The sequence below is a fragment of the Ambystoma mexicanum genome, chromosome 11 (genome assembly GCF_040938575.1).
Source record: "Ambystoma mexicanum isolate Mex_15411 chromosome 11, UKY_AmexF1_1, whole genome shotgun sequence".
NCBI classification, from domain to species: Eukaryota; Metazoa; Chordata; class Amphibia; order Caudata; family Ambystomatidae; genus Ambystoma; species Ambystoma mexicanum.
The window spans coordinates 489,740,636-489,812,724 of record NC_090934.1 but is presented as its reverse complement, the minus strand read 5'-3'; positions in this window follow the sequence as shown (position 1 = coordinate 489,812,724).

Below are 72,089 nucleotides of genomic sequence, written 5' to 3'. Positions count from 1 at the left end.
GTGAGGCTCCCCCCCACCACTTAGCATTTGGGGAATCCTTGAGCAGCTTCTTGCGACGGGGATGCTTTTTTTCTTTTGTTTATTGCACTGCTTTCTCATTCATTTGCCCTCCTCTTCCAGTAACCACCTTAGCTTTTTGTTTGCTGCTCGCCTTGCATTCGAGAACAAACATGTTAGTTACAGGGATAGAGTGTAAGATCGTGGTGTGGGCGGGGAGTGTGTTATAGCGCCAGGTCATTTGGTTGTAGCCCCAGATAGAAGCTCAGGGGCTACACCCAAAAGGCTGCCTAGCAGCGAGCCCCGACAGTCCTGACATTAGTGTAGCGGCGGCAACTCCCCTGCAACATTGTACCAAGTCGGTTGGGTGATGTAAGGTCCCAGCTCTTCAGACGACTCTTCACAAATTGTATCCCCAGAGCGTTCTCCCGCCTATCTCTCACAGTTGGCTTAGCTCGTATTCAGGGGCCAAGACCTCGTTCAGTGATGTTTTGCTAACTGGTTCATGCTGACAGCCAAGTATCAGCAGCTCCACCTACTTCTCGACCTCAGATAAGATTCCCCCACCCCTGAGCTGGCTGCAGCCCTCTTCCCATAGCCCATAGATCGAGAGAAAGAAGGGAAGCTATACTGGAAAATTCAGAGAACTTCCTGTGGCACTCTGACAATGCAGCACAAAGAACCTCCACCTGAAATCCTGGTCACTAAAAGCGGGAGGTAAATTGAATACCTCAGAGTACTTTAGGTGAATTGAATTCAGGGAACTCTGTAGGTAATGTGTTTTTAATGAAAGTGACAGTTATATTGTCATAGTGATAAACCTCCTATTAGCACACTCTGACCTGATGCCCTTACTGTGTAATGCATCCGAAAATGCACTTATCGGCATCCAAACAAAAACTGCATGCAGGTGTGAAGCGCAAGTTGCTTTCTAGGATTGTCTTGGAGTTATTGCTGGCTCGTCCTCTCTGCTTGCACCCCAGAGAGAACATCCCTCACTTACCTCCTTATTTTACCATTCAATAATATTCATGCTCATCCTGTATTATTCATCATGGTATTCAGCGGCCGGGGCACTGGCGGCAGGAGCTGCGCGCCGGGTCACAGGTGGTTCTGGCATTTAGATTGACTCGCTGCCTGTTGGCGCTATCATTAGCAAGCGAAGCGGGGTAGCACTCCAGCTAGGAGCAAGAAGCTAATGCCACCAGGTGACATGGCCCCCTGCGTAGCTGGCGATCCACGAGGAATCTTCTGAAGGGCGAAGGAGTCCAAGCAACGCAATGAATAAAAGATGATCTTCTGCAGAGGATTTGTGTCCTTCATAAGTATCTCCTGCCTTTCCTTCTTAGATTTAATCAAGGCCCTAAGGTCAGCAGAAAAGAATGGTTCCTTCTCCGGCGTGATAGATTTTCAATACAACTTCACTTTCTCCTTATTCCACCAGTCATGTTAGGTCCAAATGCAACTCATTGTGGCTCATATGAAAAGGCTACTGGTTTGCACGAGTCACACAGAAGGATCTTGGCCAGATGCCATTATTTCTCTTTGCCTTCATTATCACAGCAATTATTTAATAGGCATGTTAGGCCATGGTGCATATTGTGACTACTGAAAGCAGTGTTACAACCCATTCAGTGAATAATTTGGGTCCACTAACCTTTTTTCCGCATGGAATGGACAAGATATGGGATGTGAGATTTGAGAGTATGGGCAGGTACATTTGCTCGTGGTTTAGCCTTTTTCTATGGGCAATGCCAGGGAATGTTTATTTGGCCAAACCCCCAAAATGCAGTAGCGTTTAAACAATGCTCTGAGCGAAAAAGGAATGTTAATCACAGTTACATTCTGATGAGAGTTTGCCAACACTGAATAAAAAAGGTCATAGCATTTTATGGGCACCGAGGAAACATAGTGGGGGTCATTATGAGCTGGGCGGTTAGGGATACATGCAGCGGTATTACCGTATGCCACCGCATTACCGCACCGCCCAACTATGAGTTGGGCAGAACGTTCAAGGATTCACTTAAAGCTACTAGCTGGAGGTAAATATGATAACATGTCACTGATTATTGGTAGAATTACTGCAACGGAATTACTGCCACAGTAATTCAGACGAACATGCTCCATTGAGTCCTATGGACCCAAAATAAATGGGGATTTACACCGTCATCTCCACTTGTGATCCAGCGGTAATATCGCTGGAGCACGTGGCGGTAACAGTAATTCTTTTGGGAGGTATCAGGTGGATTTACCACCAAAATACCACCCAACTCGTAATGGCCCCTTTCTGCCAGTGCATATTGCTTGCTGTTTTTTCAAATGGCAAAGGCATATTTTCTTAAAAGACCACGCGGTGCACCGCTGTATTTTATTGGTCGTTCACAAATTCTAATCTCGCATGAATTATTGCAATATTAACCATTTTAATAGAAATAATTTTAAACAATATCAGAGCGATGGATGGCTCCATTATGCATGCTTGCCATGTGACTGATTCTCCCAGCCAGTTAGGCATTTTAGACATACACATGTGCTATGAACTCTGCACTCTGAACTCTGATGCTGTACACCCCACAGGGACTGATGATATGACCTGAAAAAGATTAAACGCAGGCCCTGGCATGAGTGATTTGTTTTAATGATCCACAGGCCTGAAGACATCCTCATCTTCAGGTCATGAACTTCCACAGTTATCCCCCTTCAACTGCACTTATTCTATCAATTTCAGAAGTAGGTTAGGATTTTTGTACCCACATTGTAACCTGTGATGTGCAGCCGGCATAGATTGTACATCTATAGGCTACATGCACAGGTATCCTGAGATTTCGTACGAAAAGGTTCAATGTGTTGTGTCATCTTTGCTGTCTGTTAGGGAGAATTTTCAGAAATGTGCTAATTCCCTTCTACCTTAGAACACCCCAGCACTTTTGCTGGACTTTAGAACCTTCAATTTCTAACCTGGAGTGTGTCCTTGTTCCCACTCTCTCATGTATTATTTCTTTGATTTGAACACTGTGTTTCTTTTGACTTTGGAATCTGACACACTCCATAGGCATTCTCTTGTTTACATTGTGTCACACTGCACCTTCAGTGCTTAAGTCTTCCAGATTTCCCAAATGTTTAAATACCTTCTCTTGGTTAAACTACTATTTCCAAGAGCAGTGAAGAGAAATTGATGTTACTTACATTTTGTAACTTTCTAGATCCAGCACACACTATCGTTTTATTTATTTGTAATAATGTATGTAGCGCTGCTACTGACCCAGGGTCTTAAGGGCTCTAAACATATACAACAAAGACAACAGGTGGCTTATACACTGACAGAGCGGTACGTCAGATGGATCCGGAAGCTAGGAAATGCTGTTAGTTAAACAGAAGAGTTTTAGTCCCTTTTTAAATACCCTGATAGAGGATTCTTCTCTCAGGTTGATGGGAAGTCCATTCCACAGAATAGGAGATGTTGAGAAGAAGGCTCCAGTTTTGGCCTGTGTCAGCCGGCAGACGGGAGTCTTAAGGAGGGTGCAGTTGCTGGATCTCAAGTTATATTTACTGGATTTGAGAACCAGATCATCCTTAAAATAGATAGGGCCTGTATTTTTCAGACCGTTAAAGGTGATTACCAATAACCAAAACCAAATTCTCTCCTTGATTGGGAGCCAGAGTAGATCTCTTCTTGCGTCCCAAATATGATCCCTTTTCTCTTCCGGTTTACAAGGACTCTGACATCATTATTCTGCATCATTTAGAGTCTATTCATCTGGCAGTTGGGGTGCTGTAGGGATAACTTAGTATCCCGTTTGTTTACTTTTTCATGTAACATTTTTATGTTACACTTTCTACAATTAATGGCTGGTGGCAGAGGTTTACCTTTTCCTACCATTGTGTGTTTCTACTGTGGGCTGCAATCGCAGCTGCAGTAAAGCACCCATGGGTGCCCATTTTGTCTTCCTTTTTAGCCATTTCTTATCGAAAACGTCCTTCTTGAGATTTACTCTGCACGCCAAACCAGGTTGGGTCCATTTGGTCATTTTATCTTTGGTGGGTTTCACTGCTGAAGTCCGCCTCTGGCTCCAGCATGTCTGGCAGGGCAGGTAGTGAGGGAGGTGCCCACAACTCCCTGTGCTTAATCCCCTTGGTTAAAGGAATGCACCCAAAGGTGATTGGCCAGCTGGATGTCCTTGAAGAACAGCCACCCTGCTGTGTGAGTGACAGCTAGGCGGCGAATGAATGGGAGAAACTTGCATAAAAGGGGAGGCTTTTTGCTTGGAAGGCAGAGTCGACCACTGGACGAAGGAATCTGAAGAAGAGCTTGGAAGAGATGCTTGCTGCTACTCCTGGATCATTGGTTTGTCAGGTGAAGCTCTGGTGCACTGCTGAAGCTCCAAATTCACCTTGACTAGAGATGCCCTGCAATGGACAACTTCTCCTCTTGGGTTGGTGGGACCAATCAACCTCAAAGCAAACTGATCTGGACATCCATTTCTGCTGCAGGAACCGATTGCCAGGGAGAGGAATACCAGATTGAGTGCATAATTTCTAAGTCAGACCCAAGCTCCAGGAAGATCCTCCGGACTCCCATGAAGCAGTACTGACCAAGCCTTTGCCACCACAACAGAGTGCTGGACCCCAGATGCGAGGAAAGTCCATAAAGTAATCCGAGAACTGCAGTAGTGCTGTTTGTGATAACCGCCAGGAGCTGAAACTGTGAAGTGCCTTTGATCTGAAGTTTGCCCATCGGTGCCGCTGACCTTCAATTCATAGTGCAGGAGTCCCCAGACGTCCTCCCTCTTGTCACCACGATTGAGGCCCAGGAACACAGGATCTGCAGACCTGCAACTGGAACAGAAGCCAGCTGGAACCAATTTCTTCAAACCAAAGGTACTGTAAAACCAAGAGGTTGCTTACCTCTTGTTGTGTAGCCATGCTAGCTCAGTTGAGACTTGTCTTGGTTGCCTTTGCAGAGTTGCTTGCAGCTTTGCCCCCCACAAGCCTCTCAGCTTGTCGCCCTACAGTGATTTCATTTTCTACAAAGATTTCTAAAACATTGTGCAAGACTTTTTACCTACCTGCAAGAAGTGTTCCAGCTAACCTTGACTTTTGCTCTAACATTGGCTGTCCCGGCACCCTGAAAGACTCTTCTTACCTCTGACTTTGTGCTTTAATCATCCCTCAAGAAAAGTCAAACATTAGATAACTTGTGTAGCTGGGAAAGGGTTAATTTGCTTTGCATTGGAGGGTTCAAAAACTACTTACCTGCTGAAGAATATTTGTTAACCATGTTTTTATTCCCTCATCATTTCCCTTTGACACTAATCTCAGTATTGCTCTAAATGTGCCAGTGATATATCAATGTCCACAGTGTCCTAGTTATTTAAGTCACCTCAGGGTGCAGGGAATGTCGGTGTGCCATCCCAAATAGGTATCTTCCCTTTTCTAACCTGTCTTCTACAGCATCATTGCCACCCCTTCTGCTTCCCCCATCCTTGCACTCCATCACAGTAGGCCTTGTTCTTTTTTAGGTTATCCTTTCTTGCTCTTTACTATAAATGTTTTCCCTCAAACCTGAAACCTCCCTAACATTCAGCAGCGATGTATCGATCAGGAAAGATATTCAGCCACATTTCTGTGTCCTCAGTTGAGGGGTTTTTATTCTCTCTTCATGAAGGTTGGTAGCTGTGAGGGGGAAACAGAAACATATGACTACCTCTTCCTTGTGTTATAATGAAGATATCTCACACACAGTATCCATTATAGCTAAGGAGTCTCACCAGCATTATTGTCTCTTCATAATTGTCTCTTCTTTTAGGTGGTTCTTTGTGAGAGAGCAAGACATAGATGGCATAACGTCATCTCAGTCGATGGCATAACTTCATCGCATTTGTTTTGTACCCGGGGACTTCTGGTAAAAGTAATTACAGGAACAAAAACCCAATCAAAAAAAGGAGCGTACACAAAGCAAGAAGTAATGCACATTTATTGGACCCAAACAGCTTGGAAACACTGTTCAGACAGCTGCGTGAAACTGAACTGAATGAAATGTGCTGTCAATGCAGCACATTGTGGCTGAACATTTTATTCATAATTTGCAAAATTACCATGCAACATTTTTGTTTTATTTTTAAGGCAGGTCAAAGGAGCTGATGGTTGGGACTAAGTCAGTCCCCTCTATCCAAATATATGTTAAGTGACGCTAATTGGACAATACAGTTTTTGGCTAAAATTACATTAGCACCCCTTGTGACGCCACAAACCTTCCCACACCACCACTCAATTACGCAATTTTCCTGATCAGTCAAAAAAACCTGTTTGCTATTGGTTGGCAATGCCCAATATACAAAATGGCTTGAGATTTCAAAGGGCGAGATATGCACACCTAGTCTGACCAATGAGCTGCCCGGCAGACATCAGCAAGGACACTGTACAATGTTGCACGCTAGGACACCAAAACCTCCCTCTGCTGATTGGCTCCCTGTTGTGTGCGCCTCAGAACACCTTCCCCAATGCCCTGACCCCCAGCTTGCATACTGCTTCCACAAAAAGTCTACTTTTTTAACATGGACCTACAAGAATATGGCTTCTCTACCCTTGACATGTTGCTCAAAATCCCCCCTTATGCCCTTTGCTCCCCCACCCACTGCCTGCACTATACACCTACCCATTACTGTGTCCAGGTCATCCACCCTTCATTGCCTTAGCCCGTGGGACTTCTCATGGTGCGCCTGCTTCTGTGTCCCCTTATGCAAGCAGCGCCACGTTCAGTGACGTCCCAACCCCCGATATCACCCACCACGCCACTCTCAACATCACCACATAACTTGTGCAACTGTTATGTGCGCCCACCTTAGCATGTGTAACCTGGACCTTTACAACATTATCATGAAGGAAAATACTGTACCTTCCTTACACAAAACTTTAATTGTATTTAGGGGATCTTACCTACTCAAATTAACCACATACTATTTCAATTTGCCAGCAGGTTTGATGGCATTTGTGTGGTCTTTCTCCACCAGTGATGGCACTGTATGTATGCATGTATGTATGTATCCATATATGCTTGTATGTATGTATGTATGGAATTTATAGTGCATAAACCTAAATAGGGCACAATGAGCCCTTTACATAGTGTATGGACCTAGGAAGCTAAACTAATGGTGCAGGGAAAGCAGAGGAACAAGGATGGATGGAGCACCCGAGGAGAAGGGTACACTAGAAGAGAGAATCAGGGCTAAGTGGAGCATCCTGTTGTTCTTTTAGCTGCGTGCCATTTTATAAAAAGCAAGTTTTGGCAGGCATTTGCAAATAGGAGTGTATTAGCCATTCGTGCTCAACTTCAATATCGATTGTTCTGGGGTTAGTACTCCGATCTGTAAACGATGATACACCTCTGTTATTTTGCCTCAATAAGTATTTGGATCCTGAATCAGATATCTGAAACCTGACAAGGCAGGAACAAATAATTAGATGTATGGAGCCTCCTGCCCCCTCAGACTTGATCCGGATCTTCTTAAGTTCTGGAAACTTCTCAAGACTTTCATTTTCTCTTCTTCCTTCCCTCTCACCCTCCTGTGCTAAGTTGCTATCTGGCTCTGCAACTGGGGCCCTGTCCTTCAGAATCATACAGAGGCCAGACCATCCGCTACCAGTCCCCCCAGCATCCGTTGCAAGCACTTGCACTCAGGCACCCTTTCCCGGACTAGCCCAACTTTGTTCCTTCCTGTCCACTGCACTCATCCTCCCACCCCCACACCCCTTCCACTGGCATGTGACGCCTTGGTCCACCCAGCACTTGCCTGGCCCCACCCTTCGGGGTATCACAGTCCTGAACTTCTCCCTCTACCCCCTCCCCCTTGCACTTATCACATTGTCATGCACTTGCACGGTAGGATTGTCACAAGGCCAATATAACCATTGTTTGTTGTTCTACTTTTGTGATTCCCATATACCCCCAACCCATATGGTGTCTTGTGGCACCTGGAAACACCTGTGTATAGGCACCATAACACTATCCAAGAAAATAAAATAAAAACAAAATATATAAACAACCTTATTTACTGCCCAAAATCCAGGAGGCCAGAACCAAGTACACAACATCCATATTGCCTTGGGATCCCTTGGGATGCTTCAAATGCAAGTACCTGCAAAGGAAGTAATGTTACAGATACTAGCAGCTGTCCTAGAATGGGCTACTGCATACATTCACCATATTGTTGCCAAGCATTTCACTTTGTCCTCTAGGGAATATGCCCACCTTGAACGTGAAGATGTGTTCCAGGCATCCCACTGCTGATCTGCAGCCAATTCCATGCACCATAACTCAAGTCCTGATTGTTGCGAAAGCTGGCAGACATTTAACCAGTCATTCTTGGACCCCAGGGTGTGCCATGGTGATGTCAACCCATAACAATAAAAGCTTTTGTAGGGCAAGCACATCTTACATTCATGCAGTCATGCTTTATACAGCCTTATGTACTTGCCATGAGATGGCAAGTAAATATTGACCTAGCATACTGGTTGGGAATGATTCAAGTGTTGTTACAAATAAATAAATCAATGCCCCAAAGACTGGAAGTCCTTTAAATTGGACAGCTACAGTCTCACAGCAACTCTCTGACAACACCCCGCTGCCATGCACTGAGACACACTAAACATTTGGAATGTCAAAGATATGTTTATATATCCACTGAAAAATACGTAGTTAAGCTGATCATGACTTCCTACATGCCCTGTAGGGATGTAGGAAGTCAAGTATTTTTTGTGTTAAATCTGCACAACTTAACTGCACCTTAGCTAAGGTTTTTCAGTGAATTTCAAGGGTTTTCTTATACCATAGTTTTTTTACGGGCCACTGGTAGTTGCTCAGGCCCACAAGCCAGGGCCTTCAGCCCTGTCAAAGAAGCACAATATTTCACCAATATCCCTTGGCACGTTGTCCCAATAGATTTTGCTGGGGCCCACTAGCCGTGGCCTTCAGCCGTGACCATTTTCCATATTGCACCATTGTGTTCCTTAAAGTAACCCAGTAGTCATAGGCCCTCATTGTAGGTTTGCCGGTATCCCGCCGGTAATTCTGGCTGGATTCTGGCAAACCTACATTACCATCCCTGCAGCCTGATATCCCAGGATTACCTGGATATTATGGGAGGCAGAGAGACGCTAATCTCCCATTCCACTGGAGTCCCATAGGACTTCATGGGATGGGATTGCCAGAATCACTGGCACAATTAGCAAAAGTGCTGGTTATTCAGGCATTTATTTGCCAGTAGGGGCCTGAAGTACCGGCATGTGAGGCCTGACCCCACCAGCAAACTTGAAGTGTGAAGAGTTGGAAAAAGTGCTGGAATTACTGGCATTTTTTTCAGACCGGCACACTCATAATGAGGCCCAAAGTTTTCAGCCACATCCATGTATTAATCACATTTTTTAGCTCTCTCTTTAAAAAAAATGTTTTCGCATTACTGCGGTCAGTGTAAGCCTGATAATAGTAATATACTACACATCAACCCAGTCATTCATAAAATAAACCTGTTTTTTCATAAAATAACCCTAGTGATTCGTGTGATGCAGTTTCATTGCTGGTTCCATTTTCTACTATAACCCTGGTTATGTAAAAATAACCCTGGTTATGCAAAAACATTTTGGCTCTGAGCTAGGCCCCAGCTGCCTCCCAACTCCCCAATTTCCTCCTTTTCATTTTCGACTAACCCCAGTTATTCCTGTAATAACCCATGCAATCTGTAAGAAATGTTATATCTCTAGGTCACTTCCAGCACCTTCAGAAGCATGCAACAATGTGCACACTGTTTCTATGATTTTTTGTTTGCTGCTACATGGGGAACAAGCTCACGATTATAGCTTTTGTCTTTATATGGGACCCTGGAATAAGGCTATGCAGACCTAGTGCTAAACCAGAAACACTAATATTGCCACCAACAGTACCAAATATGCCAGGCTTCACACTCTATGCATCACAAACATAATCATATCCCAAACCCCCGTTCATACACATCTTCTGTGATTCTGTAATTCACTATACATTTTCTGCAGACCATAAAAAACACAGAGGGAAGAATATCACAATGCAAGTTCATTAGACACATGAAAACATTGGGACAAATCATATTCCAGCTTAACAGAGAATACTGTTTTCACAACTAGTCAATGCAGTGCATTTATATTTGCAGTTAATTTAGCAACTGGCCTCTCCTTTAGCGAACCTGGAAGAGCCCACACATTTTGATATACAATCCTGAGATATAACTGTGACTTTGGAAGTGTGGCAAGCTCCCCTTTTGAAAAATGTATTTTCAAAACCATAAACCCTTTAACATCAAGAACAAACAATTGTTACTAATCGAAGCATTGGCAAAATACAAATGTCTAGCAATTAAACAGTCAGGCAAAGGAGGAGACATGGTGGTAATGCATTCCTCCTTCTATCATTCCAGTCGTTCTTTACTGTTAGAAGATTAATCTACATACATTAAACTTGATGGTGATCAATTGAACACAATACATGACCTAATACAAGAAACACTCGAAAATGCATGGAAGACGGGATGGGTTGGTCCAAAAACACATGCCTTCTTGAGTATCCGATTTTCAATCACCCTAGTCTTTTATGGATTGCCCAAGATACACAAACACCTGACAAAACCTCCCTTTAGACCCATTGTGCCAGGGACTGAGAGCATATTTGATCCCTTGGCAATATATGTTGATAACATTCTACAACATTCTACAACCTCTGGTCCAGAGAACCGACATAACACATTTCTTGAATATTCTACATGCTCTATCTAATCCCAATGATAACTGGGTTCTATTTACCATGGACGTAGGCAGTCTGTACATGTCGATTAAACACAATGGGCCTCATCACGACCTCGGCGGTAAACCTTAAATCCGGCAGTAGCGCTATTACCACCGGATTTAAGGGTCCGCCGAATCAGGGCTTCGGCAGATTTCGCCCCAGCTCTTGGCTGGGGGGAAATCCGCTGAAAATTCGCGCTATTACCGCCGGCGGGAAATCCACCGGCGGTAAGAGCGCAAATTTTCCCCATTGAGCACAATGGGGAATGGGGCATTCCCAAATGGGCTCAATGGGGAATGGGGACTTCCAAGTCCGCCCAACTCATGATCCCGCGCTATTAGCGCCGGGGGCTATGGCGGGCGCGCTAATAGCCCCTGCGCTAATAGCTTTAGCGTTACCGCCGAGATCGTGATCAGGCCCAATGAATGTACTAAAGCAGTTAAGTGGCTACTTTTACATTCTAGTGAGAGCCAATATAATTGTCATCATTGAACTCCTGCAAATAATGCTATTCAATAACTACTCTAGATACAAACATGCTTTCTATACCCAAGCATCAGGTACATCTATGGGCGAAGCCATGGCCCCCTCTTATGCTAGCTCATTCATGTACTTATTTGAGAAAAAACAGACAGGATCGTCTTTTTCTGGAGACAATAAATTGATGATAGTTTTGGAATCTGGTCCTTGACTCCTTTGAATATCTCAATCAGGTACACTCTAGAACTAAATTTACCATGGAAAATGGCACTCCGCAAATACACCTTTTAGATGTACAAGTAGAAATCTTGAATAGGCAGCCAATATCCAGCATATATCATAAACCAATGTATGTGAATAACCTACTACATTTTATGAGTGCACAGCCAAGATCAATGAGCAAGAGCCCTCCTTATAGCCACATTCTCAGATTGAAACAGATAATCTCAGATCCGACAACATTCCAACATGAATGTAACAATCTGGAAGAAAGAGTCATAGGAAGAGACAACCTGAAAGAAGTCTTGTCAAAGGCAATTGAACGGGCCACTCACGTAGAGAGACACACTATAACAAACAGTGAAATGACATTCCGTTACTATATGCATCCAAATGTTCCAGACTAAGGGCCTGATCACGACTTTGGCGGTAACGCCGGCGGTATTACCGCCGGTGGTATTAGCCCTACCGCCGAACTCCCTGGCGCCAATAGCGCCGGATCACGAGTTCGGGGGTAATGTAATGCCCCATTGAGCCCATTCGGGAATGCCCCATTCCCCATTGGGCTCAATGGAGAAAATTTGCGCTCTTACTGCCGGTGGATTTCCCACCGGCGGTAATAGCGCCAATTTTATGCAGATTTCCCCCCAGCTAAGAGCTGGGGCGAAATCCGCCAAAGTCCTGATTTGGCGGACCTTTAAATCCGGCGGTAATAGCGCGACCGCCGGATTTAAGGGTTACCGCCAAAGTCGTGATGAGGCCATAAGTACCTAATTCACAGAGCATTTTCCAATGGGGTTATACAATGCTTCTGTGAATTAGGCCCAACGTGTGCACATCTCATGCATAATCAAGATACATACCTACACCTAGACACCCAACTATTGAAACTATTTCCCAAGCCATTCATGATGGCATACAAAAGAGGGGGTAATCTACAGGTCAAGCTGGTGAGGACAGAGAAGGGACCACTGGATACACAAAGAACTATATGTGCACGAAAGATGGGCACATTTCCCTATCTTGCATGTAGTAATTGCAACAATGTCACCAAAAGCAGCACAATCACACACCCACATACAGGTGAGAAAATTGCACTTAATTATTATGCGACATGTGCCTCATCAGGGGTTATTTCCTGCATCAAATGCCTGTTTGGTTTACTCTATATTGGCCAAACCTCAAGTTTGGCTAGAACACAAGTCATACATCCGCACAAATAACAGCAAATGCCCGGTGGCAAGGCACTTTAAAAAACAACATTGCAACTTCTCCCAATTAAGGTTCATGTTCCTTGAGGTTGTGAGGATCTCACATGGAGGTTGGGGGGGGGAGGGGATAACATGTTTACTACAAAGGGATACATCGGCTGGACACACTTCACCTGAGACATAACAATGGCGAATTCAGTTTACACTGCTTTTTGTAATAGAGACAACTAAAACGGACTCATAGCAGGATGTGGGAAATACAGGCAATAGGGTTTCTAATGTGTCTCTTGAAACCTAGATCAGTTCCTTCATTGCCAGATAGAACACTTTCTCTCCAATAGATATCTGCAATGTCTTCGTTACACAATTGAGGCTTTTTTGTCTATGAATGTGCCCCTAGTTAAACTTAGCAGGTGAAAACAACCAATTCAGTTAGGCGATATGCATTGGCGAGTATTTACATTTACCTGTGACCATATACATTTTGAATTCTGTTAACTAGATAGACGCTCATTGTCTTAACCTCTACATACAGGAAGGCACTTGAATGTCTAGAAGATGAGTCATTTTTCGTTTGTGAAAAATAATTTCAAGAAAATATTTTGTTTTTTTATTTGATGAATGTATGTGTGGAATACATGTAATGTTCAATCAGTACTGTGTGATACGGCACAGTTTCTCATGATAAAATCAGGCTAATCGTCATACAAAGTACTACAATCAGTGATTAACTACATGAAGTGTCCAGTTAATAGGCATAGCATGTTGCTCTGCAGCCTCTGGGGTGGGGGCTTTCTATCCATCATTGTACTTTTCACTTTTCCAATTCAGTGTGATCTTTTATTCTGCCTCAGTGAATGCACCCGTTAGAATGCAAGGATAAATATTGATTCACCTAGTTGTAGCTGCACTGCCTTTACAAGCAGCTCACCCTTCCCCCCGTATGGTGGTGGCAGCTGGAAAATGTTGAGTCCCGCAAAAGGTCACTTATATTGGTTGACCTAGGCATCGTGACTCACATTACCTTCCTTCAAGTAATTCCTTTCAGTATTATACTGAAACTCGTTTTGAACTACACACATTGGCCCTCATTACGACCCTGGCGGAGGACCATGGTGCAATTTGCACCATGGTCCATGGCGCTAAGCTGCCAACTCCGCCATGGGGGTTGGCGGACTTACCGCCCCATGCCGACCTTGGCGGAGCGGTAAGTCCCCAATCCCCATTTACCCTTCCCCATTCCCATTTTTGCCCCATAGGGTATAATGGGAGTGGGGAAGGCGTTAATTACGCCACCGTAATGTACGGTGGCGTAATTAACAACAAGTCCCGTAGCGCCATGGATTTTACCGCCTGCAAAAAGCAGGCGTAAAAATCACCATGGCGCGACGGGAACTCGTAGTCAGGCGGAAAGGTACGCCATGCACTACGCCGGCGTAAAACCCTTTGCGCCAGGGTCGTAATGAGGGCCATTGAATGTTCTGGTGTTTGACACTCTATACATACCCTCTACGTGGTGAGCACACATTTGGTGCTATAGAGGCATGGTCACTGGAACCTCTTTGGGAATACTCATTCTTTTACCTGCATCTGCATCTGGTACAGTCCTATGAATGACATATATAGAATTATGTACCTCTTGAATATTTAATTTGTATTTAGGAATTACGAGATATTTTGTCAAATTATATTCATTCGTGTTTGCAGTTGTCATTTGCTCCTGAAGAAGTGGTCGTTCCCCCAAAACGAGTAGAGCTTTATTCGACACAAGTAAAAGGAATCTAATCAGGAACTTTAAGCCTGCTGTGTGAATTTTTCCCTGAATGTCATTGTCATGAATTGCGTTTACCATATATACGAATTGTTGGCTGCTGTTACAGCACAAAGATGAGCAGGGGACAGGGGAGTCCTAAAATCAGGACACCATTGTTTTCCAAATAAAAGGTTGCTATGGGCCCCTTCAAAGTGGACATTTTGGGAAATATTTGTTAAAAGATTTGTTAAATCAAAAAAATCCACTGGGCGGATTTGTACCCAACAAGAAACAACTTGGGCACAAAGCACCACAGTTATTTCTTTTGCTGATTTGGTGTAAATCTGTTCAGTAGTTTTTAAAATATTTGATGGAGAAGAGGGTGTCCCTGCTCCCAAACAGATTTTACATAGCTCCCATAGTCATTTGCAATAGAGAGGCTGGGAGGCTTTTCAGAAACAAAAAGCTATCTTTTTTTAGTTGTTGCTCGATTTGAGCAATTCCTGTGCTAACACCAAAGGAATCAGAACATGCAAAGTGCTCAAAATGCTGTTTGGAGGAGGAAAACGCATGCAATCAGATCGGGTTAGCGGTGGTGAGGAGGAAAGAGGGCACCATGTTAAATGATGGTGTTGGGTGTGGGCTGGGGAGCCAGCTACGGGTAGAACATTTTGGGAACATAGTTTTGGGAAAAATGTTTCTGTAAAATTAGCATAAGGAAACATTTCCATTTGTGTTTAAATTGTTTGGCCCCTTTAAACGAACAAAGAAATAGGTAAAAGCAGAAATTCACGTATTGCCTAAAGTAGAGCCATAAGTACAAAATTAAATGACTTCTTAATCTTAAATAATCATATAATCATATTCCTTCTCTGCTCCAGTTGCCGCCACCTGGGTTACTCATGTCACCTTGAGTCAATTCTTCCTTTTAGCAGGCTGCACATCAGAGTCCGAAGATTGTATTACTTTTTGTGATGTATGGGGCAATCATTTCCAGCATGAATAGTAGAGTTGGCTAAAAAGCCAGGAGTGTTTAAAGTTTCACAAATGATGGGCCACTTAGCGGGTTGAGCCATCTGTTGAAGTTGTTGCTTCTGATCGTTCCTTGACTCAGGTGTCTGATATTACTTGACCGTTTTCTCACGATTTTAACTTTTTTTTAAAAAATAAAATGAGATATAATGGGTGACATTTTGTATGCTTGCCTGTTCCTTTGCAAGCCAAACCTCGCATGCGATATAGCCTTCTCGCACCCTCATTGGGATTCCACTCGGTGCTTTCACATAAAACACTCTGTAATAAAGAAGTTTTAAAAACGAAGTGTTCTTTTGAGACTTCGTGGTCTCTAAGAACTCGTTAAATTGTTATTCATACAATATGCTTTCTAACCATGAGGGCCTCTTACTCTCCTGCTCGAATGCAGCATAGTTTAAAAAAGGCAATACATCTCAATGACTTATCATGTTTTGTGCCACAATTAAATATTTCAAACTCCATTTACTGGAAACATCCAGAGCACAGAAAATGGACTGTCCAACAGATAAGCCAGACCCATTTATGCCTCACGCTCTTAGGAAAATATCAATGCTGCCTCCCCATGCAATGTTATGGTATGCAACGTAGTGCTATGCTATGTTAGTATAATATGTCTTCAATGGCCATGGTTTCCTGCCAAAAAGCTGGACTGCCTTGGTAGATTATGGTCTATGGACTTCCCACTTGATTGCTCTCTGGAGGGGGTGGTATGCAATGGGAAGACATGGGTCTCATGGCCTACCCCCAAGTGTGTTGAGTCTTCGAGAGGGGTGCTCAGTGCCTGGGGCACATGTTTTAACTATTGGTGAGGGAAATCCTGTGATGTCTTCACATGAAATGAAATGTTCTCAATTCCAAATTATAGCATGACAAGTCAGGAACTGCCATTTTATTACTTATTTTAGAGTAAGAGTATATTCCATTTTGATTGATGAGTCGTTATCCCCCGTTGTATAATCATATAAGCCCATTCCTCCTACTCAGAATTCTGCAAAGTTGTCTTTCAAAGGCTGAGCTAGTATGCTTGGGTTTGCAAAAGCTGATTTACAATGTGAGGCTCTGGAAGGGAAAACTAGCAGAACATGTCTGCAGTATGAATGCAATGAATGCAGCAAAGCATGTGCATTAAGGAGATGTAGGCCATCCAACAAAGTGCAATGACAAACCCCAGGAAAGGAAGTCATACTTATGTAAAAGACACAGAGACTAATGTTATGCAGTTCTTGATTCCTATGTGTTCTGCTCACAGAATTACAAATTATTTCTTCAGAATTTAAAAAAAAGTAAAGCATTTCATCTTTCAAAAAACGTCCTTGCCTTAGAAGCATCTTCCTTCTTCGTTGCTACCCATTTTGCAGATAAGCACCTTCAGTGGATGTGAGGGATGTTGCTTGACTTAACTGGGAGAACTGGGGAGTGTGAGCAGAGACGAGGAGAGGGGTCAGGTGGCTAACAGGCATCTTGGTGCGTGAGCGTGTATCATGCAAGTCCTGCATTTGGTGCGTGAGTATACAATAAGCCAGCTCTGTATTGGGAGTGATGCGTTTGAGTCGGCGTGGTGGCGCACGTTTGATGTCGAAGCTCCTATTGAAGCACATGCTGGTGCAGGGATATCGGTGTCCAGCCCAGGAGGACTGATAGCACTAAGGTCTGTGACCATGTTCAGATGGGAAACCGTTACTACATGCATGAGCAACAGGGGCTACGCCCCAAGGGTCGAAACACGTCCGATGAGAAATCAATTGCACAGCGGGTGATAATATGAAGCCTACAAGAGAACCATTACTGGAATGTCAACTTGTGGACGTCTTTGTGTTTTTGTATCTGTATTGTATTTAAGCCGAAGCCGTGGGTGCATAATATCCAGCAAGAAAGAGTAATGCTTTTGCCTGGGTATGGAGCCTTTACAATGCGCTTCTTAGTACTGAGTGAGTTTAAAGAAGGTGATGGGATGGAATTTTTGAGCCCATGCCAAGACATAGGCCCTCTTTACGAGTTTGGCGGTAACCATGCCGCCTAAATCGCGTCGGGTCCGGGTCCTCGGAATGAGGATTTATCGGGCCATTCTGAGTTTGGAAGGCCCGGTAATTCCTCCCTCCAAGGACCCGGACACGGTCCTTCCCCATTCCCATTTCAGCCCCCATAGGGCTGAATGGGAATGGGAGAGGGAGCAAACAACGGGCCATTACGAGATGGTCCGTTGTTTGCTCCCTCTTCCCCTCGCGGGACCCGGTAAGCACGCCTGGTTTTCCCAGGTGTGCTTACTGTGTCCCACGAGAGGAACTCGTAATGCGGCGGTACGGAGTGAAAGGCGCCGGCACCTTTTACGGCGCCGTTCACTCCATACCGCCAGGGTCGTAATGAGGCCCATAGACAGGACTATGTGAGCTATATCAGATGACATGAAAAACACATGTGGGCAGTAATTACATAATGTGAATTCACACATGAGCAAGCAGGCAGGAGTGTAGGTCCCTCCGTGTACATGGGTGAAGTTTGACACTTGTAGTTTTGAAGAGTTCTAATGAGGATATTGACTGTAAAGAAAAGAATCGAGAGCCAGAGGAGGCACAGGTAACACAGAGAAACAGATAGATTGCGAAGGAATAAAGAGTTGAGATTTTGGAAGTGCGGGGGACCGATGAAAAACCATGGATGGATTTGAAGATGACGAACCTGCAAATAAAAGTTAGACACTGTGTTGGTTCAGTTTTAAAGTCACACAAGTTACAGATTTTCATACCTTTTATTGGACTCACTGAAAAATCTATGCAGAGATGGAGCAAAACATCTTCCATCAGATGTTGCAGTGTGACATTTTTAAAGGTACCTTCAGCTGTGGCCACCATACATATTTTCCCTGGGAATTTCAAGGATTTTGATGTGATAAATCTGAGCAACTTAACAACGCTGTAGCTAAAGCTTTTTCAGTGAATTTCAAAGGTTTTGTTATACCATATTCTTTTGCCGTGCCACTGGCCATGCACTTCGGTCCTGTCCTATATATATTACAACATGAACATGCCACTTTCCATGGCCTGCGTCCATGGCAATTGGCCCGACCTTCAGCCGTGGCCACCATACATGTGTACCGGGCCCTTTGGCCCTGGCTAGTGAGCACAGCCTTTGGCCATGCCCACTGTATATATATATTTTTTTTTTTTTAATTTTATTGGTTTAAATTAAACCTTTAAAATATTTACTTAAAGTGACACAAAACCATACATTGCACAGTAACATGGTCAACTACTTCCTTCAACATCTCCCTCCCTCATTGCCACACAGGTACATGACCATTATCCTTTTTTATGTCTTTAAACGCATGTGCAACCTTAGGCCAGCCGTCTCAGGCTAGTTCATTTTTTGCATTTAATCTCTCCTCAATGACGGCAAGGAAGGAGGTCAAAGGTAGGATTAATTTCATATCTGAGCCATTCCACATATGCCTCCACCATTCATCAGCACATACCGACTGGTGTGCACTATACCAGCCTCCCAAGTGGATTGATCGTATGTCTTTCAATATTGTGCAGAAAAGCACTAGATGCTTTATAGATTCTGGCTCCTTTCCACATAACCGGCACGTCGTAGATAAATCCACGTTTCCCGCCCAATGACTGGTTCTATCTTTTGTTTTCATTGCGTTAAGGCGGAATAGCATGAATGATCTTCTTGCTTTCGTGGACGGAAAGCGACTCAAGTATGGTTGAAGGATTCCGTAGCCTCTTGCTTCCCCCGGAGAGTGTTTCATCGCATGGGCTTCGTTGCGCTCATAGCATGTGTTTATCCAGTCAAGGCGCCATATTGATACCTTGGCAGCTGTTGGATTTGTGAGGAGGGTTTCCAAGTTGATATTATAGACCTTTAGCAGGTCTTCGCATCGTTTTACCCATTGCGCGAGCAGGGCTGAACCTTTGGATGAGGCGTTGTGTAAGATCTCAAATTGGAGTATTCCCACTTCTGCTCTTGATTTCCGATACAAGCTGAGTTGGTTCCAATTTATCCTTGCATGTAATGAAATTAGGGCTAGTTCGTATCTTAGACATGCCGTTGAAATGCCCGGAGGCAGGCTTAAGGACTTTGTCCAAAACATGTGTTCAAGCGAGGCCCAGTGGGTTGACGAGCATCCAAAGGCGTTTTCTGCACCGTAGGACAGAATCGGAACCGCTTTTTGTTCGTAGAAGTTCCGTAAAGGTTGTGTAGAAAAGATCCCATATTTCCTATGTAGCATCAGGCCTTGACATGTCAACTGGGCACATTTCCGTTTTGAATCTGCCACCCACGGATCATCACATATGCTTGCATTTAGAAGCATTCCGAGGTATTTAACGCTTTTTGAGATTTTCAGTTTTTCTTGGTTCAGCGACCACACCTGTCTAGGGCATTTTTGAAACCGGTTAGTTTTTAGATTCTCAAAGATAAAATTGACGTATCATTGTGTAGTTCTTTTATTGCCGCCAATAATCCCTCAGGACATCCCCACAATTCTAGCTTCTGCCACAATAGGTCACGGTCGATCCTGTCGAAAGCCATGGAGAAGTCTACAAAAGCTAAGAACACTCTCGTATTCGTTCTAAGGGCCTCCATTTTCAAAAGATTTAGAATCAATAAGTTCAAAGAACATCCAACGGATTTTACAAAACCAGTCTGTCTTACATCAACTCTATTTGCAGTCTTTGCCCATGTAATCAATTTTTTTTGGAGCAGCGATGCGAAGATTTTTCCCAGTACATCAAGTAAGGCCACCGTACGGTAATTTGCAGGAGCTAATCGGTTGCCTTTCTTGAAGATGGGTATTATTATCCCTGTTTTCCACGATGCAGGGATTTGTTTTTGATTGTTGATTCATCTGAATAGCTCAATGCATATCGCTGTCCATAAGTCAGGAAACTGTTTAATCATCGCGTTTGACAGACCATCTGGTCCAGGCGCCCAAGAGTTTTTTGCTCTCATTATTATCTCGCGAATTTCCTCATCTGAAAATTGTAGGTCCCATGATGTTATATTAGACATTGACTTAGAGGGTGGCAAATCGTTATGATACAAAGCTGTAAAGTAATTTACCCATTCTTTTTCAGGCACTGGGCATATCTGCAGAGGAGCTTGCGGGGCTTCAAGGTCTTTAAGTATGCGCCAGAAGTCTCTACTATTTTTGTTTACAAGAGTCTTCATCATTGATTCTGCATCGTTTTGAATTAATATGGCTCGATGACTTTTAATCCAGTTTTTGTAGGATTGCCTTGCGGATTTGTTTTTCGCCACAATTTCTCCAACTGGGCCTTGATTATTTTTACAAATTTCGGCTCGCATTGCACGTTTTCGTTGTTTTATAAGTAAGTCAAAACTATGCTTGTTCTGGAATGACCCATTTTTCATACCAATATATTTTGTTTTAAATTGCCACAGAATTGGAACGTAGTCAATGACCTTCTCTGTTGATGTAAATTGTTTATAAATCGCGAGGACCTCCTTGTCAACTAATTTTAACCGAAGTCTGTTTGGATCTACTAAGACCTTTGATCTCCATTTTTCCCTCGGTTTATCTCTCCAATCTTGAAATATAATTTTGAGCATTTCATGGTCGCTGTGGGTCATTGGACATATTTTCATTGACTTTATTTTCTCATGCATATTGTTGGACACGAAAATATAGTCAATGGTGGAACTTTGGCCATCGCGCTGCCACGTTGGTTTCGGAGGAATATCACCTTGCGTACAGCCATTTAACATTGTGAGGCCTCTTACTTCCATTTCATCATTCCATCTTTTTGCTAGATTAGATTTTAGAGAGGTCTGGGGTTTGAAGAAATCAATATTCAGGTCCCCGCAAACTATTATGTCAGAGCCGCAGCCGGATTCTAATACATTGTCAAGAAGTTTCGTGACTTGGTCAATAAACTCATAGGATCCAGTGCGCTGATGGTTCCAATAGAGATTAATGATATGTATCACGTCGTTCTTCTTGTCGGCGGCCGCAGACTTACTTATCTCAGAGGCCTGGATGTACGGCGTATGATTGTCAGATCTTAACAGCCGGTAACCAGACGAACGATTTATCATAGTCAAAAGGCCGGCTATCGGACGACCTTTATCAGGCTTAATGGCAGGATTCAGCGTGCATTCAAAGTTTGCTATTGTAGGCGATTCACACATCCAGGTCTCTTGAAGACAAATCAAATGTAGTTTACTAGCCCAGTTATTGAGCATCAAATGACCAAATCCACGTGTGTTCCAAGAAATAAACGTGAGATCTTGTTGCGATTCACACTTTGAACATTAGCTGTTTGCCTTCCTATTCAGTGCGCTCGCCATCCAGGTCCAATCTTCATTTAAGATAGGACGCCGTGGATTGTTTGAACGTGCCGAACCTAGGGTCTCAATTAGCTTCTCATTATTTATTGTAATTTTAATTCTTTCCATTGGAATGGATGAATTCTGTGTTCCAGCTCTAAACTCTTGCGACTGGGATCTGGATTGGATGTTTTTATAATCCATTTCGATCTTTGCCAGTTGTAAATTTTGTTTTGTAGGCGAATATACACTCTTTCTCTTGTCCCACTCTGGTCTGTAGCCATTATTGTCACACTGAGCGACTTCTCCTTTGTGGTCTTTATTTTCATCCTTATTTCCTCTTCTCTCGCAGTCCGCCATTTTATAGGCGTCGAAGCCTAATGAATGCAGTTCTTCGTTTGCCTCTAGAATTACATTTGCGATTAAGGTTGAGTTTAAATGTAAAATTACTCTGTCTGTTCGCAGGTCATCTGGAAATTCGATTATTTTTATGTCTTTTGAATCAAGCGACCGAAGTTGTGGGACATGATGTAAGAGCCTTAGCACATTAGAGCGATTCAAAATTAGATTTTCATATCCATGTAGACGTTCCAACATTAATTTAATCAGGGCCATAGAGTCAGTTGTTCGCGTACTAGACCTCTGCTGTCTCATGTTCGAATTTTGTCCCAGTGGTTCTAATAGCTGGGGGTCCACCTTCCGGTGCTTCGACGGTTTGAAAGTAGGAATCAGTGCCAGTGTCGCATCCTTTCTTTCTTCCATTGGAGTCATGTTTGCAAAGGTCAGACTTAGCTCATTGGGGCTCGTTGGTTTTGCGTGGTTCCTCCTCTTTTGTCTGGCTCTTTTTTCTTGAAGTGTGACAAACTCCGGGCTCCTTGGTTCTTTCTTGTCATTTTTAATCTCAACGATGGGAGGTAATATCACGCACATTCTGCCCTTAGATTCGCTAAGTGACTTATCTAGGAGAACCTCGGGTTTTGGTTCTACACTCACTTTCTGTATATCATTATCTGGATTGGGCTTCTCTGTGCTAACCACTACTCTTGGGCTAGCTAAAGGTTCCTCGGGGATACTACCAGAACTCACTTCATCCATAGCATTATCCTCATAGACCGATAGTTCCAGTAATTCGGCCTGTAGTGTCTCATCCACATCGTTTTGTATACTCACTTTCTTTTTTGCCATTGCTTCATCTTCAACATGATACTCACTCTCTTGGTCCTTTGCCTTTGTCGCCTCTTGGTCAGGATACACCAACTTGCCTTCTTTACTTGAATCGGCTAGTGTTAGGCGTGAGGTAATCGCTTTATCAACTAAGTGGAACATATTTATGTTTCGCAAGAACTTTCGTGCACCTTTTTGTTGCGTTTTTTTCCGAGCCGGCATGTTCTTTTGTTTTTTTATATTTGGCGTATTTTTCGTTTTACCCCCTACATGACCTGGGCTCGCTTCTGTCTTTGAATTTCCAAAAATAGGGAACAGGCCCGATTGCTTTAATATCACAGACTGATCACTTTGCGGGTCAACAACCAAATCTATTACATTCTGGCTCAAAGCGGAACAGGAGGCAATTTGGACGTCCCCCAATGCTGGGTTCATCGCATTTTGTGTCTGTCTAAACGCAGAATTGAACGAGCGGTCGAGTGTGTTTGTATCGCTCTCCACGTTCCTGTTCGTTTTATTAGTAATATTTCGCAAATCCTCTTCCAACATTGTCTGAACAACCTCCGTCCTGTCCCCTTCGTCCATTGTGACGTTCGTCACAATCTGTGACGTTTCCGTTGTCGTCTTGAGGTGTAGAGAGGATTTGTGTAGAGACTCCAGTTGCGGGTAGAGGGGGGCATTCGATGCCGGATTTGGAATATTTGCTTCATCGCAGGGGCTCACTACTTTTGGGATCAAACCTGCGTCTTTCTCTTGACAGGCAGCCTCCAACGTCTCCCCTTTGTGGACGACGTGAGATTTACGAAATAAAGACAAAGCTTCCCTTGCTACCTCAGCAAATAACTTCTTGTCAATCCTGTCATTTTGTTTAGATACGTTCATGTCTTGTATGCCTGACAGCAACTGCTGGTTCATCTCATTTTGTTTAAGGCTACCCAAGCCCTGCGTTGCCTCTAATTGAACCAGTTTTGAGTGCATCAATGCTAACAGGGTTGACATATCCTTTACATTGTCATTTAGTGATTCATATAGTTTTGTGAACGGTGTAAGAGAAATTGCCATGGCCGCGGTTAATGTCGTTAATAGATCGTTTAGAGGGACATGGCCACATGTCACTCGATTCATGATTTCGTTTCTCTCAAGTGATTTTGCTATGTTGGTACTATAGCGTCTCCCCTCTCTTCTTATTTTAGGAAAGGGGCGTTCACCAATCGAAGAGTCTGAAGTTTCCTCCTCTTCTGATGAAGCATCTAGAGGCGAGTTAGACCTACTAAGTTCATGTGTTATTTCCCGTTTTCTCTGTTCTTCATAATCCTGTTTAGAGGCCCTATTCTGTGAGATGGGCACATGTCTCTCCTGTGTCTGTATACACCTCACAGGGGATACTGCCTCTTGTGGTTTATAGTTATTCATTCTATCTGCTCCCCAAATGCCTTGATTAATAGCTGTGTCATACATACTTAGCTTTGTGGTTGACACAACAGTTGTGGAAACATTTCTTGGTGTCAAAGATGGCTGTTTATCACAATTCCTAGTTTTATTTAAGTTTATTAAATTTTGCAGCACGGTAAAAACCACTTCTAACGAGTTTCTTTTCTCACATGGGGGATTATCGTTTAACCCAGTCGTGCTACTCTCACTGGGCTCCTTCTGAGCGCTACCATACATTTGCAGACCTATCGATGTTTCGTCTTTGTATAGGCCATCTACACTGACCTTATTGTGATCAGGACTGGTAGGTAGATCCGGGCAAGTAAATGAGACGTTGATGTTTTCTATAGAATTGGCATTATTTAAGTCAAGCATCATTGAATAGTCACTTACTTATTTCATCTGCATTGAGCGGTCCCCGGGCGACTCTGCAGGCATGGTATCAGCGGTGTGATCGTCTTTTGGGAGAGCGCCCGCTTTAGCACTCCAGCCCTCTTCCAGCCTCATCAGGGTGTAGATTTCGACACAGCTCGGACTGTGTGAAGTGTCTGTCTCTCCGCACCGCCTCCAGAGGGCCGCGTCATCAGCGAGTGTCGGGCATGCCTCCCCCTCAGTCAGCAACGCCGCAGCCATGTCTTACTACACTCGGTAAGTGAGACTCCGTCGCATCTGTATATGTGTGTTCGGGTAGTTCTTCCTCATTTAGTATTTTGTCACGCACTACCAATGCGTTGGTCTCCGTCTCCAATGAAAGAGCGAACTCGGAGATCTTGCCACTGCCAGTGGTAGCGCGAGATACTTCTGAGTTTATATTAGGAACTAGGAACTGTATATTTTACAACACTTAAAATCCACTAGCCATGGTCTATGGCCATAGCCAGTGGCGTGACCTTCAGCTGTGGCCACCTTACAAGTGTATCGGGCCCACCGTATATTTTACAACACTACCAACCTTCTAGCAATGGCCTTCGGCCATGACCAGTGGCCACAGCCTTCGGTAGTGCCCACTGTATATTTTACAACATTACCAAGCCACTACCCATGATATTTGGTCATGGCCAGTGGCAACAGCCTTTGACCATGCCCACTTATTATTTTACAACACTACCAAGCCACTAGCCATGTCCTTCGCCCATGACCAGTGGCCTGACCTTCAGCCGTGGCCACCATTCATGAGTACCGGCCATGACTGGTGAGCACACCATGTGGCCGTGCCCACTGTATATTTTACAACACTATCTTCGCCCATGGCCACTGGCTACGGCCTTTGGCGGTATCCACTGTATATTTTACAACACTACCAAGCCACCTTTGGCCATGGCAATGCCCACTGTATATTTTAAAATAGTACCAGACCACTAGCCATGTCCTTTGGCCATGGCCAGTGCCCCAACCATCAGCCTTAGCCACAATACATATGTAGCAGGCCCACTAGCCAAGGCACTAGCCATGTCCTTCACCCATGACCAGTGGCCTGACCTTCAGCCGTGGCCACCATACATGAGTACCGGCCATGACTGGTGAGCACACCCTGTGGCCGTGCCCACTGTATATTTTACAACACGACCAAGCCACTAGCGATGGCCTTCGGCCGTGCCCACTGTATAATTTACAACACTACCAAGCCTCTAGCCATGGCATTTGGCCCACTCTATTGTTGAAAACACTGCCAGGCCACTAGCTACCCCCTTTTCCAGCAAATATTTTAAAAAGTACTGGAGGCAATAATCCCAGATCACCAAAGGATTGTGAGTAAATGCTTTGTGTCCAAGTTGTTTCGGACCTGCTCCAATTCCGTCTAGTCCAGAACTGCTTTAAACTCTTGTTTTTGTTAATAACATCTTTGTTTATTAACAGATATTTCTCAACATTTCCAAACGGGGGTATGTGTGGGGTGATGTATAAAATTGTATGGCAAATTTCTGCCAAATTTGTCAGATGAGTCAAAGGTTATTAGCAATTCATTTTTTGGGTTTTGTATGTAGGTTGTTACACAACTCAACAATAGCGCAGCGACTGACAAACCATGATATATACATAATTAATTTATGTTCACTTGCGGCATCATATAATTTATAGACCCTTAGCAAAATGTTACCTATCCTTTATTCTGCCAACCCATCCTCTACACCAATTGATACATTTGCACCTCAAAATTTCAAGGGCCTCTCACGTCCCATCCCTGCTCTCCTTTCCGCCCTATTCAACATCCCTCTCTTTGATGGTATCTTCCCAGCCTGCTACAAAACATCCACCATCAATACATCTACTAAAACAAAAACCTCTAACAACCCCAACACAATAATCCTTCACTCGGCAGACCGGTCTCTACTACCCCACTGCTCCAAATTCTTTATGGGGTTGTCTTCACTCGTATAGCCAACTTTCTCAACATATACGCACTCTTTGGCCCCTCCAATGTGGTTAACCTTCTAAACATCCCACACAAGCTGCACTAACCTTATGTCTTCAACTTTTAACCTCTACCTATTTCTGTCACTGTACCTCCACATTCTACAAGTTGTTTCTGCAGCCTTTAACTTTGTGGATCATCCTTCTCTCCTTAAAACTCTTTTCTCCCTTGGCTTCAAAAGCACAGCATTCACCTATGATATGATATGATTGGTTATTTACAATGTGCTTAATACCCAGAGGTTTCTAAGTGTGGACCCGGGGATCGAACCTGTGTTGCTCAGTGTTGTCTTGCTTACAAGGCAAGCAATTTGCCCCAGAGCTATCCTTATGAGACTTGTCAATCTGACTGCTTCTTCTCTATCTCATGGCACTCTACCACCTCCTCCCCCAAACCACTCCCAGTGCTTGTTCCCTAAGGAACATTTCTCTTTGCCTTTAAGACCTCCTTCTTGTGTAAACTAATTTCTTATTTTGACTTCAACTATCACCCTCCTGTGGCTGATACTGATGATACCCAGATCTTCTTCTATTTCCTCTTCTTCAATCCTGCATTCCCCAAGCAAATGTGCAGCTGTCTGATTGATGTCTACCTTGTTCATTCTACTTAACCTCAAGATCTCCACACACCACCACCCATGGCTTCAAACCTTGGTGTTTTCTTTGATAGGGACCTACAACTGTCCCAGTTTATAGCAGCCACTGCCACCAAAGCCAGGACCAACCTCTGCAACACCAGAAAAATACTTCAGCCCCTCACCTACCACTCTACTAAAGTTCTCACGCAGATTCCAGTGCTCAACAATCTTAGCTATTGTGTGAGCATACCCCTTGATCTTCCCCTGTACTCTTTTGCTCCTCTCAACAAAGTTCTCTAATTTTCAATACCCACCTTCATCAACGTGCCTACAACCTCCTCCACCTCTACTCACAGGCAGCATTCTGGGTGGCTCACCATGGAAAATCTCTCTCCCTTCCAATTCATGTTCATCACCTTCAAATCCATCCATGGAGTTTTCACCTACTACTTGACTGGGTCACTACCATGCACTTCCAAAATCCATTGCGATCAATCTGTTTCCATGCTTTACCTGTGACTCCTCTGGTTCTGGCTTCTTGTCTTTACTAGCCCCACTCCACTCCATAAGAAAAATGTGTGTACAGGTGCGTTTTAAATGACTTATCATATCATATAATATCAAATCACTGAAATGCTCTCCTCAAACATAGAATCAGTATCCTCAATGGAACGCTGCAAAACTGCAAGTGTCAACCTTCATTCATGTACATAGAGGGGACTACAGTTCTCCTGCCTGCATCCCTTAGGCTTGCTCATGTGTGAATTCACATTATGTAATTACTGGCCACTTGTGCTTTTCATGTCATCTGATTGCGCATCTCTGCTCCCATACCCCATTTTTCTCAGTTAAGTCAAAGACCATCCCTCACTTTCAGGGAAGGTACTTATCGGCACCCTGGGCAGCAAGGAAGAAGGAAGATGCTTCCGCGACAGGAACGTTTTTGGAAAGTTGACATGTTTCACGTTTTAAAATTCTGAAGAAATAATGTGTACATCTGTGAAGCGGACACAGAGGAATCAAGCATTGCAAAATGTATCCGTGTCTTTTATAACATTATGATTTACTTCTCAACTACCCTCTTACAACTCTGTACTCTAACTTATAAACAGCTGTTTCCTTGCCTGGCATTTGTCATTGCAATTTGTAGGATAACTCACATTTCATTTTAATGCACGTTTCCCTGCATTCCTGTTAATCAAACTTCAGATATATTCTGCTATTTTGCCCTTTCAAAGCCACACATGGTCATGGTTTACACATGGGGTGGTGCTTTGTAAGTCAGCCGAAGGCCATGGCTAGTGGCCTGGTAGTATTGTACAATATACAGTGGGCACAGGCAAAGACCATGGCTAGTGGCTTGAATGTGTTGTAAAATATACAGTGGGCAGCGCCAAAGGTCGTGCTCACTAGCCTGGGCTGAAGGCCCTGGTACACATGAATGTTGGCCATGGCTGAAGGTCTGGCCACTAGCCATGGCCTTTGGCCATGGCCAGTGGCTTTGCAGTGTTGTAAAATATATGGTGGGAATGGATGAAGGCCTTGAGTAGTGGCTTGGTAATGTTATAAAATATACAGTGGGCACGGCGTTAGGCCATGGACACTGGCCATGGCTGAAGGTCATGGCTATTGTCTTGGTAGTGTTGTAAAATATACGGTCGGCGCAGCTGAAGGCCATGGCTATTGGACTCAGTACACATGTATGGCGGCCATGGCTGAAGGTCGGGCCACTAGCAGTGCCAGTGGCCTAGTAGTGTTGTAAAATATACAGTGGGCATGGACGAAGGCCTTGAGTAGTGACTTGGTAATGTTAAAAAATAGAGAGTGTTGTAAAATATACAGTGGGAATTGCAAAAGATTGTGACTGTGAAAGTGTTGCATGGGGCACGGGCGAAGGCCTTGAGTAGTGTCTTGGTAAAGTTATAAAATATAGTCGTGGGCACGGCCAAAGGCCATGGACACTGGCAATGGCTAGTGTCTTGGTAGTGTTGTAAAATATACAGTGGGCACGGCTGAAGGCCCTGGCTATTGGGCTTGGTACACCTGTATGGTGGCCATGGCTGAAGGTTGGGGCTCTTCCAAGCAAGTGTGGCTTGGAAGTGTAGTAAATTATACAGTGGGCATGGCCAAAGGCTGTGCTCACTAGCCAGGGCTGAAGGGTCAGGTAAACATGCATGGTGGACAAGGCTGAAGGTCCAGTCAATCGCCATGGCTGAAGGCTGTGGCTTGTCGCCTGTTACTGTTGTAAAATATACAGTGGGCACAGACGCAGGCCTTGGGTGGTGGCTTGGTAATGTAAAATATACAGTGGGCACAGCAGAAGGTCATGGCTAGTGGCCTGGTAATGTTGTAAAATATACAGTGGACATGGCTGAAGGACGTGGCTTCTGGCCATGGTGAAGGCCATGGCTTGTGGCTTGGTAGTGTGGTAAAATATACACTGGCCATTGCCATGGACAGTGGCATGGAAAGAAACTGTGGTAAAACAAAACCCTTAAAATTCATTGAAGGCCACATAGTTCAAATGTAGTTATTTTGCCAAAATGTATCGCAACAAACTCCCTGAAATTTCTGGTACACATGTATGGTGGCCAAAGCTAAAGGTTGGGGCACTGGTCTTGGTCGAAAGCCATGAGTAGTGGCTTGGTAATGTTGTCAAATATACATGGGCAGTGGCATTCACTGAAAGAAAACATTAGCTAACATGTTTTTATATTTACAGCTCTAGTGAGGTAGGGGGTGAAAAATCACAGATGCTAATATTGGCTGGAATAGAGTGGACCCGGCCGAAGGCCATGTCTTGTGGCTTGGTAGTGTCGTAAAATATACAGGGGGCACAGACCACTGGCCATATCTCAGGGCCACAGTGTAAGCGATATTCAATCAACACTACAGCTAAGTCAATGCCTAGTCTGGGATGCTGAGGGAAACCCTTATTGATATATTTTTATGTCCAGTTCAATACTCTGGATGACAACCCTTGTATAACACCCCCCTCTTAGAATCCCCCTGACCCCACTGAGCTAAGAAGTAGGTTTGTTTTGCAAATTAAAAGGTTTATTTGAAAATTTAAACTATATATATATATATATATAAATTGATAATGGATATTACCCTTGTGAATATGAGCAGTATTCAGCAAGAGGTAACTTATGAATAGGAACAAAAGAATAAGGTGGGAAAGAATGCTTTATATGGTTCAAGGAAACGCTAGGTGGAATAAAATGCAGTACAGAAATAACTTGTTATGATTTTAGCAAAAGGTAATATGATCACTTTTTCTTTTGACAGTTCACTCCCCACCTATGCAATACAAGAAATGGAAGGAGAGCACACAGTCTTCAAGAATCCCAACAAATCACACTTTATAATGCAATACACAGTTCTAGTTCCCCCAGCAAGCTTAGTGAAAACAGGGATGAGTTTTAAACACAGGCGAATTACTTTAATGTGGTTTGCAAGGAAGTGAAAAGGTGCTAAAATTGCTTTTAATTCCCTCTAGAGGTTCAGGATAGGTGATGGCTACTTTATATTAGTTCAGGCTCACTTTAACAATACTCTATGAATGATTAGCAGATTGCAAACGAATTTTAGCAAAGAGAAACAAAAAGCTGCTGATTTCTACGGATGAAGAAATCGGGCCAAACCGCAAATCGCGGTAAATTTCGCGAGTGCGTGTCTCGCGATTACGGAAAAAGTATAGGGAGTAGGTTCTAGGTTCGTTGGAAAGCCTAGATTCTAAGCTTTCAGATGAAAGTTAAATCTCGTTCCTAGCACAAACGGTTCCGGAGATACGGATGATTTAATAAAGTTCGATTTTCGGATTTAAAGTATAACTCAAAATGACAGGTGACAGCGTGCAGCTGCAGAATTGACAGGTGACAGTTGTGCAGCTTTAAAAATGACAGATGACACGATTTCTAGGAGGCTGTTCTAATTAAGTTAAAATAGTTTTGGATTAGATTATTTTAACTAAGAGATTGGGTTCTGCACAGTTCTGGTGGTACTCACAATATATTTTGAAATGAATGGGCCTTGTCATGGATCTGGTCAACTGGACTGGTCTTCGGTTCTCTCTGCTCGGCGATTCAATCAGGCACCGGTTCTGCTCACAGCGGTCTGGGTCTCTCTGGATCTCTGGTCTGGTCTCTGGCAATTGTTCTTGGCAAAGAATTCAAACAGCTCGCCCGGCTGTGGAATAGTTTGCAAATGATTTTGAGGATGCTGAGGCCTGCTGAGAAGAGTTCTCAGTTTGTGGGTTTAGGCCCTTGCTTTAAGTTCTGAAGTAAAGTTCTGGTCTTTGGAAATTGATGGATGTGAAGTCTGGAGTCTCCCGGCAGAGCGTCCCGCAGAAAATGGAATTGAACGTCCTCTACCTGGGTTTCTGTGGCCCTTTTTATGTGTTTTGAAAATGGGTGTGTGCCTGGGCCTAGCTAAGCCTGCCCCTCTCACTTATCATTGGCCAAGCTTTCCTCTCTCCCTTGATTGGGGGGTAGAAATGGAGTGTCAGAGTGATGCTGTAGGTTTTATGGTCATAGGAACCTCCCCTTGTCAAATTGCACACAAATCGTTTTCTGATCCAAATACATGTTTATCTATGTACCATTTTTTCTCATATTATAGGTCCAGTTTACATATTTTCTGTAGCACCAAACCATCCGATCCCTGTCTTTGTACGATGTCTCTAAGCCTTTCCAGATTTTACACAAATGTGCACCAGGGAGATGGTTTTCAGATGATAAAGTGTCAGATTTTTAACATGCATACATTTGAAGTGAGACCCTATTTTCCGCTAGCAACCCCCCAGAATACACCACAGGGTCCTAACGCCTCTTAAAACGTGCACAGAAAAATCACAAGAACAATGATATTAATTATATAATTTTGACCAGTCCACACTATGCCTTATCTATCTTTTTAAAATTATGCTCTGGTCAAAAAGGTGTGTGGCTTCCCACATCACATGGTGGAATAACTGGTTTATCCACTTCCCCCAAGCTCAGCTGGCTAGCAGAGGCACTGCCCCTCCCAGTTTCCCCCAAGAGGAAGCCACTTTATGGCCCCCCCAATATAACATTTGCCTGAGTCCAGGACAGGCCTTTGTTTAACTTTCTGCAGTCCCCAGGTCCCCTCCCTTAATTCAATCAGAGAGGTGTCAACTCCTTTTGGCAAGGGGCAGCAGGATGCAGCTAGGCCTGGGAAGAGTGGCTGAGCAGGTTTCAACTCCTGTCGGGGGTAGTTGTCAGGCAGAATTCAGCTAAATGTCACTTTAGTTCCCAGTTTAAATCAAACTTACAATTTTTACATATACATTAAATAATTACTTCCTTCAAGTCATTTCAGAATATAGTTTTACATTGTATCCACCTCTTAGCAAGTTTTTCCTTGGTCTGGTTTTGTTTCATTTGTTCAGTTTTACACAAAAGTCTGGTGGTTTTAAAACGCCGGCTTTCTGATAGTGGTGAGTACCGGTATTGCAACCATTTTTGGGATTAAGAAAATGAATTCCCCACAGTTCTGAGTGGCTTTTTGGCAATCAGCATTGCCATTCCCAATGGTTTCAGGCTACTGTGTGTGTAGCCCAATGGTGGTTTTAGGCAGTGCCCTCCTGTGCTCACAACATAGGCAAAAATGGGTGGCAGCCTATTCTTCATGTTTCCCTCTCTGGGGAGTTCTGGCCATCATGATGTTTTCCATGCCAGTACTGCACAGTTTTATGGTAGGGCTTGGATGCATGGGTAAAAACATCCCACAACAGCTAGTGGCCTGGTAGTGTTGTAAAATATACAGTAGCCTTCAAATGTTGTAAAATGTGCAGAAGACACGGCCATAGACCATGGCTAGTGGCTTGGTAGTGTGTTAAAATATACAGCGGGCATGGAAAAACTATGGTATAACAAAACCCTTGAAAGTCACTGAAAATAAATGTGCTAAAGGAAGTGGCTAGTGGTCTGGTAGTGTTGTAAAATGTACAGCGGAAGGTCCTGGCTAGTTGGCCCTGTATGCATGTATGATGTCCATGGTGGAAGATCGGACCACTGGCCATGTATGTTTGTATGTTGTAAAATATACAGTAGTCACGACCAAAGGTGGGCCACTTGCCATGGCTGAACGCCATGGCCAGTGGCCTGGGTGAACGGCCAGGTACATATGTATTGAATTGGAGCTCCCAGCCCTTTAAAATATACTGTGGGGACGGCCAGGGCTAGTGGGTGGTAGTGCTATAAAATATACGGTGTACATGTTTGAAGGGCCAGGTACATATGTATTGAATTGGAGCTCCCAGCCCTTTAAGATGAAGTAGCAATACCCTTGAGATGGATGGGGATGCAGACATTTTTCAAACATCAATAATCGAAATGACTCGGTAATTGGCAAAAGGATAACTGTTTTAATATAATTCATATAAAACAGGTAGTACAACGGACATCAACGGATGTCACATCGTAAGAACCCTCAATGCATCTTAAAAAAAGCATTCTTTTATATCAGAAAATCGTCATAGGTGATGTCAACCTACGTATTACTAACGTCATCCTACGTGGCAAACTACATAAACCTAATGGCAAGTGTGATAGGGTCTAAGGGATTATCTAAGTATACGATCCATACTCGTCTAAGGCAGTGAAAGAAAGTGATTTGTGTCTTAATATCAGGTGGGGCAACTAAGCCCTCCCCATAAACAGGTCACTATGAATGTCACTAAATACACAACATCCTATTGGCTACACAAACTATAGGACCCTTGATCATGCGGTCCACTGCCATTGGTTGGCAGGTTAACCTCCGTCAGTACTTTTCCACCTATGATAGCAGCACGCAGGCTGAGCTTCCATGTGCTGGTGGGCTAGTTTTAATCATATCTTCCCAAACTTTTAACATATTCATCCATCATCACCACAGTGGTCTGCTGTCAATTAGGACTTTGAACCTGTCCTTGAGATTGTGCTTAGCTCTGGAGAAATTAGGGGAGTGAAGGCCCGCTTTTCCCTCATGCGTTGGTGTGACCATCATGTTCGTCCAACTGCATTCATCCACGTGACCGAGGACCACAAAATCGAGCTGATCATGTATTTACAATTCTACTTTGTAATAGACCTCTGACGTCTTCCTTGTTTTTAAATCGTAGAGAAACATTTTGGATCGATAAACTCTGTAGTTTGGTCCCCAACGGTTTGAATGAGGAAATTAATTACCACTGCTATGTCTAATAACATGTCCTGCAAATGTACGCCTGGTGCATTGTTTGTTTACACTGTTGTTCTCCTATTACTAATGTACTGATTGCATCCTTCACTACCTTGATCCCATGTGACCTGTTTATTAACCTCGCTGTGTATCCCGGACCTTGGTCTGGGACCCAAGGTGCAGTTCCTCGGGACAACACTATCCTCAACGAGGTTATGCAACATGAATTGCCTTTCTGGATGATATGTGTCCACATGCACTTGATATTCCTATTTATGAATCGCTGCACTTTCATATGTCATGTACTATCTCCCCAGCAATGCTACTAGCATGTTCTACTTATATGGTTTACCTTAGTAATACCACAACCTTGCGGTATTTTACTACATCACTTCCCTTTAGCTGACTTCTCTGCAGCTCATTTATCTCTTGTTGTGATATTGTCCTGCTTACCACTTGATCCGCGAGTATTTTTTCCATTTCCATTAAGGTTTTTCATATATTTTTTCGTTTTGGTCTAAATTGAATTTTTAGATGTTACAATATGCTGAGATACCCCATAATTTAATATTTTTCAATATGTGCAGGCTTACCCCTGTTTTGCACCTTAGTTTTGTGCGCATCGGACGCCCAATGGCGCCGCGATGATCACGTGTCCCTACAACAAGCGGTTGCGTAGGTGACCGCCTTACACAGCGTTTCGCTCTTCCGAACCGGCTTCTGCATGCAGAAGGATTCCCATGCTCCGTGTACACGGAGGTAAGCAAAGCGATCGCGTCCTGCTCAATTTTGTATTTATCCACTGCCTCATAACCCAATTTACCGGGATCCATATCTTTCTCCTAGATAACGCAATCTCTTTAATACCTTGGCGGCTGTATGCACGCTACAACGTTGCGCCCAGTTCCCCTTGGACTTTACAGCGTATGTTCTTACACTTGCAACACTATTAAGGTAACATTTCTTCCTCACATAACCATTCATTTTGTTTTTGTGTATTTCATTCTAGTCATTATTGTTCATTTATCCCTTTTTTTCTATATTTCGCCTGAACCATGGGACTTTCCATAGATTGGTATGTAGAAAACATTTTTATTTATATATAATGGCGATAATATTATTGTTGCATTTTGTGTAACTGTGCAGACTGGCCCTGAAGAAGGAAATATTTCCGAAATACATTGGCCCTAGTCTATTGTACATATGTGTTGCGGCTACTCTCCTCTCACTAAGAAAACATTAGTGACAGCTTTATTTATATTTTGGATAAACTAAAATTTGAAAAAACCAACAGATGACTTACTGCATTAATTTTTTTTTTTAGCATTGTAATACCTGTGGATTTAAGAAAACCTTTGAACTTTATAACTTGATGCCCACATCTGGGCCATTTTTTGAGAGCGGCTGTGTGACCTAGTATTTTTACTCGGTCTCCTGCTTTTGTTATGTTTTGTAGTCAGGGTGTCTCCAGACTTGTCGCAGCCAGCTACTTTTGAATTGCTTTGAGCATAACAGTACATATTGACTTTGGATTAAAGAATATTACTCAACAGTGGTGCCCACTTACTTCTCTGTTTGTCTTCCTTGTTTTCCCCATGCCTTCTGAACAGGAGTTTCATTCTTTCACACTATTTATATCCAATGTCTGCTCACTCCAGCCTGATAAGACCTTAGCTTCTTGGCTTTGCTTCATGGCTCATCTAGCCTTGCCTTTCTGATATTCACTTTGTAATTCATTTATTTTCTCACTGCGACACACTGGAAAAGAGGCCTTCCTTTTTTCTCTCTGCTTTGCTATAGTTCCTGGTGGAAACATCCAGTCTTTACTAACTTATGCATAAATGTATATATTGGCACATGCCACAATCTATTCACTATTAAGCTAGCCTTAAGAATACATTGTCTGCTTGCATTTCTTTTGCATCTGTACATGTGTAAACTGACTTGATATCTTCATCCATTTTGTAGGGTAAGTTTCTTCATTTTGATCCCAAGATGCCACTTATCTTTGATCCCTTCTTGGTGTCATATAGAATATCAACATTCTTTAGTCTGATTCACTTCTATGTAGATCCGTTTTGATTCTGTATGACGCCACCATTCATCTTGGCCATTTATTTTCTCTGCTTCTTTCGGTATTTCATTCAAATGGCCATCATACTTTCTTGTATGCAGGTGTTGTTTTCTCATTGGGAACCTTGCTTCCAGGATTCTTCTTGGTATCAGTATTTACACTGGTACCACACGTGTCTCACACTGTTGTTCCCAACACATAGGCACAATGGGCAAGGCGAATGAGGTGGGGGTACTTAGTTCCTTCTCTACAGTATGGTGGCCACAGCTGAAGGGCAGGACTGGCACTGGCCGAAGGTCTTGGCTAGTGGCCTGGTGGTTTTGTAAAATATACTGTGGGCACGGTACACATGTATGGTGGCCACGGCGGAAGTTCGGGCCACTGACCATGGCTGAAGGCCATGGCTAGTTGTCTGTTAGTGTTGTAAAATATACAGTGGCCATGGCCAAAGACAATGGCTAAAGGCCATGGGTAGTGGCCTGGTAAGGTTGTAAAATATACTGTGGGCAAGGCAAATTTGCATTTTCATATCCATATGTAAATCGGTGAAGATGATTAGCAGGCTAGGTGGACATTTACAACTTTGCAATTTACCCAGGGTCTCACGATTTACACTATTGAAAGCCATAGAAATATCGACTAAGATAAATATGGGCTACTGTTGGATGTTAGCTTGGGATTGGAGCAGTAGTATAAAACTATTCAATGCAGTGCCAATACAGTTTCCAAAACCTGATTGCCGATAATCCCAAACTCCACACTGCAGGGCCCAACTATTGATCTCCCTGAGAGCAAGAGCAGAAAAGATCTTACTTGAAGCATCAAGCAAGTTTATTGGCTGATAGTTAGACCATTCAGTTGTCAGCCTTTTTTTTTTATATATAAGGGCACTATGTGGGACCTTTTCCATTTATATAGAGTTGATTGATTCTTCAATATGGATCTGAACAGTCTAAAAAGATTTGGTGCTCATAGCCCTGGATTACCCTTAAGGGTAGCGTTCAAGAGACTGTCTGGGCCCGGGATTTGTTTTCTTTTTAAATAAGATTTAGAATATCAAGATCAAATCAAAATCCAGATACCATAAAGGCTTTTAGCTAGATCCATGAGCTGGAAAGGGACAGTTATACATTTTGAAAAATTATTCTTCTATGCAGATTGGGGAATTGGGTTAATTAGTGAAAAGGCTTGTTTAGTACAATCGGTAATGATTAGTGACCAAAAATCACACAAGTACATGAAGCATATGTTCTGCAACCTGATTTTGTGTGCTTGTTTTAGGGTATGTTTTGGGCCAAGGCACTCAGACGAACTTTGCCTTTCAAGTATTGTAAAGAACAACTAAGATTCTTTTCTCAAAACTGGAAAGTTACATCATAAAAATTTAAATGTATAGATTGGTTGTTAGTTTTTTGTTGCTGATTACAAGGGGGTTTAATCATACAGTTCATCAGTCCAATGAGAAGGTCAGAGTAATGGTTTGAATCAAGTGACAAAAAATAGATCTGATCTGAATATAAGCCATCGTTTAGTCTTCCATTGAAATAGGCAACACCGCTTAGGTTCCATGATGCTCAGTTAGCCCTGTTATTTTTTTTTGTAACTTCTTTTTATTGGTTTTATAACATAGAAAGAAATAAAAGAACATTCCCCAACTCCCCCCATCCCTCCCACCCCCCCAAAGGCAGCACAGACGTGTCCGTAGTTCATTAAACCATGAACCAAAACTCCCAAGTGACCAGCATGCAACAGAGAAACAGTGTCCCCCCTACCACCCCCCCCCCCGGTACGGCTCTTCCTTGACCATTGCCTTCATGGATCCGTTGCTGACACTTACTGCAAGTAGATGCAATTCGAAAGTCATCCTTAAGGAATTCCTTAAGGAATAGCAAGATTTCCTCCCAGTCTCCTGCAAAAGACTTTAAATTGTTGTCCTTCGCGTACGTTGCCCATTCGAGGGCCACGATTTCCCAAAGTTTCCGCAACAAATCTGGGAGAACGGGTACCTCCCTGCTCCTCCATCTCTGTGCTATTACTGACATAGCAGCCAATGTCAAAATCGCTCTTGCCTTCCCCCGGGATTTAATCTCCCCCCACCTGTGCTCTGCTCTACTCCCAATAGGGTCTCCTCTGGGGGCCTACTGCCTCCCGGACCGAATGCTTGCTCCTGAGCCCTCTGAACCTCCATCCAAAAAGACCAGAGTTTTGGGCATGACCACCAGATATGTTGTGCCGTTTCATCCTCCCCACACCCTCTCCAGCAGTTCTCACAGGTATTAGGGTATATCTCCTTAAAACGGCTCGGTGTGTAATGCCACCAAACCAGAATCTTATACCACATTTCCTGTAGTCGGGAAGCTTTAACCATTTTGGTTATTTTCCTCCATAATCTTTCCCACTCCTCCCACCCAATGGACCTACCCATGATCTGTTCCCACCTCTGCATATATTTCCATGGGCTCCTGCCAGGCGTTTCGTCCAAGATCCTGTATAGGTTAGATATCAGACCTTTGGATCCATCATTCGAGAGGAGGAACCTCTTAAACTGCGTTTTCTCCATTGTTGCGGCTTGTTTGTTTACAGGATTCAGAACCCAGTGGCGTAACTGCGCATATCGAAGCCTCTCCCCCTCCTTCACTCAAAACTCCCTCTTACATTCCTCAAAGGAGAGAATCCCCTCGCCTAAACATATCTCCCAGCCACCTACATCCACCCTCCTGCCATTGCTTAAAGGCGCCTCGTTCCATCCCTGGGGTAAACCTTTGTTTGGCAATCCCGGGGCATTGCCAAACAAAGGTGTAAAGGGAGAGGGAAAAGTCATGATACCCTTATGCTTCACCAATTTGTCCCAGTTCTCCGCCATTAATGATGTGATGGTACTTTCATACAGATGCCTGGGCCTATGCTGTTTCGGGAGCCACAGGACCTCAGCCAGACTGCGGTGCGCCACTGCTCTGTCCATTGCCATCCATTGCTTAGCCTGTGTGACCTCACCCTCCTGCAACCAATCCCTAACGACCCGTAGTTGCATCGCCTTGTAATATCTTTGAAAGTTAGGCAGTGCCAAACCCCCCTCTTGCTTCGGAGCCATCAACAGTTGCCTACTGACCTGTGTTTTTTTCCCGTCCCACAAAATCGGGAGGCTCCTCCACCTGCGGAAAACCCGCTCAATATCCTTTAACAGTGGTAGGTAATTAGCTCGATACCAGCCTGCCAGAGTCGAAGTTATTCTCACCCCTAGGTATCAGATTCCTCCTGGGCTCCAGAGGAAAGGGGAAGCCCCCCTTAGGGTTCCTTGCTGCTCCTCCTTTATAGTTAGGCTCAAGAGTTCCGATTTGGTAAGATTAATTTTGAGACCAGAAGCCTCACCAAAGGCGTCCAACAATTCCCTGCTCGCTCGGATGAACTCCACTGGGGCCGTTAAAGTTAACAGCAGGCCGTCTGCAAATGCTGCCACCTTTTGTTCAACCCCCCGGATGGGATACCCTTAATCCCCTCCGCTTCCCTAATTGCGTGCAAGAGGGGCTCAAGATAGATTGCGTAAAGCATAGGGAACAGGGGACAGCCCTGCTTAGTGCCCCTGCTCACTCTGAAAAACCTGGACATAGCTCCGTTCACCGCTATCCTTATGCTAGGTGTCTGGTAGTTAGCCCGTACCATACGTAAAAAATTGCCCCCAATGCCCATCTTCCTCATCACCTTGAACAGGATGGACCACTCCACGCGGTCAAAAACCTTCTGCGCATCCAGAGATAGAAGGACCGTGGCAGTGTTCGTTCTATGAGACTTTTCCACCATGTGGGCCACCCTCCGTATGTTATCCGCTGTCTGCCGACCCTTTATAAACCCCGCCTGATCCGGATGAATCAGATCTGGAAGGAAGGCCTCCAGCCTAGCCGCCAGCACCTTCGTGAAGATCTTGGCATCGATATTAATCAACGCGATGGGCCTGTAGGACGTTCGCTCCTCCAGATTCTTATTGGGCGTCAAGATAAGAGATAGTCTGGCCTCTTCCATGGAGGGGGTTATTGTCCCTGTGGCCCCAAACGCATTAAAAAGGGTAGTTAGATGTGGGACCAGAACGCTTGCGAAGGTTTTATAGAAAGCCACGGTATAGCCGTCTGGGCCTGGAGCTTTATTAAAAGGAAGACCCCTGATAACTTTCAGTACCTCCTCTTCCCTGATCTCCCCATCCAACTTCTCTGCAGCCTCCTTCCACAACCGTTCCAACTCAACCTTATCTAGGAACTCTTCCTGCAGACTATCCCGAGGGGTCTGCGACGTATACAAAGTTTCGTAGAAAGACACCAAGGCCTCTCATATCTCCCCAGCCTCTGTTACTCTTTTCCCCGAATCTGTCTTTAAGGCCGTGATCGCGTTCTTGGATTTCGCTCCCCTGAGCAACCACGCAAAGAGTGTATCTGCTTTGTTTACCTTGGCGTAGAAATGTTGGCGCACACTCCTCAGCCCTCTTGGTCCTAAGTATCTCCAGCTGACCCAGTGCTCTGCGATATTTCCTCATTGCGAGCCTAGACGGGGCCACTCCCTCCTTCCGCCTCGCCAATTTGACTTACTCTTCCAGTCGTGCCTCCAGCACCTTCAATAGCCTCTCCCTGTGAGTCGCTGCCGCAATTAGTTCCCCCCTCAGCGTGGTCTTAAAGGCGTCCCATCTGACCTCCTCTCTTGTGTCCCCCCTTTGGTTTATGAGGAAGAAATCCCTAATCTTCTCCTCGATCTCCTGTCTGATGGGTACCTCCACGTCCAAACCCCTCTCTCCCTGGGCCCTAGGTCCATAATCATAGCTACCACCTTATGATCCGCTATGCCAATTGGACCCGTCACCACCTCTCACACCCGACCCATCAAGCTCGAGGATACCCAGATTTAGTCGATTCTGGATTGGGATCCATGGACCCCTGACAGGAAGGTGTAACCTTCCCCCTCCCCCTTAATCTCCTGCCACACATCTCTCAGCCCTGCTCTGTGAATCCTATCTATTAAATCTGTAGACATCACTGCCCCCCCCCAATCAGGGTGCCCTGACCGGTTCCAAACTTTTTTTCAGGCTATATTGAGGTCACCTAATAAGATGATTTGGCCCCGGGCATTATCCTCTAGTTTATTCAGGACACGCTTTAAAAAGTGCTCTTGGCCCCTGTTTGGTGCATAGACTACTGCTACAGTATAAGGACTACCCTGGTATAACCACATAGCTATTATGTACCTGCCCTCCTTGTCCCGTATAACCTCAGAGATCCTAAGGCCCACTGAGGTTTTCATGGCTAATGCCACTCTCCCAGCCCTAGTCCAGTCTGAGGCTTGCAAAATCAGGTCAAATCCCTGTTTTTAAGGCACCCCTGGTCTTTAGGTCTAAGGTGTGTCTCCTGCAGCCCCAAAATGTCTGGATTCTCTTTTTTCGTAAATTGTTCTAACTTTTTCCTCTTAAGAGGGGTGTTTAAGCCCCTCACGTTATGTGTTAGCCACTTTAGCAGGGGGTGAAATATTTTAGCAAGCCAAATACTCTGAGATCACCCATGACCCCATCAGCCTGAGTCATCAGGTGCCGATGCCTTACAGCCATCCCCCCTGAGTCCCCCACACCTTGTATGTCATTGAGTAGAACCTCTGCCCACTTGACCGTGATCCATGCTCCCCTCCTCCGCTGCCCTTTTCCCACCCTCCCTACCCCCAAGGCACCCCCCCAAAGGGCGTGCCCTTCCCGCCTCCCTCTCACCCCCCTCTTCGGGTAAACCCACCCTTTCTGATTCAAAGATGGATGCTCCCCGCTGCCAATTTTGCCCGTTAGTGACCCACCACCCTTAAGGCAAACTGGAATTTAGGGTCCTTCTTGTGCAGACCCTCCCGCCTCCCCTGAGTATTCCTTGTCACTTTCCATAGATGGTTTATTACTTAGCTTCGCTCTCCTTCTCTTCTCTCCCACTGTTGACCAGGACAGAGGGGTCAAGTGTGTGGCACACCGCCAATCCCACCAAATGCTCACAAGCAGGTGACAAAGCTTCCCTTCTTATAGTCTATCCTCGATTGGTGGGATCTTTTGCCTACCAAATTACTGTTCCACCTTCCGTGGGTTACAGGAAGACTCACCAATCTCAATGGCCATGCGAGGAAGGCCTCTCCAAATTGTGCGGAGGACTCGCACACGTCCAACCCAGGAGGCCAGGAACTCAGACAGGCCCCTGGGGCGCCAAAATCTTCTATTGCAAGCCTGAACCCCTTGCAGTTCCTCAAGATGGAGCTCCCATGAGTCACTCTGCCGCAGGCGCCCCCCCTCCCACTCGGGGGCTCTCTTCTCAGTGCCCGGGGGAATAACACCAACCTGCTCCCAAGAAGGTCAGTCCGCTGGCCGATGCAGGGCCTTCCTCTGGGCCGCTGCCCCCTCCACGGGGGAAAGGCGCCAAACCAGCAAAGCCCAGACAGCCACGGGACGCCCACTGCTCCTGTGCGGTGCCCGCTCTGCTGCTCCCCGCAGTACCGCATCTGAAGCGGGAAGAGCTGCGCGGCACCCCACCTCCAATCTGCATCCGTCTCCACTCAAGCGGCCCCCGCCGCCACCCGCTGGACACCCACTGTCCGCGCGCCGGGCCCTCCCGAGCTCCGAACTGCCTCCCGGGGAGCCAGTCCGAGCCACCCTCCGCCACTCGGCCTCCTTTGTTCGGCGTTTTCCGGACTGCCCGCGCTTCCTTTGCCACCCGGGCTCAAGGCGGGCCACTCCACCCGCAGCCTCTCAGACCCTCAGTCTGGGGCAAGCCTCCTCCTGGTGAGCCCTTTCCATGGCGCAGCTGCCCTCCACACACGTCTCTGCCTCACCAGAGGGTGCTCCGCAGCTCCTGCGGCGTTCCCCCATGGTCCTGGCGCCGGCCACTGACAAGCCTCTGTGTGTGCCAGGGGCTCGTAATCGCCTCCACTCCCAGGTCCAATGCTTCTCCTGTCTCAATAGCACCTCGAAGCCCAGATTACAGCTCCGAAGCTTGCTGCAGATACCGGGTGGTGGGCCTCCTCCAGTATCGGTAGCTGGGAGCTCCGCAGGCATGTCTATCCCCTATGGACGGCCATCTTGAATCCAGTTAGCCCTGTTATTAATAGAGATATGAGTAGCAGGAGTTTTCTCCACAGTTTTGGGACTATCTAAGATAAATGTTAAATGTAATTGTGAACAATACCTTACCTGCAAACCTATAATATTAAACACATTACAATTCTCAAAGACTTGTTTAGATAAGAAAATATATGATCTAGCATTGAAAAAGAATCCCCCCGGACAGGCCGTCATGTCATTTGAAATGTTGCCATTAACTCTATGTAACCCCCACATGTACCTAAAGGTACATAGTAGAACACCTGTGTGCCATAAACTCATTGAAATCCCATGCTAGTATTATAGAGCCCTTTGTTTCCAAATGTGACTTTTGTAAAATCAATGATAACGTGTTAAGATCATTTGATTGTGATTTCACAATCGGGTTCCAGTACCAATTCATTCACAAACAATCAGACTGGCAAACAGCCAACAATGAAATCCAAGACAGCTTAAACAGTAAGAAGTCAGTAATGTCTTCTAACCACTGTAAGTGTAGCACCTTTAGGGTAGATTACATACCAATTAAAAGATCACCAAATGTGTGTCCGATTAAGCCACTTTGTGCAGCATTATGAAGTAAGATGTAACAATCCAAAAGTAGTTTCTCGATTAGCCGTATCCTGGAAAAAGAAGATTTCACGGTGAAGAGCATTCAAAATGCATGAATTTAGATTAAGTAGGTGGGCATGCCCTATCATGTTCCAAGAGAGTGGTAAACGTTGATTTGACTCAAAGACTCAACATGGTTGCCTAGGTCGCATATTTGAGCTATGCAAAGCTGTGGGGATAATACACCAGTCATGCTGGAAAGAACGTGTTTTGCTAACAGATGGTTTCCAGCATACTACTTTTCTAGTAGAGGATTTCACCTGGCTCATAACATTAGTCTGCCATGGCCACTCATAAAAAGAGGAGGAGTGCCTGCTTTTAGAAAAATCAAACTCTAGAGAGAGGAGTGATTGAGCTTCTTCCAACAGAGTTTCAGTAATGTGGATTTTAAGTGAATAAGAACCAGGTCCATTCTGTGCACTTCTACAAATTCGATATGGTCAATGTCAGCTGTGTAATTCATTCACAATTGTGGAATATCTTGAAATAGATGGAGGACATTCTACCTATTTAAAAGCATATAATCATCAGAGTTACTCAAACATTCCAGGAAAACACCATATGATGGTGAAAATCTTTTAGAAGTTGTAAGAGGTTTAGGACCATCAATCAATCAATCAATCAATCAATCAATCAATCAATTTATTGGTATAACACTCTATCACTCAAGGCATCATGGTGCTCAAACAACTGATATTCAGGATAGATGTAAATAAAACCCAGGTGTCAAAGGGGGTATGTAATCTCTAAGTTTTATATAAAGAGAAACGTTTTCAGATGCTTTTTGAAGGATAAGAAATCCTCAATTGTACTCAAATTTTCAGGCAACAAATTAAAAGCATGGGGCCATAGACTTTAGAGCTTATGAGCATCGAGGAAGGTATTACCCAAATTGTTCCAACACAATTGTTCGAATGACCAAATTGACCGAAAGTCAAGGGTCCGAATTGACCTTTGCACAATTGACCATATATATATATATATATATATATATATATATATATATATATATATATATATATATATATATATATATTACATGGCCACGGTAGTGGCCATGTAGTTATGGTTAAATTGCTGTTTCCGTAGGAAGAGCACTTTTTGGGCGGCTTATAACTTCGCTCTCCCTGGACGGATCCTCACCAAACTTTGCAAAAAAAGTATTTGGGTCACTCTGAATTGTTTTGCAAAGTTTGGTGAGGATTCATCCAGGGGGGGAAAAGTTATAGAGGGGGTCCCAAAACTTTTTTTTTCCCCATAGACTGAACCGCTGGACGGATTTACACCAAATTTGCGGCAGGAGCGGCGGCCTGGTCCCAAAAGCGTGCCTTTGTAAATTTGGTGTAAATCTGTCCAGTAGTTTTTTAAAAAATGACCAAAATGTAAGGCAAAAAAATTAGTGATATCTGTGTTCGCTTCGTGGACGGACTTCCCTGTTCACTCCGCGGACAGCACCCCGATTGGCCCATGGCCTTGCGTCATGTCCGCGGACATGCAATGTGTTCGCTGATTGGACGGCGAGGGGCGTGGAGCGCGTCAGATTTCTTGTATTCGCAGTTGACCGCGTACAGCGCAGTGAAACGTGGATAAAAAATTGTATTTAGTGCGTACGTTGGTGTGTAAGAGTGTTTGGGGAGGGTGGGGGAGTATGAGATAGGTTCAATGTTTTGTTTTTTTATGTGCTAGATGTTTTTGTTGCGTTCAATTTGTCCGCGGAGAACACGGCTTTTCTGACATAAACTAAATGGTGGGGTGTTTAGAGGACGGAGTATGTGTCATTTTTGTTCGCAAGGAAGGTAAAAATGAGCTATGAACACTCGTGGTGTACTTAATTGTTCGTAAATACACAAACTGGGGGTGTCCTCAGGACGCTGTCCGTATTGTAATCTGTCTAGTTGAATGTGTTCTAAGAACACTCGCAGTGTCCCAAAATGGTTGCAATTACACAAAATGGGGGTGTTCTGAGAACGTTGTTTGTATTGTTCGTTGTCAGGGTGAAAGTGTTTTAAGACCACTCCTTTTGTCCGCTAATAGTACAATTTCCTAGGGGCGTCAACAGACTTTTTGTCCACTAAAGAAACGATAAATCTGGCTGGTGTGTGCCGACATTATGTGATAATCCTATGACTGGCGCTATTGACCTGGCTGACTTGCTTTTGCGACACTAAATCATATCTCCCGCCACTAAGCCTGATATTATCAAAGCATTCATATTCCCCACCTCTCTCCGTGACGTTACAGGGTGCGTAATCAAACACGCCAAGTTCTCTGCAGTCCTAAGTGACTTTACACAGAACCCGGAAGACAACACATATTATGTCACAACACAGCGCGCCACAATTTCGGAATATGAAACAGTGATTTAAAAGCAAACAGCAAAATTGTAAATGTTGTAAAGTACATTTATTTGACATCAAATGTTTAAAGAATATTCAGCAATTTGCATTTGTCTTTGTTGTCGATCCGCAAAAGTTCATGTTGAGGCACGCAATGTTCCTTTGCAGTACAGAGGGTGTTAGATCAGCTTACAACTCAGTGCGCCACAATTCGGAATATGAAACTGTGGTTTAAAAGTAAACAGCAGGATTGTACATTTGGTAAAGTACATTTATTTCACATGAAATGTTTAGTGAATATTCAGCGATTTGCTATTGTCTCTGCTGTCGATCAGCAAAAGTTTATTTGGAGCCACGCGTTGTTCCTTTGCGGTAGATAGGCTGTCGGTTTATGATAAAAGCAGTAAATGGTCGCTCTGATAATCGGAAGGTTGCTCCAACAACGAGCCATTAGACCACCCTATTGGTTGGTATGTTGTTTGTAGCCGCTAGTACTGCATAAGGGCATATTGGTCCTTGGCGATTGTCCCATAAAATGGTGAGGGTCATGAAGTTGCATATTTGGACCTGCACCTGGCAGTTGAAGACCCCATCTGCTGGAGTCTGTAAATCGTGACATAGGCAAAATGGAGCCACATACCTGTTTTAAAAAACATAAATTAGTCTCACAAGCTGATCTTCATTAAAAATCATCATTTTATTTATTAGGGCGTGAAACTATTTGCTATCGAAGATAGTGCAACAGAGTTTGTTAATAATAAAAAAATAATATTTTCCCATTCATATAGCGCTAAGAACCGTGAGGTATCTAAGCTGTGCTTAGTATTAACCACAGTGTGTGGTGCTCATTTATCGACCACAGAATGATGAAAGGCTGAGTTTGGCCTTGCCGGGATTCAAACTTGCGTTAACAAGCTGTGCACGGATGTCAAAGCGAGCGCTGTACTCGCTGTGCCACTTGACAGGTTACAGTGAAGTGGCACAGCGAGTAGAGCGCTTGACCGCCTACAGACCGGTTAAATTATTTCTATTAACCCACCCTATGTCGTCTGCCTTTTTCAGAGCCCTCTAAACGACAGGGGATCATTTGGCGGTGATAGTGCGCGGTAGAAAACATTATGCCACTTTCAACGAACAAGTTCAACTTGAGTGGTCTTTAATGCTACGCTATTGTAATTATATTTGGTATAAAATAATCTAAAGGGTTACTTACAGTACAATTGCAATTTCCATTGTCTACGAGTGGTGCAGTCCCAAAATGCGACTCTGCGTGTGCCAACGATCTTTCGTATAGTGATATAATATATAAAAGTGGTTTCGTTTCAGAAATTTCATCTTTATCTTCTCTTACGTTTTAGCAACTCTCCTTCAAGAGAAGTCTTTCATCACAATCTCTGTCTGTCAAGGTCAAAACACAATACAACCTTATAGTCCACTTCGTGAGCCTCTCCGGGGCCCAAGAAAAAAATGGAAGCAGCTGACCTTCACTGTGAACGAGCATACATTCTTACTTTGCAACATTCTGTGTAAAGCCATCTGTAGAAGTTGTGGAAGCAGCTGACCTTCACTGTGAACTAGCATAAATTCTTACTTTGCAACATTCTGTGTAAAGCCATCTGTAGAAGTTGGTTTTCCCACGCCATGTTTGTATATTGTTTGCATGATAGTACAGCCGAAAGACCCCTGAAAATCGCAAGTTATGGTAAGCTATGAAAAATAACTGGCGCCACCACCGTGCACTGCTAAGACTAACACCCAGGACATCAAAGATGACATTGCAAATGTCATTGATGAAATCACTGATGACATCACATGTGTATGTACGTTTCATGGAATTTGTGTACTAGGGATTTTTATTATAATGTTGCGAAAAAAGTGTCAAGGATATTGCAATAAATATCATACTGTTATTAGTGCTTTGAACGATGCATAGATATAAATAGCATTGTATTATGGGATTCTATCTAGTATACTGAGCTACTAATGGAGAAACATAGCATTGTGTGCAGAGTACAAGATGAAAGTATAATATTTGTAATGTTAATATGTTGAATAATGAAATAATAATTGTCCTGAAATGTTCGAAAATTCACAAAATGGGGTTGTTCTGAGGACGTTATTCGTATTGTGTGATTGCTTAGCTGTATGCAATGAGGAAATGGCACAGAGAGTAAAGTGGACGCCGTCCGCGGACACCGCGGCTGTTCATGGACAGGGCGTGCTACATCCGGGTTTTTCCAGGAAATCCAACATGGAAAGAAGACTGTACGGATCAGCCAATCAGATGTCGAGGTTGTGGATTTGTGTTGAAAGAGACTGTGTGTGGTGAAGATGGCAGAAGTGGAGAAAGTCAGGGTGTTGGTGCTCTGAGATATGTTTGTGCATGGTTTACAGCAGTACGCTGAATGCAGGCATGTTGCAAAGAACTTTGATGTAAAAGGAGTGGAGGTGGTGTGGAGCAGTGTGCCTGATTGCAATGTACAGGGAATTGTACAAGTTTGTGAGGATATGGCCACGATGAACAGTCCGTATGTGGTAGTTTTGCACTATGGTGCTTTCCATTTGGGCAACGTCAGTGCCCCTACTTTGTTGGCTGATTTGGAACGCTTGGTTCAAGCAGTAATGAAGATCCTTCCAAATGCAAAAGTATTTTTTTCTGGATTACTACCTAGGGCAATATGGGACAATAGTTCAGTTTTTTGTCCTCAGCAAAATATTGCTAGGTGTGTCATGAACCGAGGCATGTGTGCCTTCATGCTTAGAGCTGGTATGTTCTTCTGTAACAATGAGAATATTGATGCCAGTAATGCTGTTAATTTTAAAGAAGATGGCATTTCTTTATCTTTTACGGGAAATGCCTTTCTATTTTGGAATGTAAGGGTTGCTTTGGAGAAGGTTATGTGAAGATTTTAGGAGTAATGTAAGAAAAAAAAACAAGAAAAAAAATACAAAATAACAGGTGTCTGTCAAGCATCTGTAAAAAAAAAAAAAACATCTCTTTTCAGAGCCAAATTCAAAGGGGAAATGGGGCACACTATTTAAATTTATATTCACCACGCTCAGATTTTCGATGTGTCCGCGGACATGAAAATCACTACGAGGGTATGTTCTATGTTACATGTATATGAAGTCAGGGATATTATGGTTAAGTTGTGCTACTAAAAACCTATGAAATTCAGTGAAAAAACTTTGTTAAAGGGACGTTATGGTTAAGTTGCGCTACTAAAAACCTATGAAATTCAGTGAAAAAACTTTGTTAAAGGGAAGTTATGGTTAAGTTGCGCTACTAAAAACCTATGAAATTCAGTAAAAAAAACTTTGTTAAAGGGACGTTATGGCTCAAAGTAAAACCGAAAAACCCCTGAAATTCGGCAGTTATGGTAACATAAGCAACCATAACTCGCGCCACCGTGCACTGCTAACACTAACACCCAGGACATCAAAGATGACATCACAAATGTCATTGATAACATCACATGGCTGGCTCTCCCTTTTTATCCTTTACTGACATATCGAAGACACATAGTTTTCTTCAGTAACAGTCAGGAAGTAAAAATTGAAAAGGTACTATATTTGTAGACTTAGGGTCCAGTCACATCATATGAAACATATACATAGCGGAAGATACAGGCTTGAAAGAGAGCAATCCTTTCTGTGCATGAAGATAATCATTATGGTTATCAGCACTTTCTCATAGTTTTATTTTTATTACTCTACCTTCCCTCTATAAGCTCATATTTGTATACATTATACTCACTCTCCATAGACTGAATGGGAAAAAAAATTTGCTCGCGTCTACAGCCCAAACCGCTGGACGTATTTCCACCAAATTTGGACCACGAGCAGCTGCTTGGTCCCGAAAGCGTGCTTTTGCAAATTTGGTGAAAATCCGTCCAGTAGTTTTTTTTAAAATGACCAAAAAGTAGGTAAAAAAAAAATTGTGATATCTGTGTTCGGTTCGCGGAGACACTTCCCTGTTCGATCCGCGGACAGTGTCCTGATTGGCCAATCGTCTTGCGTGATGTTCGTGGACATGCAACGTGTTCGCTGATTGGACGGCGTGGAGCGTGAAGCGCGTCAGATTTTTCAGTAGCGCCCGCCATCTTGGATTCGCAGACGTCCCTGGACAGCGCAGTGAAACTTTGTTCAAAATGTGGATTTTGTAGAGTGTGTTGGTGTGTAGGAGTGTTTGGGGAGGGTGGGAGTGTATGAGATAGGATGAAAGTTGTGTTTTTTATGTGTTAGACGTTCTTTTTGTGTTCGATTTGTTTGCGGACATCACGGGTGTTCTGAAATGTTTTAAATAAACTGACTAGGGGGTGTTCTAAGGAGTCAATATGTGTCCGTTTTGTTCGCAAGCAAAGTGAAACTGTTCTAAGAACACTCGCGGTGTCCGGGGAGTGTTCGTAGGGGGTGTCCTGAGGACGCTGTCCGTATTGTTCTCTGTCAAGTTGAATGTGTTCTAAGAACACCCGCGGTGTCCTGAAATGTTCGCAAATAAACAAAATGGGGGTGTTCTGAAGACGTTTTTGAGAACACTCCCGGTGTCCTGAAATGTTCGTAGGGGGTGTCCTGAGGACGCTGTCCGTATTGTTCTCTGTCAAGTAGAATGTGTTCTAAGAACACCCGCAGTGTCCTGAAATGTTCGCAAATAAACAAAATGGGGGTGTTCTGAAGACGCTTCTAAGAACCCTCGCGGTGTCCGGGGAGTGTTCGTAGGGGGTGTCCTGAGGACGCTGTCCGTATTGTTCTCTGTCAAGTTGAATGTGTCCTAAGAACACTCGCGGTGTCCTGAAATGTTCGCAAATAAACAAAATAGGGGTGTTCTGAAGACGCTTCTAAGAACACTCGCGGTGTCCGGGGAGTGTTGGTAGGGGGTGTCCGGAGGACGCTGTCCATATTGTTCTCTGTCAAGTTGAATGTGTCCTAAGAACACTCGCGGTGTACTGAAATGTTCGCAAATAAACAAGATGGTGGTGTTCTGAAGAGGCTTCTAAGAACACTCGTGGTGTCCAGGGAGTGTTCGTAGGGGGTGTCCTGAGGACGATGTCCGTATTGTTCTCTGTCAAGTTGAATGTGCCCTAAGAACACTCGCGGTGTCCTGAAATGTTCGCAAATAAACAAAATGGGAGTGTTCTGAAGATGCTTCTAAGAACACTCGCGGTGTCCGGGGAGTGTTCGTAGGGGGTGTCCTGAGGACGCTGTCCGTATTGTTCTTTGTCAAGTTGAATGTGTCCTAAGAACACTCGCGGTGTCCTGAAATGTTCGCAAATAAACAAGATGGTGGTGTTCTGAAGACGCTTCTAAGAACACTCCCGGTGTCCTGGAATGTTCATAGGGGGTGTCCTGAGGACACTGTCCGTATTGTTCTCTGTCAAGTTGAATGTGTTCTAAGAACACCCGTGGTGTCCTGAAATGTTCGCAAATAAACAAAATGGGGGTGTTCTGAAGACGCTTCTAAGAACACTCACGGTGTCCGGGGAGTGTTCGTAGGGGGTGTCCTGAGGACGCTGTCCGTATTGTTCTCTGTCAAGTTGAATGTGTCCTAAGAACTCTCGCGGTGTCCTGAAATGTTCGCAAATAAACAAGATGGTGGTGTTCTGAAGACGCTTCTAAGAACACTCCCGGTGTCCTGGAATGTTCGTAGGGGGTGTCCTGAGGACGCTGTCCGTATTGTTCTCTGTCAAGTTGAATGTGTCCTAAGAACACTCGCGGTGTCCTGAAATGTTCGCAAATAAACAAGATGGGGGTGTTCTAAAGACGTTTTTGAGAACACTTCCGGTGTCCTGGAATGTTCGTAGGGGGTGTCCTTAGGATGCTGTCCGTATTGTTCGTTGTTAAGTTGAAAGTGTTCTAAGAACTATCGCGTTGTTCTGAAATGTTCGTAGGGGGTGTCCTGAAAACGGTGTCCGTATTGTTCGCTGGCAAGTTCAAAGTGTTCTAAGAACACTCACATTGTTCGCGGACATTAAAAGTTTCCCATAGATCATAGTTGAAATGTTTGACTCTATGGATGTGATATGCTGCAGTGGTTGTTGCCAGGGCATAGAGTCTTGGGTGCATGGCCATATGGCCATGCACCCAAGACTCTATGCCCTGGCAACAACCACCGTAGTATATCACATTCATATTTGCTTATAACTTTGGGTGAAAAACAAATGTATAAGGAACAAAGGTATTAGATACTATGGATGTGATATGCTGCTATGGTTGTCCTTATTATTGTATACTTACTGTTTGGTCTAGTAATGGGAGTCCATGTTTTTCTTCTTCATTTCTGTGATAAAAGAAAATAGCATGTTAGTATTAGTATTTTGTAATGACTTATTACATTGTATAAGCAATAATCTTTTATTTTTTTTCGACCCTCATATTTAGTAGAGTACAAATCAGAGTACTGTGCAATTTGCTCAGTTTCTGTATTTGTTGCTGTGGGAGAAAAAAAAATCCATGTTGGATTAAAAAAAAACCTTTTTCTGTTATGCTACAGTTTATTTGTTTGTTTGTTTTCAGTGTTCACTTGTTGTTTCTGGCTAATGCTTTATACTTTGCTTTGTTGTATTCTTTTTGGAGCGGTAAGAGATTCTTCATTTGTTTTGATATTTTAAAATTTTGGAGCAGTTAGATACCAATTGGCGTATTCTAACTGTCTATTTTTTTAATATATTTTAGTGGTTTTGATTTATTTATTTGGATATTGTTAAATTTTCGGACAGTTAGATACCAATTGGCGTATTCTAACTGTGTATTTCTTGGCCTAATTTAGTGGTATTCATTTATCTTATTAGTTGTTGTAGAATCTTTGAGCTGTTAGATAGCTTTTGGAGTATTCTAACATTTTATATTATTTTAACACCAATTTATAATTTTGGGACAGTTAGATACCAATTGGCGTATTCTAACTGTGTATATTTTGGTCTAATTTAGTGGTATTCATTTATCTGATTAGTTGTTGTAGAATCTTTGAGCAGTTAGATAGCTTTTGGAGTATTCTAACAGTTTATATTTTTTAACACAAATTTATTTAAAGGTTTAAATACAGTTTATTTATCAAATTTTGGTTTTAAGAACATCAAATAAGCGTTTGTAAGATTTGCTGGTAATCTCTGCTTTAGAGTAATGGTACTATCCTTACATTCAAACCATCCACATTTCTTTTTTATATATGCAGTGTAGTGCCCTGAATTGGTTGTGGCTCCTGTGTGGTAGATTATACCTATTGTTGTGAAGGTTTTCTTACCAAGTGATATTTGACCATGTGTGAATCCAGTCAGCTTGCAGTTGTTTTTGGTACCATCTGCATTGTAACGTAGAAGCATTAGTATTACGTATTTACTATGTGTTTGTATTACTAACGTGGAGCGATTATCTGAATTGCAGGTAGAGCATAATCTACCATGGTTTGCATTTTGTACAAGTTGCTGAAATGGAATGGATTCACAATTTGGTATTGATATATATATGAAGCGTTCATTGGGGATGTCTTCTTGTGTCACATTGTTGCAGAGAGAGCATGTATGTTTCCACATGTATGAAATCTGAAAGATTTCATTTATAGGTATGTTTTTTGTTTTCCAGTACTTGTACTAAGTACATTAGAAATTCTTGTGGAATTCCTGTGAGTTTATAGTGAATTTCACCATTCTAGCACAGTAGTCCAATTGTCGTCTTATTCCAAAAACACTATATGTGTTGTCAGGATTGTTTGCTGCATTTCTGTGAAGTACTAACATTTGCAAACACAATGGGTCTGTACTGTGTAAGTAAATGTTGTCAACAATTGGTGGTAATTGAAATAGAATATTCATTGCTACATTTGCATAGCAACTTACACCAACTATATTTGAGAATTTAAATGGTCCAGGTAGTTTTGTATCTAACTGCTTTTTTTGGAGTTTGTCTTCCTTCTTTAAAGAAGTACCTGGTTTACTTTCTCTAATTGATTCTTTTTTGTTTGTGGTACTTGATGAAGTATTAGTTTCTTTTACTCTCTTTGGAGGATTTGTAGTGATGTCCTGTTGCATTTCTATTTGATTTAGTTTTCTTTTACAACGTTTTAGTTTTTGTGGAACAGAATATGTGTTTAGATGGGGAGTGTATAGTGAGCGAAGTCTATTATATTCTAAAATGCAAGGAATATCAGCGTTTACTTTACTTGCATCAAAGTTGATTAGAAATAGTCCGTCAAGTGTACGTAAGAGTGATAGTGCTACGTAGCTCATGCCTTCTTTAAAGACTGTGTTACCAATATCGATCATTGCTTTGTCTAGGGTAAGACCTTGTGATTTATGAATCGTGACTGCGTATGCAAGAGTTAGAGAAAATTGTTCTCTGCGTACATACATATCTTTGAAGAGAAGGAATCTAGCTGTTGAGCGTCTTATCCGTTTTACTTCTGAAAGTTTGTCAAAGAGTATATTGACAAACTGAATTTTGTTGTCGCGTGGGTATGTTTGAAAGCCAACAACTGTACCCAGTGCTCCATTAACTAGTCCTTAGTCCATGTCAAGGTTACGTTTAAGCATTACTCTGCAATTTAAGGATAATTGTAACATCTTTTCTAAGCCTGCTGTGTTTGAGATTGATTTTTCTAAATTATTTAGTATTGTTGTGGCTTGGTCACACATGGGTAGTGTCATACCATGTACATCTAGTTTGTCTGTGGCGCTAATTTCCGTTATTGGTTGCATTTCTTTACTTAACATTATTTCATTGAATTTGAGACAGCTTGCAAGAGTTGGCATTAAGGCCATACAATTGACATTTTTGTGGGCTAATTGTTCCATAACATCTGTAGCACATGCATTATCGCCATAAAACAGTGGCATCACTGTCTTGACCAAATTTAGGAGAATCTTTAATCCATAAAAGCATGTGGATATGTGGTGCTCCTCTGGCTTGGTATTCTTTTCTCCAAAAGAAGTGTTGCACTTCTCCAAGGGGAGGAACAGTTTTATTACAAATAAAATGTAGCATAGCAATGAAGCGATGGTGAACATATCTTGAAACATTAAGAGGATCCAAAGAACAAAGTTCTCCAGGTGTTAGATTATCTATGTTTGTTTTGTTTTTATTTTATATGCGTAGGAAATCATGTAAATCTTCCCATGCATATTCTGCACAACTTAATGTAACAAACCAAGTGGGTGGGCCAAGGTTTCTGATCATACAGCGTACATCTCCATGACGTCGAAACCAGTACTCTTTAGTACCATGCATATTTGCTAATAGATTTTTAATATTTGATTGTAAAACCTCATCCTTTTGTTGCACTTTCTCTATTAATTGTGTAGCTGTCATATTTTGAAAGTGTGATCCTGATTTTAATATGTGTGCAACTCCGTAACATAAAGTTGCTAGTTCACTTTCAAAGAGTAGGTGGAATATGTATTCCACATTTTGTCTAAATCTGGGATCTTCAGAATACATCCGTAATGAGCGGTATTCTGAAGCTGATATTTGAATAGGTCTATCATCATACCTTCCGCCTTTGCCAGTAGGAAAGTGTAGAGGAAAAGCACGTGCTTCTATACTTTTTTCCCATATACTGATTGGCGATCCTTTTGTTTGACGCATTTGGTAAGTTTCCAGTACATCTTGTACGGTGTCATTACAGTGCAAAGGATGAATTGTATAATGGTCTAAAGTATTTGATATTGTAGCAGGATCTAGTAGCTCAAATTGACCAGCTTCTTGTGTTTCTTGAATTATTTCAGTTGTATCTTTCAAGTTTTCTTCAATATTAATTTCTTTGTAATATTCATTATTCTCTTTAAGATATTGGAAGGCTTGTCTAACTTTATATAAATCTATCAGCTGTTGCCATTTTTTTTGTCTTTTGTAGGTACTCCATTTACTAATATAATTAAAGATTGCTGCATTGGACGTTGCACTCCTAGAGTATGCACATTTTCTTTTAGATTTAATGGTAAATAAACTACTTTTCCACGAATGCCTTTTACCAATTCAGAGGGAGGTAATTTTGCTGTTTTTGGTTGAAGGCGTATTATTGCTTGAAATGGGTGTACTGTTTGAATTATGATGCTCTCATATAAATTAAGTTGTTGTAGAGGTTTGGTACTGGGTATAATTCCAAATTATTTGTGATAGAACGTGAAGGAGTTTGGTTGTTGTCAAGTTTTGTAGTGCAATAACTGCAAAGTATTAAGGGCTCAGTTATTTCATATTTGTTTTCTGCTACAAGGTAGAGAGCTAATTCAAACCATTTAGAATCTTCATTGTCTTCTATTTTGTGTGATAGGTCCACAGTTTTTGTGTTACTTTTATAAAAAATTCTACGGCAACATACACATACATGGTTTGGTACTTCAGCTGATGTACTTTTAAATTTTAGTATTTCTTTTTTGTATGTGTTTAGCAAAAGGTTGCCATGTGTAGAATTGTTGCTTAATTGGTTTAAAGCTATTTCATTCTGTAAATGGCTTTCACTTCCAAAATATTTTTTCTGGATATAGTGAATTTCTTCAAGTAGGTCTTTTGCTGTACCATGTAGAAGGATGTTATTTAACTTTGCTAGTGCTAAAGCAGGACTTTTAGCATAGTACAGTTTATAGACTAGATTTCTTATAGTTGAATGATGTGTTGATATCCTTTTGATATCATGGAAAGTGGTTTTACAAGTAGGTCCTGTAATGCAGGCCAATGAATGTCCTTGTAATCCTGTGTACTTGCGCACTGGACAGGTATCTATATTTTGCAGTAATTTCATTTTGATTTTGTCTTTGCTTTTTACATATTTATTGAGGAATTGGTGTAAAGATTTGAAACATTGTTTGGGAATGTTACACATTGACGTGCATGGTCATTTGTACACTAGACGTTCTGATTCAGTTGAATCGAGGGGTAATTCTAAGTTTTCAGGGCATATTTTTGTAAGGAGTACTTCTTGTTCCATTATGGTATTATTCACTTTTTCATAACCTCGACCACTGCTATTTATGGCAATTGTATTTGTTTGCTTTTGTTTGTAGGCTTCTTCATTAAAATATGGTTCTGTGCTCGTAGTGTGATTCCATTCATCTCTGCAGATACTTAAGAAGTTCTTTCTGTTGACATTTCGCTTATTGAGAAGTCTTTTTTGTAATTTAGTTATTAGTTTTGTTAGTGGTTTCATTTTGTTTAACAGTAAAATAAATACATTTCTTTTGAGAAGAATTGCACTGACCATCAATGCTTCTAAGATTAATTTCCTACGATAGGTTTTAAGCTTTGAACCTGATTTCTCTCCTGTTTTTATAAGATTTTGAAGGACTTTGTGACGGTATATTTTGGCTAAAATACTTTTCTTGGTATGCTTACTTTGCACTATATTAAAATTTGAAGAAGTAGTTTTATCTGTACTGATAGCTGATTTTCTGTTAATTGTTTTTTGGTTTGTTTTACATTTTGATAGAGGAAGTGAAGTTGTTGTACTTGAAACTTCTTGTGTTAGTAGTTGTACTTGAAACTTCTTGTGTTTCACTAAATGATTGTATGAGTTGTTTTGTTTCAACTTTTTTTACAAATTGTGCTAGAGATGGATGCTTATGTTGGACACCTTTATTTTCATTTGCTCTACTTTTGCGTTGCTTTCTACGGACTTGTCTTTTGGTAGGCATTCTTTAGGGTCTGTTGAAAAAAATAAAGAAGATATGGGTTGGGGTGTTCTGGAATGTATGTGTGCTGTGTGCATGAGTGTTTGAGTAAGATGATAAAGATGTATGTAATGGTGTGTGATTGTGCATTGTGAACTAAAACTAGTAGGGATAGGTATTCTTGAATGTATGTGTTACTAAACTGGGGTTCAGATGACAAAAAAAAGTAAGCTAGTGGTGTGGAAAAGTACAAATAGTAAATCTAATGTATACGATTAAAACAGTTGTTTGTTCTATAATATGAAAATTGTAGTGGTTCAGTTGGCTAATTTGTGTGTCCAAAAATAGAAATTTGTGGGCCATTCTGGCTGTAAATCGCAGTTTAAGACATGGACATTTTTGGACAAAATGGTACAAAATCTCTATTTTAAGAAACCAAAATAGCTCGTATTAATGTTATAGTATATTTCATTAATAATACAAATATTATGGTGATATTTTACTTACTTTTTTTTAAATTAACAGGTATAACTTCTTAGTTTTTCTTTCTTCTTCGAATTTGGCTGCTTCTTTGCAGGAAACTGGTCTTCACTGCAATTGTAAAAGCTTCAAATTAGTAACTTTATTTGTATATAGCAATGTTTTTAATTTAGATATTGATTTTTTAATTGAAATCCTCAGTGCCTTCTGTAAAACCATTAAACTAATTTATTTACATAAGATACATTGCATCAGTTCAGTACATATGATATGTTCTTAATGAACAAATTGTATTGAATGACTAACTGTAGCAAAAAAAAAATATCTTTACTATGTCTTGTGAAATTTATAATATATTAGTGAATACCACTATGTCTGTAAGTAAACTGTTCTGGGTAATAGCGCCTCAATGTCATGTCTAATTTAAAGTAATTAAGTAAATAAATAAATAAAAACAAAAAATATGAAATTGTATAAGTATTTTTATAAAGGTTTAAACATAGATTGTGTTTGCATGCAATTTTGTTTGAATATATGTAGTCTATATATTTCATTTAAAAAATGTTACTTTAACATGATTTGAGTGTGTGTGTATAAAGAAAGTAAAAAGTATAAAGGTTTATAAGTGATAGCTGATTTTAGGAAATTGAAAAAAGTACAGTAAATTCATTTTACAGATTTTACAAGGTAAAAGTCTGTTTGAAAATGTGTTCATCTACTATACAAAAAATGTGCATACCTGAAGTTTGTGTTCATGCATATGGATATGCATGGAGCTGCAAGTAGAAATCTTGAAGACTTGTACAGTATTTCTGGTAGATTCTGCTTGCCAATGATATGACACTTGTACTCAGAGAGATTCAGAGTACATTTGCAGTGCTGATCTATGATGATGCAGTTAGATGTAGAGATCTTGAATGTGATTGGTGCATGGTCATGTGCTGATGACGACGCAGGTGGGGCTGTTGGAGAGACACTTGGCATAGATCTTGGACACCTCCGACTGCATCTTTAGATTAGGCCTCACCGCGATACTTCGAGAAGGCTTCTCTCCCCTCTGTAGCACCGCACACGGTGCACTCAAAGGCCCCACCTTTTTCCCCGTCTCTGAAAGCCCTGCAGCTCCATTCTCACGCCTGAGCCGGAGGTAATTGCAACAGTATAAATGTAACGCCTCACTCTTCCTCTGAGATCACTGTCCTGTGCGTGAACCGGCTCGAACCATGCCTTGCAAACACATCCATCTCCATAAAACCTGCCTATGCCCCCCCTAGCCCCTGGTACTGGAAAATGACTGCCAATACAACCCCATGGCCCCAATAGGTATTCTTTCAAATGTGCCAGATATGTAACCCCAGTGCGATGCCCACCCCAGTGTGCCACAACTGATAAAAGTCAACATCTGTCATACTATATTGCACCTCAGAACTAACAAATGTCAGCATGCCCCCTTGTCTCTTTGATGCGCCTAGACCCACCGCATGATCAATGATCCCACCTGGATCGAGCCCTCCCGAGTTGTTATAAACACCCTAAGGCCCCAATGAATGATGATGTTGTTGTAAACTTAGAATTTATAGAGGATAATGATTTGCTCAAAGGAGCCTCAGTAACTGTTATTTAGTGCATGCTTGAAGCAATATGTTATGTTAGAGTAGCTATGGCCTGCCCTGCATCATCGTGACCTGACCCTCACTCCACCCGGACACAGGCAGCTGGACCTCATGGTATGAGCCCTCCCGCCAACTGAACAACCAATCCAGCGGGAGCAACACCATATATTACATATGTATCCAACTGTTTTATCCAATCCTGTGTCTATGTAGTCCCCTATGCAATGATGTCATGTATCAAGGGATATTCTTACTTAAGCTGCCACCTTTGTAATGTTTGCCAGAGCGCTCTCGGGCAGCAGAGTTCTGTGGATGCCAAATTTCCATTTAAACGAGAAACTCTTACAGCCTGTCCTCCTGGTCTCATTCCCCATTGGGGTTTGTCTTATTTCTTTTGTATCTTGGGCGCGTAAGTCGGAGAGTGGGCCTACAACAGTGCAGAAACAAGTGTGTTACTAGTGAGTGTGATGCTGGTTCTAAACGCTCAACATATTGTGAATGTACCAAATGAAGACATACCACTGAATACCACCATATCACCCATTTGTGAAAGAGTTAATGATGACTCAGACTCTCCTATTATGTATGACGTAGATCTAGGAGAAATACAACACACAGAGGCATCCACACAGGTAAGTGATTACAGGATAATAATGAAGATATGGATGTTTTCTCGATTTATGAGCCTAATATGCCCTCGAATATGGTTATTGATCTATATTGAAATCTTAGATATGGAAATCATGAATCTGAAATCAATAACATAGCAAATGTCAGTATGACATCAACTGTGATGTTTAGTATTTTTGAAAACCTCTTGTCTACAGTAGTGAAAGATGTGAAAGATCGGAGAACAAGATTGATATCCAATTTATCTTACTACACAAAAGCATTAATAGAGGGCAAAAAAGTTAAAAAAAAACAAGGGGTAAACACTTATGACATTGACAATTCCCAAGTGGCAGAAGTAAGAATGTGTCGACATAATGTGGGTGACCTGATGGTGAAATCCCTTCTTAATTAGTCGGAAATAAATGCCCAAAAGGTTGACAAAAGAAACCAATAGCACAAGCATGCATGTATAGTAAAAAACATAATAGCCAAACAATGCATGTGTATTATCTGCTGAGGCTGAAGCAATATGTATAATTCAAAATGAATACCAAACTAATAAATAAAATAGAACAAATAAGAGCCCGGGTAAGATGAAGCATCAGAAGCCACCATGCATCAAACCGAAAAATAAAATTGGTAAGAAGAAAACATAAGAGGTACGAGTAACAACACAGAAGGGGCATTGGAAGATATCAAATGCCTATTTTTGAGTGAATGTTTTCCAGAAATAAGAAGTAACACCACAGAAAATACAATCAGTGAGAAGCACCTCATGACTACTGCTTCTCAGACACAGATGGCTAACCACGTGCATGCACCCACTGTAAAATCCTTGAAGGTAAAAGTAGCACTGCTGCAAACAGGGAATAGGAGACAGGCATTGTTGAAATAATTAAAGCCTTGCAAATGTGCCCATTGTCAACTCTTGATTATATCCCACCACTGAATCAATCCTATATTCCAAGCATTTTCCACTCAATAGTTCCCCTCAGAGGAGTCAGTTCTGAAGACATTAAAATAGTTGATCAGCTTGAACACTCACCAGTATCTGTCTGGAGCAGCTGGTTCACCTCGGATACAACTCTTGAGTATATTATGAACTATGAGCTGAATTAAACAAACTGGGATACAGCTGTAAAATGGTGACAATATATTCCCAGAAAAAGAGAGTCCCTTAAAAGTTGAATCCTAGGTCAGGTGCTGTTCTCCCACATGTAGGGAAAGGAAACATGAGCTCCCAGTAAATAAGAGCGGTTGAAGCACACACTGATGACCATCAGGAAGGTAACAACTTGAAGCACAGAAGTAAGCATGAGACTAGTGGTGAGGGCTTTTGGAAATGGCTTCCCACAGTGCTTAAGACTCACTTTGCATCTATATCCCAATGGTCTAACTTTCTATGTTCTTGGAAAACGAGAGGACACTCACATTTAAAGGCAGAAGAAGGTCTTCTAGTTTATATTAATCTATTCTGGATGGTGGTCCTGCAAGAAACATGGCTTCTCGGGCCCCTTAAATTGGATGGACATAGTACTATCCATCAAACAGCTGCCAAAGGCCCAATTGGAAGATCAAAGGGTAGTTTGTTGATCTCCACTCGTTTCCCCTGGGCCCTGAAAGAGATACATGGGTCATCGCAATAGTGTTAGCAGCAACTGCCTCATACAGCCATAAAGTGATGAACATTATAAATGTTAGGACCCACCAGGAGCAGTTGCTACCACCCAGAATGTGAAAACCATAAAGAGAATACTAGAGGTCTGTAATCTGAATGTCCCGCTCTTGATCTTGGGTGATTTTAATGCCAACATAAAATATGGAATATGGAACTAGTTATGTTTCCTATCTCGTCTCCTGTTAAGTAGCTGGTGCTGGAGCACCAATGAAATGCCTGGCCGACATTGCTTTGCTCCCATTTTCTAATTAGACTTAATGGTAATTGTAGAGGTGACTCCACTAAAGCATTCACAGGAACCAGTGGCAAATGTGCCACGACGCTAGAATATGTAACTGTACATCTGGCCACAATGCTAAAATTGTTAGACATGGCTATACTAATAGGAGAGGAAAGCGATCACATGCCTTTATGCGCAGCGATTGAAATAGATAGACTTGACATGCGTAGTGAAGATTATGATGACAATGGGGATAATGATATTAATAACAGCAATAACCGAATTCAGTGGAATACCAAAAATCTTGAAAAAGCAAACTCAGTTGTGGCTGAGTTACTGCCCAAATATATTGCCAAACACGCAAATGGTGAAGTGAGGGTGTCCTCCACCATTATAGCGATTTGGATGAACTCACAAGTGAGAGTAAAATAACAACTAAAAAACGAAGAGTGATTCAGAGTCCTCATGAGCGATGGAACTTGATAGGCACAAAAATGTGTCTTTGATAGTAAAATACACAGGGTGAAAAAACAGTTGAGGAACCAGGTCTTGGCCATATTGAAATCTGCTCATAAAATTAATTCTGATTGGGAAATAAGTATGTCCATCAAAAAGGCTAAGACCTTTTATAGGAGATGGCTAAAACCCAATCCCTCTGTTTGTGAGATAGAAAACTGGCATCAGTTGGAAATCCATACCCACAGTAGAAATACCAACAGAGTCTGGGCAGTAATTAGAGGGGCTGCTAAACATGCGTTACCAATACAAAGCGTAGCTGGGAAAGTTTGGTCGGATCATATCACCATTACCGTGAATAGCCAGACCCCTTGGATGTGGAAGTAGAAATACCAACGCAAGTATGGGATTGCAAATCCTCGATAGAAGATCTCATATTGATTATTAGCAAATTAAAATGTTCATGCATTACAGGCCAAGATGGAACATGCAACAGCCTAATTAAAAAATCTCCATTACTTTGGGCCAAGGTGCTCCATCTTCTCTTGGCGGTGATATGGACGACTGGCACTCTCCCCCTCCCCTCGTGGAGAGCAAGCCACATCCTGCCGGTCTACAAAAAGGGATGCTGGACCAATCCTGCCCATTATAGGATGTTAGCAATGTTGGAATGTTGGACATTCCAGCAAAACTGTTTGGCAAAGTTATTTTCATGGAACTTAATTAATGAATTACTACTTGTAACATTCACCCTCATAATCAGATAGGCTTCAGGCAAAATTCTAATACTACTCATAATCTGCTGATATTAGTGTCAGCAGTCGAATATATGAACATGATTAAAAAATCAGCAGTATATGGTGCATATATAGATTTTAGTGTGGCATTCGACACAGTGATGCGTAACAAGTTGGGTCTAAGCTCATAGCGTGGGGTACCCGTGGCAGACTATTTAATATGATAGTCCTACTTTACAGGGACACTAGCAAAAGAATAGGTTTGAACTTTGAAGGCAGAATCTTTTTCCACTGGAAGAGAAGTTAAACAGGGTTGCATCCTGGCTGCAACCCTGTTTAACCTCTACTTTTTTTTAGGTTTTAGGTGTGGCAGAACTAGGAACAACTTATGGCAATGCAAAAGATGGCTAATACAGAAACTTGTTGTCTTATAGCTATGAAGCAGACAATGTAAAGTTATCAACAAATGCGAATAGTGGTTGGTATTTTGCATATATTTTTCAGCGTGTTTCAATACCAAATTACGTGATGGATTTTCCAAGTAATTGGATCATCAGACAATACTTGTTGATACAATGCAATAGATGTGCTGCGCTGGAAAGTATGGGAGCACGCCTACACATAAGTAGAGCAGATCGACTATGCTGACTATGTGGTAACAACATAATTGAGTCTGCAGAGCACTTACTAGGTGACTGTGAACGCCTGAATAATCTGAGAGCTAAATGGGTGAAATCTTATAGGTAAATGTGACAGTGTCAAGACAAATAATTTGTGGCATAAACTGATAGAATGTAATGACACAAATGTTATATATTTTAAGGTGACATTTTTTATGCAATGTACAGAGATCTTAGAGGAATTGTCAAGAGATGTTTTTAAATTTTTTAATAGATGAATTATCTATATTGTTTAAATTATGATGTAGGATGGCACCCTGTGCAGGTCAAACTGAAGATAAAACTGCAAATATGTTCTCGCCAGTTCAGTGTAACATCACAAGTTTTTAGATTGATAGTTCTGTTAAATTGTGTAGTTTGTATTCTAAATAATGTGTTGTTATGAAATTATGTATATTTACAAAACGGACGTGGCTAAAAGTATATTAATAAATAATTTAAATAAATAAATAGGGACACCCCGATTAATAATATATCGCATAAGGCCTGGATTGACCACTTTTCAACCCTATACAATGGAGGGAGAGGGGCTGATGAAGATGGGCAAGCAATCTGGGGCATTCCGGGATGAAGTGAAGGGAATGGCGCTGAGGCAAATACTGTTTACTCAGTGGATGAAATAAAGAAGGCTATAGGTTGCCAACGTTCTAACCGAGTGCCGGGTCCGGATAATGTCCCAGCTGATTTATTTGTTATGGCTCCAGACCTCTGGCCCCCATTACTAACATACCATACGTGTTTAATGCAATATGTGCGGGTGGGGCCATCCCACCCTCATGGTCCATGGCAGTTATCCAGCCAATATATAAGAAGGGATCTTGGGCTTCCCCTGCCTCATACAGACCCATATCACTCTTGGATTCTCTGTTCAAAATATTGGGTCATGCCATTTTGGCTCGACTAGAGGACTGGGTCGTGAGTAGTAATGTCCTCTCTCTGGTCCAGCTAGGATTTAGCCTAGGGGTGGGTACAGCGGAGCAGGTATTCAACCTTTACTTGGTAATGGCACATTCACTTTATTTGAAAGGGGAGCCCATTTATTTGGCATTCATGGGTCTGAGCACGGCATTTGATAAAGTCAACCGTGCCAAATTGTGGGATATGCTCAGGTCCATGAATTGCCCTTGGGCCCTGGTAAACCTCCTGGCCAGGTTGCATGGCTCCATGCAGGCATGTGTCAGGAGTGGTACTAATGGGCACTGCATGATTCCCAGTTGAATTCGGGGTATGTCAGGGATGCGTTCTGGTGACCCTACTTTTTTGCCTATATATAAATGGTCTCCACAAGCACCTCCTAAAATCTTCTCCAGACGTACCAAAGATGGGCGGCTGGCCTTTACCGGTCCTAGTGTATGCAGACGACTCTCTTCTGATGGCCCATATACCAAGGGCTCTGCAGGCCCACATCTCAAACTATGCTGACTTCATGGAGGGGTTAGATCTGGTGGTAAATGCAGCAAAGTCAATGGTGATGTTTTGTTGGAAGGGGAGGCGGAGGATCAATTTCAGGGCCATGCGCTGCAGGAACAGTGTTATCCCCAGGGTCGATTTCTTTGACTACTTGGGATCAGATTCTCTGCTAATGTTGGCGCTATGGCCCATGTAACCAAACAGGCCTGGCAGTTCAAGCAGGCTCGGGGTGGGGTCTCCAGGGCCATGTCCATTTTTAGAGCTAAACCAATTGCTCCATTGCTGCAGCTGTACAAAGGTAAAGCAGCCTCGTTTGTCCAGATCTGGGATGGAATTGTGTGTCTATTCAATTGTTAGTGCGGTACAGACTCTGGAGAATGAAATCCTTATGAATCTGCTAAGGCTGCCAGTTTTGGCTCTGGATTTTGGAGTATATATGGAATTGGGATGCACACCAATCAGAGATGTGGTCTCCCTGCAGCCAGTATTACACTGGCTCAGGCTATGGGATAATGGTAAAGCACAATTCACCCACAAATTGATCATCTTCTTGATAGACAAGGATTCGGGAGGTAGGGAATGAAGGCTGTCCCACATCAAGAAACAGTTGAGGGCGTAAACATCACTCACCTGTACTCACACTCGTAGTTTGCTCTCTCCGGGAGAGATAAACCGATGAACTTCCCGCTTTTATTGAGTCAGTGAGAATGGATAGAGAAAGTACATAAATACTGAAGCCAAAGATCTGTGGGTTAATGACAATTATGTCCCCGGGCGTCCAACGTTACTTGCTATCGGTGGAGTTCCCTGCAGATTGCGTTCTCGTATCTAGGGCAAGGATTAACTGTATCCCCCTAAGGGCTGTGGTGGCAGCGTGGTCCAGGGGGGTGCAGACTGATCTTGCCTGGTGTACGTAGCACCTTACGAGGACGTGGCCCATCTGGTTTTCTTTTGTCCTGCTTATGCACAAGCTAGAGGACGGCTTATACAACCACTATTGCAGGAATTGGGCTTTGCACAATTTCGGCCTACCCTAATATATCAGTTGTGGGTGGACTCACCAGATGTGGGTTGGTCCTTACTCACATAACTGAAAACAGCACTTTATCTCAGGAAAAGAGTGCAAAGTATACCGCCTTGAAATTAGTTTATGTACACCCTTTAATGATCTGTATTTGATATTCTTCTTAGCTGCTATTTCGGTAAGGTGTTTTCATATGTTTTATTATGTTGTAATTGATATGTATTTCGGTATTTTGTACTGTTTTTATGGACTGTTTTTCATGCATATCCGAAATAAAAATGATGATGATGAATTCTTGGAAGAAAAAGACCAAATATTGGACATCCCACAGTAGAGTCAATGAAATGTAGACAACATTACAAACACACCCTTGAGACAGCACAAATCCTATTTAGGATAGGAGTTGTAGCCTGTAATGGTCATGTTGCAGGAGATATGCAGCCAGCCCCCACTTATCAGAAGGGAGCTAGAAGAAGCTGTATTGATTACATATTAGTGGACTTGCCCCATTGTAAAATGGTAAAGAGGATGCAATGCATAATAAATGCTAATGTGATCACTGATCAATCCCAACTGTACTAGCTATTGAACATGGATTGGAAAACTGTGGTTTGCCATGAGGAAGCCAATCATTGACATATTCTAATAACAGGAAAAGATTAATGTGGGAAAACCTAGATTTGAAATTAACCATCCCACTAATATTCTGTGGTATTACCCCTTTCCTTGGCCCATTAAGGGAAAACGATAATATTGTATGGGAAATGGATAACATTATAGTAGGGACAATTGAACATTTGATTAAACCCTGCAAAGTGATCTCGACCTCACAGTTAAAGATGAAAAATCAGAGCAGTTTGTACGACATAGACTATAGATAGACAAAATATGAACTATTGTCTTTATTGAACACACTGAATGGCCGAGAGATTACTGCTATCCCAATGCTAAGGAAGGAATATAAAGATTTAATTAAACAATGGAAGAAGGAAAAGGCTAATGAAAGGGTAGAAACATTGATCCTAGCAACTGTACAAAAAGACTAGAAAACTGTCTGGCTGATCATTTATTTAGGAGATAAGGAGGAGGGGCACCCCTTTGAGGCTGCAATTACCAAAGTGCATGGCTTAATCACTTCCCTTTATACAGAGGATATACCTGCTTTAATGCAGCCTGATGAAAATTTCAAATTTGCCGTTCTCAAAGATGGACTAGGGACAGGTGAATTCTGCCTTAAGGAAGTTTGCGTAGATTCATCATTTCAATAGGAGGGAAAATCCCCTGGTCGTGATAAGGTCCCGGAGGACCTGTTCAAACTCGAACAGTTGGTCTGGGTCCCTTACTTACACATTGGGCCTCATTACGACACTGGCGCTAAGTGGTTAACGGCGCCGTAAAAGGCTGCGGCGCCGTTAACCACTTAGCGCCTTACTACGAGGTCCCTTTGCGGGACCGGACCTGAACGGCTGGTCTGGACCAGCCATTAAAGTAGGGACCCGCAAAGGGACCTTGCAGGCAATTACGGTACCGCAATTTGCGGTACCATAATTGCCGCCTTCCCCATTCCCATTGAGCCCTATGGGGCAAAAATGGGAATGGGGAAGGCCCATGGGGAAATGGGGAAATACCGCCCCGCCAACCTTGGAATGGGGCGGTATTTCCCCATTTCCCCATGGCGGTCTCATTACATCACCAGCACCAACCATGGTGCTAATAGCGCCATGGTTTAGCGCCGGTGTTGTAATGAGGGCCATTTTGTTTAACACTGTTACGAAACTTGCTTAAGTGGCTGCTGATATTGTTCCCATTTACAAGAAGGGGGGTTATGCCCCTGAAAATTATCAACAAATGTTCCTTCTAAACACAATGAGGATAATGTATGGCAAACTACTCCTAAATAGACCAGTAGGCAGGCTTCAAGAAGGGGATCTTCACAAACCCTTTTGATGGATAAATATGTTTCTCTTTGGGCAGGTGCTTTTCATGGTATTCATTGACCTTAAAATGCATTTGATGGTTTCCCTAGAGAGGAGATGTGGTGCACCATGAAGAGAAATAACAATCCAGTCCCAATTATAAATGCTATAATGAAACTATTTACAAACTGCATAGCTTCTGTCAGGTGGGGAAATGGGGGGAATGATGAGTAATTTTCCTGTTTAAAGGGACATGACACAAGAGTGTGTTTTGGCACCTACACTTGTTGTCATCTATTTCGATGATGTGGTTGATAGTCTGGCTGTGGATTATGTTGATTCACCAAAATTGGGAGCGGTAACGGTTAACGTTTCAATGTATACCGGTGATGCTGTCCTCGTCTCTCAAACAACTGTGGCCTAACTATTCTAATAGATCAATTTACCAAATTTTGCAATGCCAAATGTATGCCGTTTGAAAACCAAAATGATGCACTGTAAGAAAAAGATGAAATTACACACTAACCTAACTGTACAGATAGGGGCTGAGTTAATTGAATACGTTTCTCTTTTGGTTATCTGTGGATAAGGCTTAGTAGAAATGGAAAGTGGACCAGCATATTGAAAAAGCAAATCTAGCCCTTAGACAAAGAAGTGATGCAAACTTGAGATTCGCAAAATCATTTGGTAACAACACTTTTAGACAAGAGATGGAAATATGTAGAACTGAAGCAGTGGCAGCTAGCGTTGGGGCAATAAGAACACAACGAAATGAAGTAGCACTGTAAACAACCTATTGAAAAAATACTAGTTCTCCCAAAAAGTACACCAATTGTGCTATTATACTTTGAGCTCTGTCTTAACTCTGGAAGAAAATGTATCACTGAAACTGCTACTTTATTGGCCCGGAATGTGGACAAGTAATTCATTGGGTAGATAGAGGGACGCTTTATTAGACCTTAATGCAGCTAACCAACTATCTAATTCTGGCACAGGTCAAGCACAATGCTAGCGAATGGTATCTGCATAATAAAGAACACTTTTCATGAGCGGTCAAATGCTGAGATGATAAATGAATGCCTGCTTTTGGGCATGGTTTGACCGGTCTGCCCTCAACAACAGATTTTAAATGTGAGCACTTTCTGGCCAGTATTAAGTCCATGAAAAGGAGGCTAGATATACTCTATTGGCACCATTGGTGAATCGTTGGTATGAAAGTGGGATGTTGTGCAATAGTTCAATTGAAACCTTTCAGCATGTTCTCTTTATTTGCCTGAAGTATACATTGATTCACAGACATTATTTGAGAAAATGCTTGTTGAATCATTGGGTTAGGTCTATGATTGCTGCAGAAGATCTTTGCAAATATTCTTCCAATCCTGATGTGCTATACGCTGTTTCTGAATATTTCGCAAAGGGAGGAAGAGGCATTCCAAAGTCAAAAAGAGAACACACATTTACCAAAAACCGACTGCCATCTCTTCACATTATGAACATTGCAGCATCTTCAAGAATAGATTAGGCCAGGGTTACTTGAAATCTTTTCGTAATGATGGATTGGCAGAAATTCTTCTATGAACTGAGGCAGATGTTAAAGATCATATTTTGCTATGTTTTTATTTCATTTGTAATGTGCATGTGTATTTGTGTTATTTCTTTTAGGCCAGATAACCAAAATAAAGTATTTTCTATTCCGCTCAGGGTGGTGGGGACAGAATGTGATAGTAAAAAGAGTGCAGGGAATGGAAGGAGAAGTGAAGGAGCTAGAGGGTGAGAGAGATAGAAGGGTATATACAGTGATTTTAGTGGAGAAGTAGTAGGAAACAACTTTTGCAGGGAGAGGACAAGATGTAGCACTGTTCTTAGGGGAAATGGTCTGGAAGTTAATAGATGTTTTGCATGAGTGTGAGAGGGGGGTGGGGATCAGGTTGGTATAATAGGAGGGTTTTGCTGAGTGAAGAGCATTGGTAAGGGAATTGAGTGAGTATTTCTAGGTTAGGAGAGTGAGGATTTATCTGCCAATGCATGGTTGTCCTAAGCAGTTTGATGACTGGCAGGATTCAAGGTTGCCATTATGGGCAGGAGGGGTTGAAGGAGAGGGCAGGTTAGTGATAAATGAATGGGGTTAACCATTCACAGTTGAATGAAATGCAGGCACATTCAGTGGCATAAATGAGCAGAGGAAAGTGTGTCTTGTCAAGGTAAGGGGCCATCTAGTCAGGTTTTAATTTGTTTGATGATGGATGACACAAGTAAGCAACAGTGGATGGGGTAGGGAGACAGGAACAATACTAAGTGACTGATCAGAGTAGTGGCCAATAATGATGGCAGAGGAGTCAAGGATGGAAGAGAGAAAATTATATACAAGAAATTACCTTTGGTATGGTTGGGAATGTTGTGCAAGTTACCTAATGAATTAGGAGAGTGAGGGGGGTTACTTTGTAGCTGTTTGCCCTTTGTCCTATTGATGTGGTTAAAGGGGCATATGCTCGGAGTGCTTCAAGTAAGAGGTTATGGTCAGTATAGAAGAGGTTACTGTTTCCTAGTGGGTGGTCGATGAGGAGGGTGTGAGGTGAGGTGGCATCGAGGAGATGGACAGAGATATGCTTGAATGGGGAGGTAAAAAAGTGAAAGGGGAAGCAGCTAAACAAACAAACACTGCATGAGCTGTCATCTGCTACATTGGCAAATCAATCAGGATAAGTATGATGGCCATTTTGATATGAGGGGGAGCAGCATATTCAGTGAAAGGAAATGATATTTGTTTCTGAGAGTGCTAAAAAGGGATTGAACATACCATGGTTCTGCCAATAGAAAGGTATTAGGTAAACTTACAATTGGTGCAGGAAATTACTGGAGCCGCTGGCAAAATAGATGAAACAGCAGTAGGTGAGGGAGAGTATGGTCGATGAGTTACCATCAGGACAAGTGCCAGTCAGGTCGGAACTAGAGAAGATACATATTGAGAAGCAATAAAGAAGG